This window comes from Cicer arietinum, chromosome 5 (assembly GCF_000331145.2).
Source record: "Cicer arietinum cultivar CDC Frontier isolate Library 1 chromosome 5, Cicar.CDCFrontier_v2.0, whole genome shotgun sequence".
Lineage (NCBI taxonomy): Eukaryota > Viridiplantae > Streptophyta > Magnoliopsida > Fabales > Fabaceae > Cicer > Cicer arietinum.
In genome coordinates this window covers 40,216,789-40,288,877 of record NC_021164.2, presented here as the reverse complement: position 1 = coordinate 40,288,877, position 72,089 = coordinate 40,216,789, and the positions used below count along the sequence as shown (strand labels likewise).

Genomic DNA, 72,089 nt, shown 5'->3' with positions numbered 1-72,089 from the left:
TAGGGAGGACGAAAATGACCTAAACGTGAATCCAATGACACAAACACACTTATTGGATGCACAAGATTTGTTAAAAACCTTAATTGAACTATTATAAGCCAAAGGAGGACGAAAATGACTTAAATGTTAATCCAATGACACAAATGACCTTATTGGATGCCTAAGTTTAGTTAAAAACCCTAATTAGACAAGAATAAGCCTATGCAGAACGAAAATGACATAAATCTTAATCCAACGACACAAACACACCTATTGGATGCACAAGATTGGTTAAAAACCCTAATTGGAGTAAAATTACTTTAGGGAGGACGAAAATGCCCTAAATGTTAATCTAATGACATAAACACACCTATTGGATGCACAAGATTGATTAAAAATCCTAATTGGACTAGAGTAATCCTAGTGACACCTAAACAATGACCAAAATGTTAATTCAATGATTTAAACACACATATTGGAAGCACAAGAATTGTTAAAAACCTTAATTGGCTTACAATTAACCTAGTGAGGACGAAAATGACCTAAATGTTAATCTAATGAAACAAATAAACTTATTGGATGACCAAGATTGCTTAAAAACCCTATTTGGACTAGAGTAAGCCTAAGGAGGACGAAAATGACATAAATGTTAATGTAATGACACCAACACACCTATTGGATGCATAAGATTGTTTAAAAACCCTAATTGGACAAGATTAAGCCCTGTGAGGACGAAAATGACCTAAATGTTAATCCAATGACACAAATGAAATTATTGGATCCACAAGATTTGTTTAAAACCTTAATTGACTAGAATAAGCCTAGGGAGGACGAAATGACCTAAGTGTTAATCCAATGACACACACACACACTGATTGAATGCACAAGATTGGTTGAAAACCCTAATTGGACTAGAATAAGCCTACAAAGGACGAAAATTACCTCAATGTTGATCCAATGACACAAATTAACTTATTGGATGCCCAAAATTGGTTGACACCCCCTAATTGGACTAGAATAAGCCTAGGGAGGAAGAAAATGACATAAATGTTTATCCAATGGCACAAACACACTTATTGGATGCACAATATTGGTTAAAAACCCAAATTGGAGTATAATTACCTTAGGGAGGACGTAAATTACCTAAATGTTAATCCAATGACACAAACACACCTATTGGATGCACAAGATTGGTTAAAAACCATAGTTGGACTATAAAAAAGCTAAGGATGACAAAAATGACCTAAATAATAATCTAATGACACAAACACACCTAATGGATACACAATATTGGTTAAAACACTAATTGGACAAGAATAAGCCAAGGGAGAGGTAAAAAATGACCAAGATTGGCTAAAACAGTACCTCAATGTTAATCCAATGACACAAACACACTTATTGGATGCCCAAGATTGGCTAAAAAGACAAATTGGTCTAGAATAAGCCTAGGGAGGACGAAAATGACATAAATATTAATCCAATGAAATAAACTCACTTATTGGATGCCCAAAATTGGTTAAAAACCCTAATTGGTCTAGTATAAGCCTAGGGAGGACGAAAATAACCTAAACATTAATACAATGTCACAAACACACCTATTGGATGCACAAGTTTTGTTAAATTCCCTAATGGGATTAAATTAAGCATAGGGAGGACGAAAATGACCTAAATGTTAATCCAACGACACAAATGAAATTATTGCATGCACAAGATTGGTTAAAAACCCTAATTGGACTAGAAAAAGCCTAGGAATGACGAAAATGACCTAAATGTTAATCCAATGACACAAATAAACTTATTGGATGTATAAGATTGCTTACAAAACTATTTGGACTAGAATAAGACTAAGGAGGAAGAAAATCACATAAATGTTAATCCAATGACGCAAACACACTTATTGGGTGCACAAGATTGGTAAAAAAACCCTAATTGGAGTAGAATTACACTAGGGAGCACGAAAATGACCTAAATGTTAATCCAATGACACAATCACACCTATTGGATGCACAAGATTGGTTAAAAATCATAGTTGGACTAGAATAAATCTAAGGAGGACGAAAATGACATAAATAATAATCTAATGACACAAACACACCTATTGGATGAATAAGATTGGTTAAAAACCGTAATTGGACAAAAATAAGCTTATGAAGAGGTAAAAAATTGACATAAATAATAATCTAATGACACAAACACACAAATTTGTTGCACAATATTGGTTAAAACACTAATTGGACAAGAATAAGCCGAGGGAGAGGTAAAAAAATTACCAAAATGTTAATTCAATGACACAAAGACACTTATTGGATGCCCAAGATTGGCTAAAAAGACAAATTGGTCTAGAATAAGCCTAGGGAGGATGGTAATGACCTAAATGTTAAATCAATGATACAAATAAACTTATTGGATCCACAAGATTGGTTAAAAATTCTAATTGGACTAGAATAAGCCTAAGGAGTACGAAAATGACCTAAATGTAAATCTAATGACAAAAATACACTTATTGGATGCACAATATTGGTTAAAACTCTAATTGGACTGGAATAACTCTAGGGAGGACGAAAAAGACCTAAACTTTAATCCAATGGTGCTGACACACCTATTGAAAGCACAAGATTTATTAAAAACCCTATTTAGACTAGAATAATCATAGGGAGGAGGAAAATGACCTAAATGTTAATCCAATGACACAAATAAAACTTATTGGATGCAAAAGATTGCTTAAAAACCCCAATTGGACTAGAATAAGCCTTAGGAGGACGAAAATGAAATAAATGTTAATCCAATCAAATAAACTCACTTATTGGATGCCCAAAATTGGTTAAAAACCCTAATTGGTCTAGGATAAGCCTAGGGAGGACAAAAATAACCTAAACATTAATCCAATGACACAAACACACCTATTGGATGCGCAAGTTATGTTAAATTCCCTAATGGGATTTGAATAAGCATAGGGAGGACGAAAATGACTTAAATGTTAATCCAACGACCCAAATGAAATTATTGCATGCACAAGATTGGTTAAAAAATCTAATTGGACAAGAATAAGCCTAGGAATGACGAAAATGACCTAAATGTTAATCCAATGACACAAATAAACTTATTGGACGCAAAAGATTGCTTAAAAACCCTAATTGGACTACAATAAGCCTAAGGAGGACGAAAATGACATAAATGTTAATCTAATGAAATAAACTCACTTATTGGATGCCCAAAATTGGTTAAAACCCTAATTGGTCTAGAATTAGCCTACTGAGGACGAAAATAACCTAAAAATTAATCCAATAACATATACACACCAATTGGATGCACAAGTTATGTTAAAATCCCTAATTGGACTAAAATCCTTGATGGAAACACACCTATTGGAAACACAAGATTTCTTAAAAACCCTACTTAAACTAGAATAAGTATAGGGAGGATGAAAATGACATAAATGTTAATCCAATGACACAAATAAACTTATTTGATGCAAAAGATTGCTTAAAAACCCTAATTTGACTAGAATAAGCCTAAGGAGCACGAAAATGATATATATGTTAATCTAATGACAACAACACACTTATTGGATGCTCAAGATTGGTTAAAAACCCTAATTGGTCTAGAATAAGCCTAGGGAGGACGAAAATGACCTAAACGAGAATCCAATGACACAAACACACTTATTGGATGCACAAGATTGGTTAAAAACCCTAATTGAACTAGAATAAGTCTAAGGAGGACGAAAATGACTTAAATGTTAATCCAATGACACAAATGACCTTATTGGATGCCCAAGTTTGGTTAAAAAAAACCCTAATTGGACAAGAATAAGCCTAAAGAGGACGAAAATGACATAAATCTTAATCCAACGACACAAACACACCGATTGGAAGCACAAGAATTGTTAAAAACCCTAATTAGCCTACAATTAACCTAGGGACAACGAAAATGACATAAATGTTAATCTAATGACACAATTAAACTTATTGGATGAACAAGATTGCTTAACAACCCTATTTGGACTAGAGTATGCCTAAGGAGGACGAAAATGACATAAATACTAATCCAATGACACAAAAACATTTATTGGATGCCCAAGATTGGTTGAAAACCCTAACTGGACTAGAATAAACAAAGGGACGACGAAAATGACTTTAAAGTTAATTCTGTGACACCAACACACCTATTGGATGCATAAGATTGTTTAAAAACCCTAATTGGACAAGAATAAGCCTAGGGAGGACAATAATGACCTAAATGTTCATCCAATGACACAAACACACGTCATGGATGCACAAGATTGGTTAAAACCCCTAATTGCACTAGAATAAGAAAAAGGAGGACGAATTTGACCTAAATGTTAATCCCATGACACAAATGAAAATATTGGATGCACAAGATTGGTTAAAAACCAAAATTGGACTAGAATAAGCCTAGGAAAGACGACAATGACCTAAATGTTAATCCAATTGGATGTACATGACTGCCTAAAAACCCTAATTGGACTAGAATAAGCCTACGGAGGACGAAAATGACATAAATGTTAATCCAATGACTCAAACAAACTTATTGGATGCCCAAGATTTGTTAAAAACCCTAATTAGTATAGAATAAGCCTAGGGAGGACGAAAGTGACCTAAATGTTAATCCAATGACACAAATGGACTTATTGGATGCACAAGATTGGTTAAAAATCCTAATTGGACTAGAATAAGTCTAAGGAGGACGAAAAAGACCTAAATGTTTAGTCAATGACGCAAACAGACATATTGGATGCACAATATTGGTTAATACCCCTAATTGGTCTAGAATAAGCCTAGGGAGGATGAAAATGACCTAAATTTTAATCCAATGACACAAATGAACTTGTTGGATGCACAAGATTGTTTCAAAACCCTAATTGGACTAGAATAAGCCTAAGGATGACGAAAATGACCTAAATGTTAATCCAATGACACACACACTTATTGGATGCACAAGATTGGTTAAAAATCCTAAGTGGACTAGAGTAACTAAAGGGAGGACGAAAATGACCTAAATTTTAATCCAAAGACAAAAATACACCTATTGGATGAAAAAGACTGTTTAAAAACCCTTATTGGACTAGAATAAGCCTACGGAGGACGAAAATCACCTCAATGTTAATCCAATGACACAAATGAACTTATTGGACGCCCAAGAATGGTTAAAAACCCTAATTGGAATAGAATAAGCCTAAGGAGGACGAAAATGATATAAATGTTACTCCGATGACACAAACACACTTATTGGATGCCCAAGATTGGTTAAAAACCCTAATTGGAGTAGAATTACACTACATAGGATGAAAATGACCTAAATGTTAATCCAATGACACAAACACAACTATTGGATGCCCAAGATTGCTAAAAACCCTAATTGCTCTAAAATAAGCCTAGGGAGGATGAAAATGACCTAAATGTTAATCCAATGAAACAAATGGACTTATCGGATGCACAACATTGTTTAAAATTCCTAATTGAACTAGAATACGCCTAGGGAGGACGAAAATGACCTAAATGTTAATCCAATGACACAAACACACTTAGTTGATGCACAATATTGGTTAAAAACTCTAATTGGAATAGAATAACTCTACGGAGGACGAAAATCACCTAATCTTTTATCTAATCATGCAAACATAACTATTAGTAGCACAAGATTTGTTCAAAACCCTATTTAGACTAGAATAAGCATATGGAGGACGAAAGTGGCCTAAATGTTAATCCAATGAATACAAATAAACTTATTGGATGCACAAGATTGCTTAAAGAGGACAAAAAGGACATAAACGTTAATCCAATGGCACATACACACTTATTGGATGTCCAATATTGGTTAAAAACCCTAATTGGACTAGAATAACTCTTGGGAGGACGAAAATGACCTAAATGTTAATCCAATAACACAAACACACCTATTGGATGCAAGGGATTTGTTAAAAACCCTAATTGCACTAGAATAAGCCTACGGAGGACGAAAATGACCTAAATGTTAATCTAATGATAAAATCACACCTATTGGATGCACAAGATTGGTTAAAAACCCTAATGTGACTAGAATAAGCATAAGGGGACGAAAATGACCTAAACATTAACCCAATGAGACAAACATACATGTCAGATGCACAAGATTGGTTAAAAACCCTTATTGGACTAGAATAACCCTAGGGAGGACGAAAACGACTTGAATAACAATCCAATGACACAAATGAACTTATTGGATGCCCAAGATTGGTTAAAAAACCTTATTGGGCAAGAATAAGCCTAAGGAGGATGAAAACATCAAAAATCTTTATCTAATGACACAAACACACTTATTGGATGCACAAAAATGGTTAAAAACCTATTTGGAGTAGAATTCCTTTAAGGAGAACGAAAATTACCTAAATGTTAATCCAATGACACAAACACACTTATCGGAAGAACAAGTTTAGTTAAAATCCCTAATGGGACAAGAATTACACTAAGGAGAGGTAAACAATGACCAAAATGTTAATTCAATGACGCAAACACACCTACTGGAAGCACAAGAATTTGAAAAAACCCTAATTGGCCTAGAATTAGCCTTGGGAAGACGACAATGACCTAAATGTTAATCCAATGACACAAATAAACTTATTGGATGTACATGATTGCCTAAAAACCCTAATTGGACTAGAATAAGCCTACGGAGGACAAAAATGAAATAAATGTTAATCCAATGACACAAACACACTTGTTGGAAGCCCAAGATTGGTTAAAAACCCTAATTAGTATAGAATAAGCCTAGGGAGGACGAAAAAGACCTAAATGTTAATCCAATGACACAAACGGACTTATTGGATGCACAAGATTGGTAAATAATCCTAATTGGACTAGAATAAGTCTAAGGAGGACGAAAAACACCTAAATGTTAAGTCAATAACGTAAACACACTTATTGGATGTACAATATTGGCAAATACCCCTAATTGGACTAGAATAACTCTAGGGAGGACAAAAATGACTTAAATTTTAATGCAATGATGCAAACACATCAATTGGAAGCAAAAGATTTGTTAAAAACACTAATTATACTTGAATAAGCATAGGGAGGACAAAAATGACCTAAATGTTAATCCAATGACACAAATAAACTTATTGGATTCTTAAGATTGATTAAAAGTCCTAATTGGACTAGAATAAGCCTAAGGAGAATGAAAATGACATAAATGTTAATCCAATGACAACAACACACTTATTGGATACCCAAGATTGGTTAAAAACCCTAATTGGTCTTGAATAAGAATATGGAGGACAAAAATGACCTAAACGTGCATCCAATGACACAAACACACTTATTGGATGCACAAGATTGGTTAAAATCCCTAATTGGAGTAGAATAACTCTAAGGAGGATGAAAATGATCTAAATTTTAATCCAATGACGCAAACACACCTATTGGAAGTACAAGATTTGTTAAAAACTCTAATTGGACTAGAATAAATCTAAGGAGGACGACATTGACCTAAATGTTAATCCAATAACACAAATAAACTTATCGGATGCCCAAGATTGCTTAAAAACCCTAATTGGACTTGAAAAAGCCTAAGGAGGATGAAAATGACATAAATGTTAATCGAATGGCACAAACACACTTATTGGATGTCCAAAATAGGATTAGAACCCTAATTGGTCTAGAATAAGCCTAGGGAGGACGAAAATAACCAAAAAATTTATCCAATGACACAAACACAGTTATTGGATGAACAAGATTGGTTAAAAACCCTAATTGGGCTAGAATAACTCTAGGGTGGACAAAAATGACCTAAATTTTAATCCAATGACACAAACACACCTATTGGGTTCACAAGATTGGTTAAAAACCCTAATTCCACTATAATAAGCCTAGGGAGGACGAAAATGATCTAAATTTTAATCTAATGACACAAACACACTTGTTGGATGCACAAGATTGGTTAAAAACCCTAATTGGACTAGAATAAGAAAAGGGAGGACGAAAATGACCTAAATGTTAATCCCGTGACACCAACACACCTATCGGATGCATAAGATTGTTTAAAAACCCTGATTGGACAAGAATAAGCCTATGGAAGACGATAATGACCTAAATGTTCATCCAATGACACAAACACACGTATTGGACCCACAACATTGGTTAAAACCTCTAATTGGACTAGAATAAGCCTAGGGAGGACAAAAATCACTAAAATGTTAATCGAATGACACAAATAAAATTATTGGATGCACAAGATTGGTTAAAAACCTTAATTGGACTAGAATAAGCCTAGGGAGGACGAAAATGATCTAAATGTTAATCCAATGACACAAATGAACTTATTGGATGCACAAGATTGGTTAAAAATTCTAAATGGACTAGAATAAGCCTAGGGAGGATAAAAATGACCTAAATGTCAATCCTATGACACAAACACAGCTATTGGATGCCTTAGATTGGTCAAAAACCCTAGTTGGACTAGAATAAGCCTAGGGAGGACGAAAATTGCTAAATGTTAATCCAATGATACAATCATACTTATTGGATGCACAATATAAGTCCCTTTATTTTAAATCTTAAATTATACTATTTTAGGGTATTTTGTGTTGAATTTCTTAGGTTTTTAGCCCAAAATTTTGGTATTTAGTGAGTTAAATGCCAAAATTATATTTTTGGAAATTAGATTAAAAATTATTTGTAGGAGAATAATTTGTTTATGTTGCGAAGAATTTTATAGCGGACAATTTTGTTAAGAAATATCACTCGTTGCTGAAAATTTATCTGTCAATTGAGTTGCAACGAGAGTAGATATTTTTATCCAAATAGTTTGAGATGTGAGTGAAGTGATGTGGTGTAAGAGTATTTAGATATTTGTTGGATTAGTTTAATTATATATATATATATATATATTATTTAGTAACATATAAATATATATATATATACATATATATATATATATATATAAATTATAATTATTATTGGTTATAAATAACATGTATATATATAGGTAGTAGTAAGATATATATATATATATGTTAGAAAGGAAAGTAAGTAAATAGAGAAACAGAAGAAAACGAAAAATGGTCTCCCTGCCTTCGCGAGCGAACCAATCTTCCTTCTTCCTTCTATTTTTTTGCTTTCTTTTGCTTCAAGAAAAGAAACCCAAGGTTTGGTGGGTGAGAAAGAAAAGAGCTCACAGCTTTCTTCTTCTTCTCTGATTCAACAACGAAGAAAAACAGTGTTAGGGGTTTTTAAAATCGTCAATCACAAACCTCCATGTTTCTTCGATATTTTAATTTCGTTTCGAGAGGTGATAGACGGGAAAATTGCTCACCACCATGATACGGTGCTAGTGAGCCAAATTTGAGAAGCAACGTCGCGAGCAGAAATTTTACCGAAATTAATCGCGGTGCCGTAATCGCTTGTTAAAGCTAACGTTAAGGTAACGGCTCCTTCTAAACTTTTAGTTTGCATTTAGGATATTATTTGTGATTTTGTGGAAAAGAAATTTGATGTGTGAAATTGTAGAAAATGAACTTAATGCGATTATGTCAATTGGTGGAAAATGAATATAAGTCATCTATGTGTATTTTGAGGAAATGTAATTTGAGGTGTTTGAGGTGTGGTTTTGTGAAAATTAATTTGGCATGAGTTATATTTGAATTTTGTGGAATATAAGTCACCAATTCCAATGATTTTTCCTCTGTTGTTATCACCATATTTGACAAAGCCTCCTTCCTTTAATGTCAGGTTCAGGAATTTGGATTTGTCACCAGTCATGTGCTTTGAGCATCCGCTATCTAGATACCATGAGTGTTTCGTGGATGTCAAGCACACCTGCAATACAAAATCAGAATTTTGTTTTAGGTCCCCAATTTAAATTGGGTCCTGGTTGGTTAGTGTCAAACACAGATTTCTTTTCTATCCAAACTAGCTTCCATCCTTGATTGGCTAATTTTTTAAATTTGCAATTAGACACAAAATGTCCCTTTCTGCAACAGAAATGACATTTGCCATCAAAGGATGAATGTTTATTTGGTTTAGTAAAGATGTCATACATACTCTTAGCAATAGAAGATTTTTGACCATGTTTGACATTTCTGGTTTGCATATAACCAATACCAGATCTGTTTTTATTTCTTTTAACATGCATATTTGGTGTATATCCTAAACCAGATTTTTCATGAACATGTCTTTGATTGCTAAGTATGACATTTAGCTTATCTTTACTATTTGCAAAATTTAATAAATCAGATTTTAATGATGCAACAGTATTTTCAAGTTCAATGCACTTTGCAGATTTTTCTTGTGAATCCTTTTTCAGTTGTTCACATAAATTTTCAATTTCTTTATGCTCAACATTCATTTGTTCAAGCATTTTCTTTGTGCTTAACAACTGTTTTATGGAATTCACATAATCATCATGCAGTTCATTGAAAGCTTCTTGAAGTTCATCATATGTTGGATTAAATTGTGAACTAACCTCTTTTTCCGATTCTGAATCTGAATTTGCCATGAGACACATATTGGCTTCTTCTTCATCCGAAGAGGCAGAGGATTCATCATTATCGTTCCAAGCAATATACGCCTTCTTTGTTTTGGTGACTGGTTCTTTGCCTTTTGATTTTGCAGCTTTATTTTTGTTCTGCAATTTGTAGCATTCTGACTTTATGTGACCAGTTTTACCACATTCATAGCATGTAATGGTCTTGTTGTCAGTAGTCTTGGAGCTAGATGGTTTTCTGAATTTGTTGTCTTTCTTCTTCAGAAACTTCTTGAATTTCTTGACAAGCAACCCGATTTCCGGCTCTTCAGATTCACTACTGGATTGATCTGAGCAGCTATCTGATTCAGTTTTCGATTGCTGGGCTTGAACCTTCAGGGATAGTCCTTTCTTTTTGCGGCTTTCCATCTCTGATTCGTCCAGTCGATGTAATTCCATTTCATGTTCCCTTAATTTTCCAAATAATGTTGCTGTCGTCATCTTAGCTAGATCTTTAGATTCTGCTATGGCTGTTATCTTTGGCTGCCATTCTCTGGTTAAACATCTCATAATCTTTCCAATCTGCTGTTCATTATCCACATCTTTTCCTAGTGCATGCAGGTTGTTGACTATGTGTGTGAATCTGGTTTGCAAATCGCTGATTGACTCTTCTTTCTTCATGCTAAATAATTCATATTCGTGCATGAGCGTATTCACACGAGCTCTCTTAACATCAGTAGTACCTTCGTGAGTTTCTTGGAGGATGTCCCACATCTCTTTTGCTGACTTGCAATTGGACACTCTAAAGAACTCTTCTGCACATAGGGCGGACGTGATGATGTTCTTAGCCTTCGCATTGAAACCAACCTTCTTCTTGTCATCATCGGACCAGTCGGCTCTAGGCTTGATAATCATTGAGTCGTCAGTTCCTGCAATCTTGGGAATGTACGGACCGTTTTCAACAGCATCAAGGATATCTATGCCACTTGCTTCCAGAAATATGAGCATTCTTTGCTTCCAGTACATGTAGGCTGTACCGTTGAAAGCTGGTGGTCGAGCTAACGAAGCGCCTTCTCCCAGAACGTCAGTTGAGGCCATCTTCTTATAAGTTTTACCTCTCAAGAAGTTGGCTCTGATACCAATTGTTGGTATCAGTGACCTCGCAATAAAGAAAATATATCAGTTTTCGTTACCAAATTAATCAGTATCAAGCGCACAGCGGAAATTAAATTTTGAGGCATGCAAAGTTAGCAATATAGAAAATTAAAGAGAGAGAGTTAGAGAAGAAAACACAGAGATTTATCCTGGTTCGGTTGTTCCACAACAACCTACGTCCAGTCCTGAAAATCCAATCGGATTTCAGATTTTCTTCTCCTTCAATAGAAAGAATCAATTACAAAGATTTTCCAGTTTCCTCCCTGAAACCTATCAATCTCTAATTATATCTTTCCTATTGAATACCCTCTGATCCTTGTAGATACTCGTCAACCTATCACAGAATCACAGTGCGACTCTTTCTTGTTGAACACTCTTCACCCAAGAAAGTAGCCACCAGTTTCTAGCTGGCTTTCTATCAACCCTTTGATCCTTGTAGACAATCGGCAGCCTAACACAAAATCAAAGTACGACTCTTTCTTGTTGAGACCTCTCACCCAAGAAAGTAGCCACCAGTTTCTAGCTGGATTTTCAACGTTCGTTTTGGTTCAAAGATTTATTACAGAAAGAATAAAAGACGTAAAACAAAAGGGTCTTCAATCTTTATGAATGTTGCTCTTCACAAATCTGGATATTCATGGATTGTTCTTGAGCACATTATCATTTCTCTTAGATTGTCAACAAACTGTATTGAGATCTGTAATCACAATTATGAAGTTGTTAGTTTGTTGCCATGAACCGTTTTTGAGAGCATAAGAGAAATTATGAAAGCTATGAAAAAGTTATGTAAAAGTTCTTAGAAGTTATGAGAATAAAGATTGAAAGACATCTTATATAGTTTCTGAAAAACCAACTACGAAATCGATTTCCCAATCGATTTTGTAAAGTTATAAAATGAGCTAAATCGATTTGCCAATCGATTATCGCGATCTTGGTTTTCTTTAATCTTGAAACTATACAAGCTAATCGATTTACCAATCGATTCTTTAAAACAACACTTTTCAGTAAAACATGTCCAGACTTGCATAAATCGATTTCCTAATCGATTGCTGGGAAACTCTCTTAATAAAAGTAACTTCAATCGATTACTCAATCGATTTGCCAAACTTCAGAGTTCACTGTGTTTTCAACAAGTTTATTTCAATCGATTTGCCAATCGATTGTTTTCAAAACAGTGGCTCAGGTTTTTGATGTCAATCGATTTGTCAATCGATGTGATTCAAAATAGTGATTCAGTTTTAATATCAATCGATTTGCCAATCGATTGTTTTCAAAACAGTGGCTCAGCTATTTGATATCAATCGACTTGTCAATCGCTTTGGTGTCATGTTCCTGAAAAGTTTTTACCTGGTGTTTAGTTCAATCGATTTGCCAATCGATTGCAACCAAACTTTATCAAAATTAAAGTGTTAACAATAGATTGTCCAATCGATTGTATTTGTCACAGGTGAGGTCATTTTTCAAATGATACTTTGTCAATCGATTTGCCAATCGATTTCCTCAGCACTGGAGTGCCACTGTGACTCATCCAATCGATTTACCAATCGATGTGTTACCATCAGGTTTGATTTGTGAAATGTTCAATCGATTTACCAATCGATTACTCTCCAAATCAGAGGCTACTGACTTGTGCAGTTTTCATTTTTAATTGATCTAATCGATTGCCTAATCGATTGCACATTCACAAACACTTAAGATTTCCTTACACCCTTGTTATGAAATCGATTTCCCAATCGATTTACATATTCAGAATTCAACTTTTGTTGATTTCTTGTGTTCCAAGCAACATGTTCCAAGTGTGTAGGATTTGATTGTTGTTCCTGAAATCTTGCTCAATTCAAATATTAGATTTATCATGTATTGTATGAACATTGTTGAATTATTAATTATGTCAAAATTAGGAATCAAAGGATCAAAATCCAACAATTACTAGACTAGAATAACTCTAGGGAGGATGAAAATGACCTAAATTTTAATCTAATGACACAAACACGCCTATTGGATGCACAAGATTGGTTAAAAACCCTAATTGGACTTGAATAAGCCTAGGAGGACAAAAATTACCTCAATGTTAATCCAATGACACAAATGAACTTATTAGATGCACAAGATTGGTTAAAAACCTTAATAAGCCAAAGGAGGGCTAGAATAAGCCTTGGGAGGATGAAAATGACATAATGTCAATCAATTGACACAAACACGCCTATTGGATGCACAAGATTGGTCAAAAACTCTATTTGGACTAGAATAAGCTTAGGGAGCACAAAATAACTAAATGTTATTCCAATGACACAAACACACTTATTGGATGCCCAAGATTGGTTAAAAAGCCTAATAGGAGTAGAATAACACTAGGGAATACGAAAATGACCTAAATTTTAATCCAATCAAACACACACACTTATTTGACGCACAAAATCGGTTAAGAACCCTAATTGGACTAGAATAAGCCTACGGAGGACAAAAATTACCTCAATGTTAATCCAATGACACAAATGAACTAATTAGATGCACAAGATTGGTTAAAAACCTTAATAAGCCAAAGGAGGGCTAGAATAAACCTTGGGAGGATGAGAATGACATAATGTCAATCCAATAACACAAACACGCCTATTGGATGCACAAGATTGGTCAAAAACTCTAATTGGACTAGAATAAGCTTAGGGAGCACAAAATAACTAAATGTTATTCCAATGACACAAACACACCTATTGGAATCACAAGATTGGTTAAAAACCGTAATTGGACTAGAATAAACCTAGGGAGGACGAAAATGACCTTAATTTTAATCTAATGACACAAATAAACTTATTTGATGCATAAGATTGGTTAGAAACCCAAATTGGACTAGAATAACTCTAGGGAGGACGAAAATGACATAAATTTTTATACAATGACATAAACACACCTATTGGATGCACAAGATTGGTTAAAAACCCTAGTTGGACTGGTATAAGCATATGGAAGACAAAAATGACCTAAATGTTAATCCAGTGACACAAACACACCTATTGGATGCCCAAGATTGGTTAAAAACCTTAATTGGACTAGAAAAAGCCTTCGGAGGACAAAAATGACCTAAATGTTAATCTAATGACACAAACACACCTATTGGATGCACAATATTGGTTAAAAACCCTAATAGGATTTGAACAAGCAAAGGAGGGACGAAAAATGACCTAAATGTTCATATAATGACACAAACACACCTATTGGATGCACAAGATTGCAAAAAACCCTAATTGAACTAGAGCAAATTTAGGGAGGACGAAAATGAAATAAATGTTAATCAATTGACACAAATAAACTTGTTGGATGCACAAGACTGATTAAAAACCCAAGTTGGATTAGAAGAAGTCTAAGGAGGACGAAAATGACCTAAATGTTAATCCAATGACACAAACACACTTGTTGGATGCACAAGATTGGTTAAGAAACCCTAATTGTACTAGAGTAAATTTAGGGAGGACGAAAATGACATAAATGTTAATCCAATAACATAAATGTTAAAAACCGTAATTCGACTAGAATAACACAAAAGAACTTATTGTATGCACAAGATTTCTTAAAAACCCTAATTGGACTAGAAAACTTTTAGGGAGAACGAAAATCGCATATATTTTAATCTAATGACACGGATACTGTTATTGGATGCACAACATTGGTTAAAAACACTTACTAGACTTGAATAAGCGTAAGGACGACAAAAATGACCTATATATTAATTTAATGCCACAAAGACACTTATTAGAAGCACAAGATTGGTTTAAAACCCTAATTTGACTAGAATAACTCTAGTGAGGACGAAAATGACCTAAATTTTAATCTAATGACACAAACACACCTATTAGATGCACAAGATTGGTTAAAAACCCTTATTGGACTTGAATAAGCCTAAGAAAGACAAAAATGACCTAAATAATAATCTAATTACACAAACACACTTATTGGATGCACAAGATTGGTTAAAAACTTTAATTCGACTAGAATAAATATAGGGAGGACGAAAATGACCTAAATTTTAATCCAATGACACAAACACACATATTGGATACACAAAATTGGTTAAAATCCCTAATTGGACTAGAATAAGCCTACTGAGGAGGAAAATTCCCTCAATGTTAATCCAATGACACAAATGAACTTATTGGATGCACAAGATTGGTTAATAACCCTAATTGGACTAGAATAAGCCTAACGAGGACGACAATGACTTTAATGTTAATCTAATGACAATAACAAACATATTAGATGCATAAGATTGTTTAATAATCCTAAATTGGATAAGAATAAGCCTAGAAAGACGAAAATGACCTAAATGTTCATCCAATAACACAAACACATGTATTGGATGCACAAGATTGGATAAAAACCCAAATTGAACTAGAATAAGCCTATGGAGGAAGAAAATGACAAAAATGTTAATTCAAAGACACAAATGAACTTATTGGATGCACAAGATATGTTAAAAACCTTAATTAGACTAGAATAAGCCTAGGGAGGATGAAAATTACCTAAATGTTAATCCATTGACAAAAATGAACTTATTGGATGCACAAGAATGGTTAAACACCCTAGTTGGACTAGAATAAACCTAAGGAAAACGAAAATGACCTAAATGTTAATCCAATTACACAAATAAACTTAATGGATGCACAAGATTGCGTAAAAACCCTAATTGGACTAGAATAACTCTAGGTAGGACAAAAATGACCTAAATTTTAATCCAATGATACAAACACACCTATTGGATGCACAAGATTGGCTAAAAACCCTAATTGGACTAGAATAAGAATAAGGAGGACGAAAATGACCTAAATATTAATTCAATGACACAAACACACTTATTAGATGCACAAGATTGGTTAAAAACCCTAATTGAACTAGAATAACTCTATGAAGGACGAAAATGACTTAAATGTTAATCCAATGACACAAACACACCTATTGAATGCACAAGCTTGGTTACAAACACTAATTTGACTAGAATAAGCTTAGGCGGACAAAAATGAACTAAATGTTAATCTAATGACACAAACTCACCTATTGGATGCACAAGGCTAGTTAAAAACCTTAATTGGACTAGAATAAGCCTAAGGAAGATGAAAATGACCTAAATTTTATTCCAACGACACAAACACACCTATTGGATCCACAAGATTAGTTAAACAACCATAATTGGACTAGAATAAGCCTACGGAGGACAGAATTTACCTCAATGTTAATCCAATGACACAAATGAACTTATTGGATGCACAAGACTTCTTAAAAACCCTAATTGAATAAGAATAAGCCTACGGAGGACGAAATTGACCTAAATGTTAATCCAATGACACAAAAGAACTTATTGGATGCACTAGATTCTTGAAAACCATAATTGGACTAGAATAAGCCTAGGGAGGATAAGAATGACACACCTATTGGATGCACAAAATGGGTTAAAAATCCTAATTGGACTAGAATAAACCTAACGAGTACGAAAATTACCTCAATGTTAATCCAACGATACAAATGAACTGATTGGTTGCACAAGATTGGTTAAAAACTGTAATATGACTAAAATAAGCCTAAGGAGAACGAAAATGATCTAAATGTTAATCCAATTACACAAACATACTTATTGGATGCCCAAGATTGGTTAAAAATCCTATTTGCACTAGAATAAGCCAAGGCAGGACGAAAATGACCTAAATGTTATTTCAATGACACAAATAAACTTATTGGAACCACAAGATTGCTAAAAACATTAATTGGACTTGAATTAGCCGAAGGAGGACGAAAATGATAGAAATGTTAATCCAATGACACAAACACACTTATTGAATACCCAAGATTTGTTAAAAACCGTATTTGTCTAGAATAAGCCTAGGGATGAGAAAAATGACCCCAATGTTAATCCAATGACACAAATGAACTTATTGGATGCACAAGATTGGTTAAAACCCGTAATTGGACTAGAATAACACTAAGGTAGACGAAAATGACCTAAATGTTAATCCAACTACACAAATACACTTATTGGATGCAGAAGATTGGGTAAAAATCCTATTTGCACTAGAATAACTATAGGGAGGATGAAAATGACATAAATGTTAATCCAATCATACAAACACACCAATTGGATGGACAAGATTGGTTAAAAGCCCTAATTGGACTAGAATAAGCCTACAGAGGACGAAAATTAGCTCAATGTTTATATAATGACACAAATGAACTTTTTGGATGCACAAGATTGCTAAAAAAAACCCTAATTGGACTAGAATTACTCTAGGGAGGACGAAAATGAGCTAAATGTTAATCCAATTACACTAACATGACTATCGGATGCACAAGATTGGTCAAAAACCCTAGTTGTACTATAATAAGCCTAGGGAGGACGAAAATTAATAAATGTTAATCAAATGATTCAAACATACTTATTGGATGCACAGATTGGTTAAAAACCCTAATTGGACTAGAATAACTCTAGGAAGGATGAAAATGACTTAAATTGTTATCCAATGACACAAACACACCTATTGGATGCACAAGATTGGTTAAAAACCCTAATTGGACTAGAATAAGTCTAAGGAGGACGAAAATGGCCTAAATGTTAATCCATAACACAAACACACTTATTAGATGCACAAGATTGGTTAAAAATACTAATTGACCTAGAATAACTCTAGGGAGGATGAAAATGACCTAAATTTTAATCTAATGTAACAAACACACCTATGGGATGCAAAAGATTGGTTAAAAATACTAATTGGACTTGAACAAGCCTAAGGAGGACGAAAATGAGCTAAATATTAATCCACTGACACAAAGACACTTTTTGGATGCACAACATTTGTTAAAAACCCTAACTGGACTAGAATAAGCCTAACAAGAACGAAAACGACATAAATGTTAATCCAATGATACAAACACACCTATAGGATTCACAAGATGGGTTAAAAAACCTAATTGGACTAGAATAAGCCTAGGGAGGACGAAAATGACCTAAATGTTAATCTAATGCCACAAACACACCTATTGGATGCACAAGATTGGTTAAAAACCCTAATTGTACTAGAATTACTCTATGGAAGACGAAAATGACCTAAATGTTAATCCAATGACACAAACACACCTATTTGATGCACAAGATTGTTTAAAACCCTAATTGGACTAGAATAAGCCAAGGGAGGATGGAAATGGCCTAAATGTCAATCTAATGACACAAACACACCTATTGGATGCACTAGATTTGTTAAAAACCCTAATTGGACTAGACTAAGCACAGGGAGGATCGAAATGGCCTAAATGTCAATCTAATGACACAAACACACCTATTGGATGCACTAGATTGGTTAAAAACCCTAATTGGACTAGAATAAGCAAAGGAAAGTAAAAATGACCTAAAAGTTAATCCAATGATGCATACACACCTATTGGATGCACAAGTTTTTTTAAAACCTTAATTGGAAAAGAATAAGCCTAGGGAGAGGACTCACTTATTGGATGCCCAAGATTGGTTAAAAACCCTAATTGGTCTAGAATAAGCATAGGGAGGACACTACAAGAAAAACTCCATTTGGTGGCCAATTTTGTAAATATTTTGTGGCCGAATAAAACCCTCACAAATTAGTGACCGAAAAAGCCCTCACAAATGCCAAAATTGAAATTGGTATTTATTTGTGGCTGAAAAAGCCCTCACAAATTTTTAAATAGTTAACTTGGTTTTGTGGCTGCCTAAGCCTTCACAAATCACAACATTGTGATTTTGTGAGGGCTTAGGCAGCCACAAAATCCAGTTAAATATTTAAGGATTTTGTGAGGGCTTTTACATCCACAAAAAATCAATTTTGTGAGGGCCAAATCCGTCACAAAGGCAGACGTGACCAGTGGCATTTGTGGCTGCAAAGGCCGCCACAAAGGAATGTGCACGTGGCATTTGTGACTGCAAAGGCCGCCACAAAGGAGGCCCAATACAGCTTGGCGTTTCTGGCCGCTCAGGCCGTCACAAATGGATTGTACCGTTAGCCTTTTTGGCGGCAAAAGCCGCCACAAATGGCATTATAGCCGTTGGCGTTACTGGCCGCCCAGGCCGCCACAAACGTGATGTATCCGTTGGCATTGTGGCTGCTTTGGCCGCCACAAATGCTCTATGTGACCCTATATATATTTTTCTCCCCTCCTTCATTTTTTCACATCCAACTTCTCTCTAAAACCTCATTCTAACCATTCTCTCCTCCTTCTCTCTACACAAAATTACTCTTAAGCTTCATTTAAATTTGGTAAGTATAAATTATATTATATATGTAGTTTTATAATTTTATTTTTTAATTTAATATAACTAATTAATGTTATTGATTTTTATTTTTACAGTGCTTGTTTATAATTATTTTGAAGACTTGCAAGCATCGTACGTGAGTGAAAGCTTGAAGTCAGACGCTACTCGGCATCAAGTTAGTAATATATATATTTAGATTAGTTTTATAAATTTATTTAAAAAAAAATAGGAATGATGTTGTTTACATATTAATATATGATAAATTAAAGTTTCAAACCACGGTTAAAATATATTGGTTTTAATATAATTATTATTTAAAAAAACATTATTAAAATTGATGATATTATTATTTTTTGTTATAAATAAGTCTTGATTATTAGTCTTGATTTTTAAAAAAACATCATTTAAAATTTTATATAGGTTTGTATAATGATATAGTCTTGATTAATAATTTATTATATTATTGTTTGCAAATTAATTAATATATAATCCCCTAATTGACATATATATCAAAGTTATTGATTTTAAAAAAACATTATTAAAATTTATGATATTAATTATTATTTTTTGTTATAAGTATTGATATTTTATTATATTGTTTGTAATTTATTATATTGTTTGCAAATTAATATATATATATATAATGTTTATTTTTTTGTTAGTATTGATATTTTTTGATAGTATTGATATATATATATATAATTTAAAATTTTATTTCGGTTTATATATATTTATTGTATTGATAATAATATATTATATTGTGTGCAGATGCATGCTCCCCTAATTGACATATAAATATGTCAAAATTTATATATAATGCTTTTGAAAAATAAAGCAATTAATATATAAAACATCGATATATATATAAATATATATGCACATAATTTATATATTTATTTAATTTTTAGAATAAACATATACATATATATATACACACACACACACACACACACACAGATATATATATATATATATATATATATATATATGGATTTATACCGTAGTTGGATGTACGATAGGAATTTTCCTGGAAGAAAGGGTCTTAAACAACGTTTTGCTAACAAGGTTGAAGACTTTCTGAATTTTGCGAGAGTGCAACAAATTGTCCAAGATGAAGGGGGAATGAGATGTCCATGTTGTTTATGTCGATGTAGACGGTTTAAAAGTGAAGATGAAATAAGAGTGCATTTGTATGCAGATGGATTTATGCCTAACTACTGGATTTGGACTAATCATGGAGAAGAGTCTCCAGCGGCGCCTAATACTAGTACATCTATGGAGAATTATAACACAGGTCCTTCAAGTAGTACTACCATGTTAGGTATAGATTATTATAACTATCAACACTTTGAGGCGATGAATGATATGATCTCGGATGCTGTTGGGGTTAATTTGTCATTCAATGAAGATCAATATGACGATACCGATGGACTTCCCAATGAAGAAGCTCAGAGATTTTATGGTCTTTTGAAAGAGACAAATAAACCGTTGTTTGAAGGTTCTTCAAACTCAAAGTTATCAATGTGTATTAGACTATTAGGTCTAAAGTCTCAATTTCATGTTCCTGATTTAGCTTTGGATTTCATGACTAAAATGATGCTAGATGCAACACCTGTTAGAGATGGTTTGCCGCAAAGTTATTATGATGCGAAACGGTTAGTGTCAAAGTTAGGATTAGGTGTCAAGAGGATTGATTGTTGTGTTAAAGGTTGCATGTTGTATTATGACAATGAATTTGGTATGAATGATGCTAACTTAGTTGAATGCAAATTTTGTCAACAACCAAGGTATCACCAAAGGAATAACTCTAGGGTAAGTAGGGGAAAATCAATTCCAAGGAAAGCAATGTTTTACCTACCTATTGTATCAAGATTGCAGAGATTGTTTGCATCAATACAAACTGCAGGAAATATGACGTGGCATTATGAGAATAGAAGAAATTCAAGCGAGTTGCGACATTCGTCTGATGGTCAGGCATGGAAACACTTTGATCAAATGCATCCTGATTTTGCGTCAGATCCACGCAATGTAAGACTTGGATTATCCTCAGATGGATTTACGCCTTACATACAAGCATCGTCTACTCCTTATTCTTGTTGGTCGGTTATTGTTACTCCTTACAATCTTCCTCTTGATATGTGTATGTCTAAACCTTATATGTTCTTAGCTGTTGTGATACCAGGTCCTTCTAATCCTACAACTGGTATTGATATTTTTTTACAACCTTTGATTGACGATTTGAAGAGGTTGTGGAATGGTGTCTTGACATATGATATTGCTCGGAGAGAAAATTTTATGATGAGAGCTGCATTAATGTGGACCATTAATGATTTTCCCGCTTATGGGATGTTGTCAGGATGGGGCACCCATGGTAAATTAGCTTGTCCTATTTGTATGGAAGATACAAAAGCATTTACTTTAAAATTTGGCGGGAAAGCATCGTGGTTTGACTCGCATCGTAGGTTTTTACCTGCTGATCATACATTTAGAAGGAACAAAACTGCATTTATGAAAGGCTATGCAGAAAGTCTAGGACCCCCGCTTAAATTGACATCAGAACAAGTTTGGAATAAAGTAAAAGATATGCCAAAGGTACATGTTGTTAATGGTGTGGCTTGTAAACCACAAGGTTCCGGACAATGGCACAATTGGACAAAAAGATGTATTTTTTGGGATCAACCGTATTGGAAAGATAATCTTTTGAGATATAATCTCGATGTTATGCATATTGAGAAAAATTCTTTGACAACATATTTAATACTGTGATGAATGTGAAAAGAAAAACAAGATAATGACAAAGCCAGAAAAGACATAGGTATATATTGCAGACGACCAGATTTGTTGTTGGTGGAACAAAACGGCAAGACCCTGAAACCTCGTGCGAATTACACTTTATCTACTGATGAAGCCAAATTTGTTTATCGTTGGATCAAAGAGCTGAAGACGCCTGACGGTTATTGTTCTAATTTGGCAAGATGTGCTGATGTGGAAAATGGGAGGATGCATGGGATGAAAAGTCATGATTGTCATATATTTTTAGAGTGTTTACTTCCTATTGCCTTTAGTGCTTTACCGACACATGTATTGAACCCACTTATTGAAGTGAGTCAATATTTCAAGAATTTGTGTTCTTCAACACTCTATGATAAAGATCTCATCAAGATGGAAATGACAATCCGATCATTCTATGTAAGTTGGAGAAAGTATTTCCTCCTGGGTTTTTTGATTCCATGGAGCATCTCTCAGTGCATCTTGCAAGTTAAGCTAGGCTTGGTGGACCAGTTCAGTATAGATGGATGTATCCATTTGAAAGGTGATATATATATACATATACTTGATTTTCAATATACTTCAACTTATATATACATGGAGCTTATTGTACATCTCTTTGTATATTATAGGTTCATGGGTTATTCAAAACGGTCGGTGAAAAACAAAGCTAGAGTTGAGGGCTCAATTTGTTCATCTTACCTTCACCGTGAAACAACACACTTTTGTTCTCATTATTTCAACAACGAAACGTTGTCACCAGTTAACGGAAGAAACGCTACTGATAGTGTTATACGTCATCCACATGCTTTATCAGTTTTTTGCTTGTCTGGTCATCATGCTGGTAGGGATTTTCCGATTTTCTGGCCAACCGACTGATGTTCTCATTATTTCAACAACGAAACGTTGTCACCAGTTAACGGAAGAAACGCTACTGATAGTGTTATACGTCATCCACATGCTTTATTAGTTTTTTGCTTGTCTGGTCATCATGCTGGTAGGGATTTTCCGATTTTCTGGCCAACCGACAAAGTATTTAATGCGGCACATGTTCACGTTTTGATTAACTGCACTGAAGTTAAACCATACATTGAGTACGTTTCAAATTCCTCTTCATATTAATTATATTTAATTATATGATTAAATTGATATTCACCATATATATGGTCATCGATCAGGGCATTTTTAAATACGGGACAATCATCTGATGATATACATTCAAATTTCCCATTATGGTTTCAACAACAAGTGCATCTCGAAGAACAAACTCCTATCAACATCCACTTAAGGCACTTATCTATGGGCCCGAGTAGAAGTTTCAAAGAATGGCACACCTATTACGTCAATGGATACAAATTTCACATTGAATCTTGGAGTGAAGGAAAAGAAATAATTAATAGTGGAGTTTGTATGAAAAGTGTCTCTGATAGTGGTGTAGTAGATGATTTCTATGGCATAATTGAGCATATTTACGAAATTGACTACACGTTCCTAGATTATGCGAAAAAAGTGGTGTTGTTTTACTGTAAGTGGTTTGATCCATCTAGCAGAGGAACTAAAATAAATTTGATATCCAATATTGTAGACATTCGTATGAGCAAAAAATATCCACGGTTTGATCCATTTGCCCTGGCCCATAATGTAAGACAAGTCTATTATGTTCCTTATCCATCAACTGTCAGAAGCAAACAAGGTTGGTGTGCTGCAATCAAAACAAGACCAACGAGTGGAATCGAAGAAGTTGAAGCAGGTCAAAATGAAGAAGTTGCATTTCAAATGGATGAAATGTCAAATTTGGATCATGTGATTGGAGATAAGACTATTAGTCAACTTTGTCATGAGTCGCACATTGGAGAAGAAGTTGATGAACAAGAAATAGATGAATTAGAGAATGATGAAGGCAATGACTTAATTCACTCATCAAATGACGACGACGATGATGAAGACGAAGAAAATTAATTAATTATATATATACAACATCCACTTAAGGCCCTTATCTATGGGCCCGAGTAGAAGTTTCAAAGAATGGCACACCTATTACGTCAATGGATACAAATTTCACACTGAATCTTGGACTGAAGGAAAAGAAACAATTAATAGTGGAGTTTGTATGAAAAGTGTCTCTGATAGTGGTGTAGTAGAAGATTTCTATGGCATAATTGAGCATATTTACGAAATTGACTACACGTTCCTAGATTATGCGAAAAAAGTGGTGTTGTTTTACTGTAAGTGGTTTGATCCATCTAGCAGAGGAACTAAAATAAATTTGATATCCAATACTGTAGACATTCGTATGAGCAAAAAATATCCACGGTTTGATCCATTTGCCCTGGCCCATAATGTAAGACAAGTGTATTATATATATATAGACATGGCTTCAGTGTCGGGAGTAGGAGGATCAGGAGGTTCGGATGGATCGGGAGGAACAGGAACGGCGGCAATACGAGGAATATCCAAAACATCACGTGGTAAGAAAAAAGTTGCTAAACGTGTTGTTAATGACCCATCTCTCATGCCGATGCCGTCCATTGGTACTAGTGGTGGAGCTATTCCTCTATATCCGGAGGTCCCAGTAGAGCCTTATACCTTAGACGAAATAATGGATCCCGGATGTGTTGATTGCTACAACCGCATTGTCATCATTCCAGAAGGAGATGGGTATGTAAACTATGATTGATTAAATATTTCATTATTATTGCAATGTAATTACATTATTAATTTTATTAATTTATTTTTATATTTAATTTGCATATAAACTTTGAAGATATCTTCCTTTTAAATCATCTGCAAAGGCAATTGCTGAAGTCATACAAGAGAAATATAAAAAACCATGGTTGTCTTGGGGTGAGATAAAAGAGGATAAGACACCTCAAATTAGGGAAGTTGATCAGTTTTTACATTGTTTCAAAGTAAGTCATTAGATTAATTTATTTAATTACTATTTATTTATACATTTGATTAATTTACTGAATTACTAATTATATTTTTAATATTTTTTAAATTTCAACAAACAACAGACCAAATGCACTTGGAAAAGAGAGCATGATGCCGCAGTTTTGGCTTCATTTGACCATCGCTTTTCAAAGCGTCTCTCATCTATGTTGGCTTACGCACGTAATAAGGGCGAGGAAAAACGGCCTAATTGGATTGGTGAAAATGTTTGGACTGCTTTGTGGAGGAAATGGAACACAAATGCTTACAAACAGAAGAGAGAAAAAGCAAAGACTAATAGAGCATCTGAGAGGGGTACCAGTACTCATAAGGGAGGTTCCATGTCTGCTGGAGAAATTAAATATTATATGGTAATTTATTATTATTTATAATATATATCTATTAATTTATATTCAATTAATCATCACATTTCACCAACTTATAAACTTGACATTAATTTAATATTTTAGGAAAAGCAACTTGGAAGGGAGGTCACTCAGGCTGAGATACATCGCTATCTTCATGTTAATCCTGGAACAAAAGAGTATACTGATGAATTATCAAAAAATATTGAGGTAATTATTATATATTAATTGTTATATATTAATTAGATTTATAAATTATTATATATTAATTATTAACTATTTTATTTTTTTATTTTTTTATTTTTAATATAGGAACAACTTGAACAAATCATGAAAGAATGGGATGATCATCAAGCTACTCTTCCTCCTGCTCAGCGAGCTGGTCCAGTGCAGCGGAAACAATATGAGACCGCAAGTTTTATGCACATCAGTGGTGGCAAGTACAAAGGGCGTGTGCTGGGTGCCGGTAGTTTATCATCAACCTTTAAGAAAGGTCCAACCGGCTATATTCAGACTGAGACGTCTTCTTCTTATGCTAGTACGGATCGATCTCATCGTCCGTCGATAGATAATGATCTTGACCAGTTAAAGAAGCAAGGGGCAAGTGAGCAAGAAGAAAAGACACAACAGCTGATACAAGCCGCAATTGATAAATTGAATGAGGAGTGGAAACAAAAGTTTCAAGAGCAGCAGCAGCAGTTTCAGCAGCAACAACAATTTCAACAACAACAATTTTCATTTCCTCCTGTGTTTCATCAGCAGTTCCCGCCTCGGCCTCAATACTTGCCTCAACAACCACTATTCCAGCAGCAACAAAATTACTCTCAATACTCCCAACAGCAGCAACCGCCTCCAAATTTCCAACAGCAACACCAGGATCCTCCGAACTCTGCCTTCCAGCAAGTACAGCAGCAGCCGCCAATGTTTCAACAACAACAATATTTTCATAATTATCCGTATGTTCCGTCCTCTTCACATCAAATTCCTCAACCTCAACCAGATCATCAAACTGCATACCGACCAACTATGCCAACAGCTGGGTTGATCAGACCAGATTTAAATCAACCTCAACCAGCTAGGGCTCCTCATTCGACTAGTGGTGGTGCCATTGAAGATGAAATTCAATTTCAAACCATGATGTCTCCTCCAACACAAATTAATAATACTTTTGAGGGACTTCTTTCGTCGGGCATGGCAGGAAATAATGATGGTGTGAGTGGAGCTGATCAGAGGAATTATTATGAGGATTGATGTCATCTAAATAATTTCATAATTATTTTTGGGTTGTATGAACACATATTAATTATGTTGTCTTAGTTAATTATTGTGTGTTTCATTTTGCGTTTGTAAGACATTATTTATAAATTTTGGGTATGTAAGACATTATTTGTTAATTTTGGAATGCATGTTTTATTTGATTTTGTGGTAATTAATTTAATTATTATTAATATTATATTTTTATATATAATATTTATTTTTATTTTAATATTTAATTTTATTTAAATTTTAATTTAATTTTAATTTTAATTTTTTTTATTTGTAATTTAAATTAATCTTTAATTATAATTATAATTTAAATATTTTATTTTAAATTTAACTTTAATTTTTAATTATATTCAGATTAGTTTATTATATATTAAATTTATTTTATAATGATATTATATTTTAAATTTAATTATAATTATAACTTAATTATAATTTTAATTTAATTACAATTTAAATATAAATTTTAAATTTATATTAATTTATTATATATAAAATTATAATACATAATTAATTTTGATTATAATTTTAATTTAATTATTATTTTAATTTAATTACAATTTAAATTTAAATTTTAAATTTATATTTATATTAATTTATTATATATAAAATTATAATACAGAATTAATTTTGAATTTAAAAAAATTAACTTTTTAATATACGTATTATTTTGTGGCGGCCTAAGCCCTCAAAAAATATTTTTTTTTAATCTGGAGGTCATTTTTGGCGGCCTAAGCCCTCACAAAGGAGGGATTTTGTGGTGGCCTGGGCCCTCACAAAAGCTGATTTTAAATCAGTCTGTCCTTTGTGGCGGCCTAAACCCTCACAAAGGCAGACTTTTGTGGCTGCAAAAGCCCTCACAAATGCCAACCTGTTTCAGGCACTTTGTGGCTGCAAAAGCCCTCACAAAATTTTGTGACCAGCTTCTTTGTGGTTGCCAAAAGCCCTCACAAAAGCCACCTTTGTGGCTGATTATACCCTTTTGTGAGGGCAAAAGCCCTCACAAAATGCTTGTTTTCTTGTTGTGGGATGAAAATGACCTAAATGTTAACCAAATGACGCAAATGAACTTATCGGATGCACAAAATTGGTTAAAAACCCTAATTGGACTAGACTAAGCCTAGGGAGGACGAAAATGACCTAAATGTTAATCTAATGTCACAAACACACCTATGGGATGCACAAGATTGGTTAAAAACCCTAATTGGACTAGAATTACTCTACGGAGGACGAAAATGACATAAATGTTAATCCAATGACACAAGCACACCTATTTGATGCACAAGATTAGTTAAAAACCCTAAATGGAATAGAATATGCCTAGGGAGGAAGAAAATGACCTAAATGTCAATCCAATGACACAAACACATCGATTGGCTAAAAACCCTAATAAGCATAGTGAAACAAACATACGTATTGGATGACCAAGATTACTTAAGAACCCTAATTGGAAAAGAATAAACCTAAGGAGGCAAAAATGGCCTAAATGTTCATCCAATGACACAAACACACATATTGGATGCACAAGATTGGTTAAAAACCCTAATTGGACTAGATTAAGCCTAGGGAGGACGGAAATGACCTAAATGTTAACCTGATGACAGAAATGAACTTATTTGATGCACAAGATTGCTTAAAACCCTAAATGTACTGAAATTAACCTAGGGAGGATGGAAATGACCTTAATCTTAATCCAATGACACAAACACACCTATTCGATGCAAAAGATTGGTTAAAAACCCTAATTCGACAAGAATAAGCCTAGGGAGCACGAAAACGACCCAAATGTTAATCCAATGACACAACCTCACCTATTGGATGCACAAGATTGGTTAAAAATACTAATTAAACTAGAGGAAGCCAAGGGAGGACGAAAATTTATCTAAATGTTAATCTAATGACACAGGCACACTTATAGGATCCACAAGATTGGTTAAAAACCATAATTGGACTAGAATAACTCTAGGTAGTACGAAACCGACCTACATGTTATCCAATGACACAAACACACCTATTGGATGCACAAGATTGGTTAAAAATCCTAATTGGACTAGAATCAACCTAGGGAGGAAGCAAATGACCTAAATGTTATTCCAATGGCACAAATGAACTTATTGGATGCACAAGATTGGTTAAAAATCTTAATTGGACTAGAATAAGCCAAGGGAGGACAGAAATGACCTAAATGTTAATCCAACGACACAAATGCACTTATTGGATGAACAAGATTAGTTAAAAACCCTAATTGAACACGAATAAGCCTAGGAAGGACAAAATGCCCAAGATTTGTTAAAAACCCTAAATCAGACTAGAATAACCTTTGGGAGGACGAAAATGACCCAAATGTTAATCAAATTACACAAACACACCTACGGGAAGCACAAGATTGGTTAAAACACCTAATTGGACAAAAATAAGACTAGGGAGGATGAAAATGACCTAAATGTTAATCCAATGACACAATTGAACTTATTGGACGCACAAGATTGGTTAAAAACCCTAATCATACTAGAATAAGCCTAAGGAGGACGAAAATGACCTAAATGTTAATTCAATGAAATAAACACACTTATTGGATCCACAAGATTGGTTAAAAACCATAATTGGAATAGAATAACTCTAGGGAGGACGAAAATGACCAACATGTTAATGCGATGACACAAGCACCCCCATTGGATGCACAAGATTTGTTAAAAAGCCTAATTGGACTAGAATAAGCATAGCGAGGACGAAAATGACCTAAATATTAATCCAATGACGCAAATGAACTTGTTGGAAGCACAAGGTTAGTTGAAAACTCTAGTTGGATCTGAATAACTCTATGGGGGATGAAAAAGACCTAAATGGTAATCCATTCACACAAACACACTTATTGGATCCACAAGATTGGTTAAAACCCATAATTGGACTAGAATAACTCTAGGGAGGACGAAAATGACCTACATGTTATCAAATGACACAAACACACCTATTGGATGCACAAGATTGGTTAAGAATCCTTATTGGATTAGAATAACTCTATGGAGGACGAAAATGACATAAATTTTAATCCAATGAAAAAAACACACCTATTGGATGCACATGATAGGTTAAAGAACACTAATTGGACTAGAATAAGGAAAGGTAGAGCACAAAAAAGAGCCAAATGTTAATCCAATGACACAACCACACGTATTCGATGCACAAGATTGGATAAAAATACTAATTAAACTAGAAGAAGCAGAGGGAGGACGAAAATTTATCTAAATGTTAATCCAATGACACAAATGAACTTATAGGACCTACATGATTGGTGAAAAACACGAATTGGACTAGAATAAGTTTAAGGAGGACGAAAATGACCTAAATGTTAATCAAATGACACAAATAAACTTAATGGATGCATAAGATTGCTTAAAAACCCTAAATGGGAGATGAGAAAAATGAGAAAAATGACCTAAATGTTCATCCAATGATACAAACACACGTATTGGATGCACAAGAATGGTTAAAAACCCTAATTGGACTAGAATAAGCCAAGGGAGTACAAAATTGACCTAAATGTTAATCCAATGACACAAATGAACTTATTGGATGCACAAGTTTGGTTAAAAACCTTAATTGGACTAGAGTAAGCCTAGGCAGGACGAAAATGACAAAAATGTTAATTCAATGACTCAAGTGAACTTATTGGATGCACAAGATTAGTTAAAAACTCTGAATGGATTAGGATAAGCCAAGGGAGGATGAAAATGACCTAAATTTGACAAGAATAAACCTAGGGAGGATAAACCTTAATTTGACAAGAATAAACCTTAATTTGACATGAATAAACCTAGGGAGGACGAAATTGACTTACATGTTAATCTTATGACACAAACACACCTATTGGATGCACAAGATTGCAAAAAAACCCTAATTGGACTAGGATAAGCCTAATGACGACAAAAACGACATAAAAATTAATCAAATGACATGAACAGACTTGTTTGACCCAATCACACAAAGACACCTATTGAATGCACAAGATTGGTTAAAAACCCTAATTGGACTAGAATAAACCTAGGGAGGACGAAAATGACCTAAATGTTCATCCAATGACACAAATGAACTTATTCGATACACAAGTTTTGTTAAAAACCCTAGTTGGACAAGAATAAGGCTAGGTAGGACGAAAATGACCTAAATGTTCATCCAATGACACAAACACACCTATTAGATCCACAAGATTGGTTAAAAACCCTAGTTGGACAAGAATAAGTGTAAGGAGGACGAAAATGACCTAAATGTTCAGCCAATGACACAAACACACCTATTGGATGCACAAGATTGGTTAAAAACCCTAACTAGACTAGAATAAACCTAGGGAGGACGAAAATGACCAAAATGTTCATCCAATGACACAAACACACCTATTAGATCCACAAGATTGGTTAAAAACCCTAGTTGGACAAGAATAAGTGTAAGGAGGACGAAAATGACCTAAATGTTCAGCCAATGAAACAAACACACCTATTGGATGCACAAGATTGGTTAAAAACCCTAGCTGGACAAGAATAAGTCTAGGAAGGATGAAAATGACCTAAATGTTCATCCAATGACACAAACACACCTATCGGATGCACAAGATTGGTTAAAAACCTTAATTGAACTAGAATAAACCTAAGGAGGTCGAAAATGACGTAAATGGTCATCCAATGACACAAATGAACTTATTGGATGCACAAGATTGGTTAAAAACCTTAATAGGACTAGAGTAAGCCTAGGGAGGACGAAAATGACAAAAATGTTAATCCAATGACTCAACTGAACTTATTGGATGCGCAAGATTAGTTAAAAACTCTAAATGGATTAGGATAAGCCAAGGGAGGATGAAAATGACCTAAATATCAATCCAATAACACAAACAAACCTATTTTATGCACAAGATTAGTTGAAACCCCTAATTAGAATAAAATATGCCTAGGGAGAACGAAAACAACTAAATGTTAATCCAAAAATACAAACATACTTATTTATGCACAAGATTCGTTAAAAGCCCTAATTGGATTAGAATCACTTTAGGAAGGACGAAAATGTCCTAAACTTTAATGCAGCGACACAAATACGCCTATTAGATGCACAAGATTGGTTAAAAACCTTAATTTGACAAGAATAAACCTAGGGAGGATGAAAATGACTTACATGTTAATCTTATGACACAAACACACCAATTGGATGCACAAGTTTGGTTAAAAACCGTAATTGGACGAGAATAAGCAAAGGGATGACGAAATTGATGTTAATGTTAATTTCAAGACAGAACCACGCCTTATGGATGCACAAGATAGGTTAAAAACCCTAATTGGACAAGAATAAGCTTAGACAGAGAACAAAAGTAACCTAAATGTTCATCCAATGACACAAACACATGTATTGGATGCACAAGATTGGTTAAAAACCCTAATTGAACTAGAATAAGCCAAGGGAGTACGAAAATGACCTAAATGTTAATCCAATGACACAAATGAACTTATTAGATGCTCACCATTTGTTAAAAAATTCTAAATGGTCTAGAGTAAGCCTAGGGAGGATGAAAATGACATAAATGTTAATTCAATGACAGAAACACAACTATTGGACGCACAAGATTGGTTAAAAACCATAAATGGACTAGAATAAGCCTGCAGAGGACGAAACTTCATTTAATGTTAATCCAATGACACAAAGACACCTATTGCATTCACAAAATTGGTTAAAAATCCTAATAGGACTAGACTAAGCAAAGGGAGGACGAAAACGACCTAAATGTTAATCCAATGACTCAAACACACCTATTGGTTGTCAAGATTGGTTAAAAACCTAGTTGGATAAGAATAAGTCTAGGGATTACGAAAATGACCTAAATGTTCCCCTAATGACACAAACATACGTATTGCATTCAAAAGATTGGTTAAAAACCCTAATTGGACTGGAATAAGCCTAGGGAGGACAAAAATGACCTAAATATTAATCCAATGACACAAATGAACTTATTGGATGAACAAGATTGGTTAAAAACCCTTATTGGACAAGAGTAAACCTAGGGATGACAAAAATTACCTAAATGTTAATCCAATGACACAAACACACCTATTGGATGCACAATGACACAAACACACCATTGGAAGGACGAAAATGACCTAAATTTTAATCTTATGACACAAACACACTTATTGGAAGCACAAAATTAGTTAAAAACCCTAATTGGACTTGAATAAGCCTAAGGATGACGAAAATGGCCTAAATATTAATCGTATGATATAAAAATACTAATTCGATGCACAAGATTGGTTAAAACCCTAATTGTATTAGAATATCTCTTGGAAAGACGAAAATGACCTAAATTTTTATCCAATGACATAAACACACCTATTAGATGCACAAGATTGGTTAAAAACCCTTATTGGACAAGAATAAACCTAGGGAGGACGAAAATGACCTAAATGTTAATCTAATGACACAAACACACCTATTGGGCGCACAAGTTTGTTTAAAATCCTTAATTCGACAAGAATAAGCATAAGGATGACGAAATTGGCCTAAATGTTAATCTAATGACGCAAACACACCTATTGGATGCACAAGATTGGTTAAAACCCCTAATTGGACAAGAATAAGCCTAGGGAGAGGACAAAAATGACCTAAATTTTAATCGAATTACACAAACATACGTATTGCATTCATAAGATTGGTTAAAAACCCTAATTTAACTAGATTACGCCTAGGGAGGTCGAAAATGACCTAATGGTTAATCCAATGACACAAATAAACTTATTGGATGCACAAAATTGGTTAAAAACTCAAAATGGATACGAATAAGCCTAGGGATAATAAAAATGACCTAAATGTCAATCCAATGACACAAATACACCAATTATATGCACAAGATTGGTTTAAAACCCTAATTGGACTAGAATATGCCTAGGGAGGACGAAAATTACAAAATGTTAATCCAATGATACAAACATACTTATTTGATTCACAAGATTCGTTAAAAATCCTAATTGGATTGTAATCACTCCGGGGAGAATGAAAATTACCTAAATTTTAATCCAATGACACAAACACGCCTATTGGATGCACAAGATTGGTTAAAAACCTTAATTGGACAAGAATAAACCTAGGGAGGACGAAAATGACCTAAATGTTAATCTAATGACACCAACACACCTATTGGATGCACAAGTTTGGTTAAAAACCCAAATTGGACAAGAATAAGCAAAGGGAGAAAAACAATGAACTAAATGTTAATCCAATGACACAAATGAACTTATTGGATGCACAAGATTGCTAAAAACCCTAATTGGACTAGAATACGCCTAAGGAGGACGAAAATCACATAAATGTTAATCCAATGACACAAACACACTTATTGGATGCACAAGATTGGTATAAAAAAAACTCTAATTCGTCTATAATAAGCCAAAGGAGGATGAAATTGACCTATATGTTAATCAAATGACATAAATGAACTTATTGGATGCACAAGATTGTTTAAAATCCCTAAGTGGACTCGGATAAGCCTAAGGACAACGAAAATGGCCTAAATGTTATTCCAATGCAACAAACATACGTATTGGATGCACAAGATTGGTTAAAAATCGTAAATGGACTAGAATAAGCCTAAGGAGGATGAAAATCACCTAAATGTTAATCATATGACACAAACACACTTATTGGATGCTTAAGATTGGTTAAAAACCTTAATTGGACTAGAACAACTCTAAGGAGGATGAAAATGACCTAAATTTTAATCCAGTGACACAAATACACCTATTTGGTGCACAAGATTGGTTAAAAATCTTTAATGGACTAGAATTTGCCTAGGGATGATGAAAATTACCTAAATGTTAATCTAATGACACAAACACACATATTGGGTGCTTAAGATTGGTTCAAAACCCTAATTGGACTATAATAACTCTAGGGAGGACGAAAAGAACCTATATTTTAATCCAATGACACAAACACACCTATTTGATGCACAAGATTGGTTAAAAACCCTTATTAGACATGAATATGCTTAGGGAAAACGAAAATTACCTAAATGTTTATTCAATGACACGAACACACTTATTGGATGCTTAAGATTGTTTAAAACCCGAATTGGACTAGATTAACTCTAGGGAGGATGAAAATGACAAAAATTTTAATCCAATGACACAAATACACTTATTGGATGCACAAGATTGGTTAAAAACCCTAATCAGACTAGAATAAGCCAAGGGAGTACGAAGATGACCTAAATGTTAATTCAATGACACAAATGAACTTATTGGATGCACAAGATTGGATAAAAACCCTAATTGGACTAGAGTAAACCTAAGGAGGACGAAAATGACCTAAATGTTAATCTAATGACACAAACACACCTATTGGATGCACAAGATTGATTAAAAAATCCTTATTGGATTAGAATAACTCTATGGAGGACGAAAATGACCTAAATTTTAATCCAATGACACAAACACACCTATTGGATGCACATGATAGGTTAAAAAACACAAATTGGACAAGAATAAGGAAAGGGAGATCACAAAAATGACCTAAATGTTCATCCAATGCAACAAACACACGTTTTGGATGCACAAGATTTGTTAAAAACCTTAATTGGACTATAATAAGCCTAAGGACGATGAAAATGACCTAAATTTTAATCCAATGACACCAACACACCTATTGGGTGCACTAGATTGGTTAAAAATCCTAATTGGACTAGAATAAACCTATCGAAGACGAAAATGACCAAAATGTTAATCTAGTGACATATACATACCTATTCGATGCACAAGATTGCTTAAAAACCCTAATTGGAATAGAATAAATGGAGGACAAAAATGACCTAAAAGTTAATCTAATGACACAAACACACCTATTGGATGCACAAGATGGGTTAAAGACCGTTATTGGAGTAGAATAAGCAAAGGGTGGACGAAAATGACCTAAATGTTATTCCAATGATAGAAATGACCTTAATGGACGCAGAATATTGGTTAAAAACTCTAATTGGACTAGAATTGCCCTAAAGAGGACAAAAATTCCCTAAATAGTAATCGAACAATACAAGCACACGTATTGGATCCACAAGATTGGTTAAAAACCATAATTGGACTAGAATAACTCTAGGGAAGACGAAAATGACCTACATGTTAATGCAATGACAGAAACACACCTATTGGATGCACAAGATTGGTTAAACCCCTAATTGGACTAGAATAAGCCTAGGGAGGACGAAATTGACCAAAATACTCATCCAATGACACAAACACACATATTGGATGCACAAGTTAGGTTAAAAACCCAAATTGGACTAGAATAAGCATATGGTGGACTAAAGGGACCTAAATGTTAATCCAATATAACAAACACACCTATTGGATGCATAAGATTTGATTAAAACCCTAATTGGACCAAAATAAGCCTAGGCAGGATAAAAATGACTTAAATGTTCATCCAATGACACAAATGCGCGTATTGAATGCACAAGATTGGTTCAAAACCGTAATTGGATTAGAATTACTCTAGGGAAGACAAAAATGACCAAAATGTTCATCCAATGACACAAACACACATGTTGGATCCAGAAGATTGGTTAAAAATATTAATTGGACTAGAATAAGCAAAGGGAGATTGAAAAAGACCTAAATGTTTAAAAACCCTAATTTGACAAACACACCTATTGGATGAATAAGATTGTTTAAAAACCCTAATTTGACAAGAATAAGTCTAGGGAGAATGATAATGACCTAAATGTTAATCCAATGAGACAAACACACGTATTGGATGTCCAAGATTGGTTAAACTCCCTAATTGGACTAGAATAAACCTAGGGAGGACGAAAATGACCTAAATGTTAATCCAATGACACAAACATACTTATTGGAAGCATAAGATTCGTTAAAAACTCTAATTGGATTAGAATAACTCTAGGGCGGACGAAAATGACCTAAATATTAATCAAATGACAGAAACACATATATTGGATGCACAAGATTGGTTAAAATCCTAGTTGGACTAGAATAAGCCTAGTAAGGATGCAAATGACCTTAATGATAATCCAATGACACAAATGAACTTATTGGATGCACAAGATTGGTTAAAATTCGGAATTGCACTAGAATAAGCCTAGAGAGGACAAAAATGAACTAAATGTTAATCCATTGACACAAATGAACTTGTTGGATGCACAAGATTGCTGAAAACCCCTAATTGGACTAGAATAAGCGTAAGGAGAATGAGAATAACAAAAATGTTAATCCAATGACACCAACACACTTATTGGATGCAGAAGATTGGTAAAAAAACCTCTAATTGGTCTATATTAAGCTTAGGGAGGATGAAAATGACCTAAATGATAATCAAATGACAAAAATGAACTTATTGGATGCAAAAGATTGTTTAAAATCCCTTAGTGGACTAGAATAAGTCTAAGGAGGATGAAAATGACCTAAATGTTAATCATATGACACAAACACACTTATTTAATGCTTAAGATTGGTAAAAAAAAACCCTAATTGGACTAGAATAACTCTAGGGAGGAGGAAAATGACCTAAATTTTAATCCAATGACATAAATACACTTATTGGGTGCACAAGATTGGTTAAAACCCTAATTGGACTAGAATATGCCTAGGGTTGACGAAAATTACCTAAATATTAATCTGATTACACAAACACACCTATTGGATGCACAAGATTGGTTCAAAACCCTAAATGGACTGCAATAACTCTAAGGAGGATGAAAAGGACCGAAATTTTAATCCAGTGACACAAACACGCATATTGGATACACAAGATTGGTTAAAAACCCAAATTAGCAAGAATAAGCTTAAGGAAGACGAAAATTACCTAAATGTTCATTCAATGACACAAACACACTTTTTGGATGCTTAAGATTGGTTGAAAACCCGAATTGGATTAGAATAACTCTAGGGAGGACGAAAATGACCTAAATTTTATTCCACTGACACAAACACACTTATTGGATGCACTAGATTGGTTAAAAACCCTAATTGGACTAAAATAAGCCTAGGGAGGACGAAAATGACCTAAATGATAATCCAATGACACAAATGACATTATTGGATGCACAAGATTGGTTAAAACTCCTAATTGGACAAGTATAAGCCTAAGGAGTACGAAAAAGACCTAAATGTTTATACAATGATATAAATGAACTTATTGGCTGCACAAGATTGGTTAAAAACCCTAATTGGACTAGAATAAGCCTAGGGAGGATGAAAGTGACCTAAATGGCAATCCAATGACACAAATGAACTTATTGAATGCACAAGATTGCTTAAAAACCCTATTTGGACTAGAATATGCCTAAGGAGGACGAAAATGACATAAATTTTAATTAAACGACGCGAACACACTTATTGGATGCACAACATTGGTTAAAAACCCTAATTGGTTTAGAATAAGCCTAGGAAGGACGAAAATGACCTAAATGATAATCCAATGACTCAAATGAAATTATTGGATGCACAAGATTGGTTAAAACTCCTAATTAGACAAAAATAAGCCTAGGGAGTACGAAAAAGACCTAAATGTTAATCCAATGATACAAATGAACTTATTGAATACACATGATTGGTTAAAACCCTAATTGGACTAGAATAAGCGTAGGGAGGACGAAAATGACCTAAATGGTAATGCAATGACCACAAATGAACTTATTGGATGCACAAGATTGCTTAAGATTCCTATTTGGACTAGAATATGCCTAAAGAGGACGAAAATGACATAAATGTTAATCCAAGGACACAAACACACTTATTGGATGCACAAAATTGGTTAGAAACCCTAATTGGTTTAGAATAAGCCTAAGAAGCATGAAAATGACCTAAATGATAATCCAATAACACTAATGAACTTATTGGATGCACAAGATTGGTTAAAACTTCTAAGTGGAGTAGAATAAGCCTAAGGAGGACGAAAATGACCTAAATATTAATCCAATGACACAAATGAACTTATTGGATGCACAAGATTGCTTAAAAACCCTAATTGGACTAGAATAAGCCTATTGAGGACAAAAATGACATAAATGTTAATCCAATGACACAAACACACTCACTAGATGCATAATGTTGGTTAAAAACACCAATTGGTCTAGAATAAGCCTAGGAATTACGAAAATGACATAAATGTTAATCCAATGACACTAGTGAACTTATAGGATGCACAAGGCTGTTTAAAAACCCTAATTGGACTAGAATAAGCCTAAGCATGACGGAAATGTCCTAAATGTTAATCAAATGACACAAACACACTTAATGGATGCATAAGATTGGTTAAAAACCACAATTGGACTAGAATAACTCTGCAGAGAACGAAAATGACCTACATTTTAATCCAATGACACAAACATATCTATTGGATGCACAAGATTGGTTAAAAACGCTAATTGGATTAGAATAAGCCTATGGATAACGAAATTGACCTAAATGTTAATCCAATGACACAAACACACTTATTGGATGCACAAGATTGGTTAAAAACCCTAATTGGACTAGAATAACTCTAGAGAGGATGAAAATGACATAAATTTTAATCCAATGACACAAACACACCTATTGGATGCACAAGATTGGTTAAAAGCCCTAATTGGACTATAAATAAGCATACTGAGGACAAAAATAACCTAAATGTTAACCCAATGACACAAATGAACTTATTGGATGCACAAGATTGGTTAAAAATCCTAATTTGACAAGAATAAGCCTAGGGAGGACGAAAATGACCTAAATGTTCATCCAATGACACAAACACACCTATTGGATGCACAAGATTGGTTACAAACCCTTATTAGACTAGAGTACGCCTAAAGATGACGAAAATGACATAAATGTTAATCCAATGACACAAACACACTTATTCGATGCACAAGATTCCTTAAATGAACTTATTGGATGCACAAGATTGGTTAAAAGCCCTAATTGGACTATAAATAAGCATACTGAGGACAAAAATAACCTAAATGTTAACCCAATGACACAAATGAACTTATTGGATGCACAAGATTGGTTAAAAACCCTTATTAGACTAGAGTACGCCTAAAGATGACGAAAATGACATAAATGTTAATCCAATGACACAAACACACTTATTCGATGCACAAGATTCCTTAAAAATCCTAATTGTGCTAGAATAAGCCTAGGGAGGACGAAAATGACCAAAATGTTTATCTAATGACACAAACACACCTATTGGCTGCACAAAATTGGTTAAAAACCGTAATTGGACTAGAATGAGCATAAAGAGGACGAAAATGACCTAAATGTTAATCCAATGACACAAACACACCTATTGGATGCATAAGATTGTTTAAAAACCTAATTGGACAAGAATAAGTCTAGGGAGAACGGTAAAGACCTAAATGTTCATTCAATAACACAAACACATGTATTGGATGCACAACATTAGTTAAAAACCCTAATTGGACTAGAATAAGGCTAGGTTGGACGGAAATGACCTAAATGTTAATCCAATGATACAAATGAACTTATTGGATGCACAAGATTGGTTAAAAACCCTAGATGGACTAGGATAAACCTAGGGAGGACGAAAATGACCTAAATGTTCATCCAATGACACAAACACACTTATTGGATGCACAAGATTGGTTAAAAACCCTAGATGGACTAGGATAAACCTAGGGAGGACGAAAATGACCTAAATGTTAATCCAATGATACAAATGAACTTATTGGATGCACAAGATTGGTTAAAAACTATAAATTGACTAGAATAAGCCTAGGGAGGATGAAAATGACCTAAATGTCAATCCAATGGCACAAATAAATCTATTGGATGCACAAGATTGGTTAAAAACCCTAATTGGACTAGAATAAGCCTAGGGATGATGAAAGTTATCTAAATGTTAATCCAATGACACAAACACACGTATTGGATGCACAAGATTGGTTAAAAACCACAATTGGACTAGAATAAGCCTACGGAGGAAAAAAATGATCTAAATGTTAATCCAATGACATAAACACGCCTATTGGATGCACAAGATTGGTATTGAAAAGAAAAATATGTTTAAACTTGCTCGTAGTTTTGTCTTCATAGTTTTATAATGCATCAAATTTTTGAAATTAGCAAGTTATGTCCAGTTTTCCGCATGTAATGTCAAATTTTCAAATCAATTAAAAGTACACAAATTAATTATTAAATAACTGGATTTTAACCAACTTTGAGAAGAAAAAAAATCGATTTTAAATTTGAATTTGTCGAAACTTGTTGCATAACCTAAAACTTTTTATTTAACCATAACCAATTTTATAATTGGTTTTAAACTAAAAAATAGATTTGGTTATAAATCTTAATTCATATAATGGTTTTAAAATGAATATAGTTTAATTTAAAAAAATAAAAAACAATTGTGCATAGCTCTAGAAACTATGCAGATAAATTAACGACTTCTGGTATATATATAATTGATTTTATTTAATAGGTTTTTATGCCTCCATTTATTAAGGAGGACTTATTCTGTAATAGAATAGAGCTTCATTTTTTTAGATTTTGTCTATGACATGATGTTTGTTATTGTCAATTGTTACACTCTTTTTTAGTGACCGCTGGTGTATATATAATTGATTTTATTTGATTGGATTTTATGCCTCCATTTATTAAGGAAGACTTATTCTGCAATAGAATAGAGCTTCATTTCTTTAGATTTTATGATGTTTGTTATTGTCAATTGTTACACTCTTTTTTCTCAATTTTTTGGTTTTATCCTATTGTGTTTTCAAAGAAGGGGTTTTTAATGAGACGATTGGGCATTTGAAATTTAATTTTTTTTCTTAGGTATTAGCCTACTCCCCCAAGTTTTATTTTTCTTATTGTTATTAATTTTGTTTATTAGGATGATGCAAATGATATATTGGTGTCTAAAAGTGTCAACATAGTTGGAATGGAATATCTTGGTAGTCATGTGATGTGATGTATTTGCACTCTAATTTTTTATTTTAAAAAAATAATCTAATATAAAATAGAATAATTTGATTACTATTGAATCTTTTAAAATTTTAAATTGTTTATCAATGAATTTTTTTAAGTATAAATATTTTAATTACTTATTTAATTTTTAGTATTTTTTATTAGTTTATAATATTTAAAAAATAAATTTAAAAAAGATAGTATATAATTGTTTCACAAAAATAATTTTATTATTTAAATATTATACTAATGATGTATGTATTAACACATGTCAAATAATAATGTGATCTTATTTATTAATATTTATGTCTTAAATATATGATATAATAATATTTATCTCATTGTTATATAATCATGTACATAAAAAAAAAAAACTATGATAATTTACATTCTTTCTGTCTTTTATTTTGACGATCAAACAATCATTTAAGAACAAAACTAAAAAAAGCTTAGGCAAACAATGTATATAATTTATTTTTTAGTTTTAGTTTAGATCCTTAATTTTTAAACTTTTCAAATGTATCTTCATCAATAAAAAGTTTCAATATTTTTTGTGAGTAGAAATAAAATTCGACACGACGATATAGTTTATAATACTCACTCATATGAACCGACTATTTGCGATTCAATGTGGTAAGAAGTTCAATTTGACCTTTTACTTTTTTATCGTAATCATTCTAATACAAAAACTCAAAACAATGTAGTCTTCTTTTTATTTGTCAAAACAGTATTTTACTTATTAATTTCTTTGGGTTATCATGTTACAAAAGGACTTACAAAAAAATATATTTGAAAGAACAGTACTTTATTATTTTACCATACTAATTATAATAATACTGTACTTTTTAAACTGAGAAAATCGCTTTAACATAAAAGATTTTATTTTTGAAAGAAAAATAAATCGATTAAATATTTAAAAGATAAAAGATTTATTTAAAAAGTTTTAAATAATAAGCTAAGTGATAAGTCATGTATTTTAGGGAAAAAAAATTAAAGCTTAAATATAATTTTTGTGAGATACCTTTTCTTAAAAATTCGTTTTGATTTTTATATTTTTGTAATTTATTTTTGTTCTTTAACTTTTATAAATGAGACTAAATTATTTTTTTACTCTTTTAACTTATTTTAGTCCTCTAACTATTTTCGTTCTATTTTGATCCCTCAATTATACTTTATTTTTTTAGTTAAGTTGGTTATTTCTGTTAATTTATGTCAAAAAAACGTTAATTTTTGTCATTTTCTTCATTTTTAGGTTAATTGGTAATGGAAATAAATGGACGAATATTTATTCCTTAGGTATCATGTTCGATTCCCACATAAATGAATGATCTTTTTCAATCAATTTTTTTTTGAAAATTCATCAAACCTATAACCTTCATACATAACTTTTAAAATCTATAACTTAGTCGAATCCATTACATTTCAAACGCATAAAAATGAAAAGAAAAAAAATCATCTTTTTAGTTCACAACGGATTCTAAACAAGAAAACTCACTACTCTTCACCAATCTCATATTTGTTTCTTAATTACTCAATTCATATCGCTTTAAGACTATGTTAGGATTTTCTTTCACTAGGATTGATTTTTCGCTTTGAGTTTGGTGAGTTTTGTTTTCTAGATTTAAGGTTGAGTTCGAAGATTATGGGTTTGAAGAATTTTTTTGTATTTTTTGTATTGAAGGGGTGATGAATTTATGAGTTTGGATGATGAAGATGACGACATAGGTGATGAAGATAATAATCATTTTTCTAAGTTTGAAATGTTATATATTTGTAAATTATGGATTTGATAGTTTATCGGTTGTATGATGATAAGTTTGAAGAATTTTCTGGAAAGACCAACTTATTTAATAGAAGTATAGTTAAATGATCAAAATTGAACGAAAAATAATTAGGAGACTATAGTGAAACCAGAAAATAAGTTAATGAATTAAAGACCAATAATTTAGCTAATAAATGACTAATGAGTCATTTTCATCGTAACCATTTCAAAGAACTGTATGATTATTGTCATGAAATATTGAAGTTTTAATTTTGGATCAGTTGTAAAATTAAGTGTACAAACTTAACAAGAACAAGATGAAGTTACATATAACTCTAATAAATGACTCTCACATATAAGTTTGATACTGAATTAAATAAATTTATAAAAAAATATATTATAGTGAATACATATTCACAATCAATAAAGAATATTCTATATATCAGATATTACTATAGCTAATAGTTTGATTGTGAAAAAACTAAACTGTGAAAGATAAAAGGACAAAAATTAATTAAGAAATAAAGAGCAAAACAATGGGTATTTTCAATTATATCATCTTTGGAAAAAAAAAAAAAACTTTCATTATAATTTACTTTAAAATTTATATATGAAAATGTTCTATTTTTTTAACCTTGAGAAGATCGGAAGGTGGAGATGCAATCATAGAAAAAAAAAATTCCTCATGTAAGAAGTGCTGCGACCATTGACTTATATTTTTTTTACAAATAAAAAAATATTAAATTAATAATTAATAAATTAAAAGCTAAATTATATTAATAAAATAAAATAAAATATTGAATAGAAAAAATACACAATATATATATATTTTTTTTTTTTTTTTTTAATAAGGGTAAAAAAGAGCTGTTGGTAGTGCTCTATTACTTTTGACCAAAACCAATATATGAGAATAAAAATAATCCAGCCTTTGAATAATTTGAAAAGTCCAATTTATTTGTTCTCGAAAGAATATGATTGTAAAATTTAATAATTGTTAACAAAATAGGATGAAATTATTAATTTATTTATAATAATAATATGAATAAATTTTTAAAATATTATAATACGTTTTTGTTGAAATATCATATTAACTTTGATATATTTTTATTTTATTTTATTAATATAATTTAATTTTTTTTAATATTTTTATTTATTAATTCTTCATTTATTAAACAAAATAATAATATGTCAACACATATTTGCATCCAAAAATGCAATCTTCTATAGTAATTTTTTTTTCTTGAATATTTTCGTATATTAGTTTATTTTAAAAAATATTAAAATAATGATTAAAATTATATTTAAGTTAAATCTTAAATAAAAATTATATTTTTTTTATATATATATATAAATCCATATATCCTCTTTGTAGTCTCCGCCCTCCCTCCCACTTCCTCCACCGTCTCTCACATTCACATCCGGTTTCGAACCAACCCGAGTTGAATCAGTGAGTCGAGTTGAGTCATGTCGGACGAGGAACACCACTTTGAGTCCAAGGCCGATGCCGGAGCTTCAAAGACTTATCCTCAGCAAGCTGGCACCATTCGCAAAAACGGTTACATCGTCATCAAGGGTCGTCCCTGCAAGGTTTTGATTAGTTTATAAATTTAATTTAATTTTCATCGAAGCTTCATTAATTTGATGAAAATACTACTATCCTTCGTTTTGTTTTATTAGTTAGGTTTTGATTTAAAAAAAAAACTTCATGATTTAGTTTGTTTTTGAATTTTGATGATTTACTCTTTGAGATCTATTATAATACATAACCTATTTAGCTTATTGTTGTTACATTAGTTAAACTGAAATAAAAATAATAATTTTTTTTTTGTTGAAAATTGAAATTTCATGTTCCATGTGTTGTTTTGTTATATTTTAGGGTTTTATTTGTGAATGTTCTTATATTTTAGGGTTTAAATTGTATTGCGATCCTTTATATTGCGGAGAAGTCAGTCAATCCAGTCAAATGTGGCTGAGGTGACTGGGACATAATAAAATCTGATTGCGCAGTTCATATCTTGGATGAAATTTTATTTAAATGTTACCAAACAACATAAAAAATACAACCCTGTTGCGGCTGATGCAACTGAGACATCAAAAACCCTTATGGCGCAGTCCATATGGTGTCCAGGATTTTTATTTAAAACTTTTTGCAAGATTAGGTTTTATTTAAATGAATATGTGTAGTGTTTTGGGTATTAATTTTGGATTTATGTTTTTTTTGTTTGTTTGGCTTTGTTTTGGTACTTTGGTGGTTTACTTAAAACTATGATTGATGGGTGTGGATGGACTATCTTATGGCAGGTTGTTTTGTTCAATTTTTAGGGTTGTATTTGTGAGTGTAATCTTGTATTGTAGGGGGGGTGTCCTAATCCCTTGATATAGATAAGAATCCAGTCGAATGCGGTTGTGATTAGTTGTTTTGCTCAAACTGATGCCGCAGTTTGTATTGTAGTTGTGGACTTTTATTGAAAACTTTTTGTAGCTTAGCTTTGGTTGTGTTGACTAAATTTGTGTGGTCTTTTGAACTTTTGAGTATTAATTTTGTTTGGATTTATGGTTTTTTTTTTATGTCAGGTTGTTGAGGTTTCAACCTCTAAAACTGGTAAGCATGGTCATGCCAAGTGCCACTTTGTTGGAATAGATATTTTCACCGCCAAAAAGCTTGAAGATATTGTGCCCTCTTCCCACAATTGTGATGTAAGTAGATAGATCTTGTTATCTTTACCATGTTTCTAGAATTCTATGATTCCTTTCTTTGATGACATTTTTCTGTATTTTTCTCCTTCTTTTAGGTTCCCCATGTGAATCGTACCGACTACCAGTTGATTGATATTTCTGAGGATGGATTTGTGAGTTGCGATATTGTTTTTCTTTTTCTTTCGTATTATTGTTAGCAATTCCTTTGATTCAATAACTAATCTTAATTCTATCATCCGAACCTTTACTTGAATGATGTTATTGTATAGGTGAGTCTGCTTACTGAAAATGGGAGCACCAAGGATGACCTTAGGCTTCCCACTGATGACAGTCTGCTTACTCAGGTTAGTAGAGATCTACTGCTTTGTTTGTTCAATTCACAGCATGCAAAAATATGATCAGCTTTAGAACCTTTTTTGTTTGTTTTAGATTCTTATTTTCTCTTTAATAGTAACAAATATATTACTGTTTGACCTGAATCCTTTTTTACATATCAGATTGTTTCCCTTGATTCTTTTAATTTTTGGCTCACTTTGGTTCAACTTCTTGCTAATAGGAGTCCTTAATGAGTTTAAGTTTATCGTCCTATAGTTACCGAAGAAGTTAATGACCTGTTTGGTGTGAGGAAAACTGATACATTCCTCTTATTGAAGATATGTACAGTTAACAGCGAAAACATCTTTTTTCCCTTGTTTTTGGTATAAATGTTTGACCACACGAAATAAGTGGAAATCTTTGAAAAAACTAAACAAGTATAGAAACAATAGTAGTTTTTGTAATTAAAAGTGAAAATAGAAAATGAAAACCAAATAATGTTTTCGTTAGTGTGTGTCTAAGGTGTTGAAGTTATAACTTTAACCTTTTACAGGAAGTTAATTTTAATTTATAAGCGAAGCTGTAGTTTAAAGAATTCATGATTATTGAAACATGTTTTTAATATTGCTATTTCTATGAGTGTTCAACCAGTAATTTATCCAAGCAAGTTATGAATAACTCTGTAAATGCTCTTGTCTGTTCATATGTTTATTGATTGTTTTGCATTCCTCTAAGTACACATAATTTACTGGCCACTGCAGATAAAGGATGGTTTTGCTGAGGGTAAGGACCTTGTTGTGTCTGTGATGTCTGCCATGGGTGAGGAACAGATTAATGCCCTGAAGGATATTGGACCAAAGAACTAGCTTCAACTGCCAGTTTGTTGTTCCATTTAAGCAAAAGATATTTTTGTGTTTTCTTATTGTTCAACCATTTGGTTATGGACTATGGTCTTACTAGTGTTACCAACTGTGTTTGTGGATGTGACAAACTATTTAACATTTTCTGTTTCCATGTCTTTTTGTCTTATAAAAAAATAGGAATATTTTGTCTTTAAATATCTTCGTGCATTGCTTGCATAACATTTGAAGAGTATATTTATAAGGCGCCTCAATAGGTTGAAGAGTATATTTATAACTATCCTTAGCTTTGCAGTTTAACATAAAATGTCTTTTTGGCTAGTGATGGAAGTATGTAAATATGATGTAATGCTACTTTTATTCCATCATAGGTTGTATTTTAGCAATCTTAAAGGTGATACAATTCTTAATTGGCGTGAGGATAGTCTAGTGTTTTGTTTTATAAATGGTTTGTTCATTTCGTTTTAAAAATGGTATCAGGACCTTCTTCCTCTTTAGCAAAATCAGATTTAAGAAAGAATATAAGAGTGAGTTAGTGGGAATTAGAAGAGGATGGGACTCGAGAGAACTCCATTGTAGAGGATTTAGATAGAGGATGGGGCGCGAGAGAACTCAAAAGTTGAGGAGGATTTAAGGCAATGCATTACTTTTCATCCTCATTTGGTGAAAGCCTACCATATTTTCAGAAATTTGTTTTCCGACGACAATAATTCTTGATGTTGTGAATTGAAGATTGCAAATTGGTGGCTTTTTCGGACGATGATTAACACATTTAAATCTATTATCTTATGTAGGGTTGGACAAATGTGATGGACCCGCCATGTACCGTCCGACCATGGGTGAGGTGAATTAGGTGGGTTGGATTGAGCTCAACGGGTCATACGAGTAGCACTGGAGGGTCCAATAAGGTAGATGCGGGTGAGTTTGAGTCATGGGTTTTGGATCGATGGTGATCGACCTGTTCGATTACCATTTATAATATTTATTATTATTATTTTAAGTGTTGGACTGGACAACTAAACCTTATTTGATCCGATCCATTAAAATAATCTAACCCTAATTTCAATCAGTCTCACACAATCCCACCCACAACTCTAATTTTATGCTCTCATCATCAGTCATCATCTCTTGAACTGTAGTTCTCTCATCACACACAGAACTCAAGTCACACCAACGAACCCTAATTCCTTCAAGTCTGAATGACGACCAGTGGCGGTCAACATCCACTCTAAGTTATCACTTACTATCTCTTATTTCTCAACTCTCTAACTTCTCGTTCTAAACTTTTCAATCTTGTTTTTAAAAACTTTGTTTTTTCGTTTTTGTTGTTTTAAATCTGTTAGTTTCGTCTTTGTTAGTTTCGTTTCTGTTAGTTTTGTTTTAGTTTCATTTCTGTTAGTTAGTTTTGTTTCTAATTGTTAGTTTCGTCTTTGTTGTTCTACTCGAATGTAACCACTCGTTTAACCTGCAATCCGTTGTACCCGCAAACCCGATTTTTGTATTGGGTGAAATTGGACTAGTGTTTTTCAATCATGGTTTGGGTCGGTTGATGTTTTTGGGCCCGAACCCGCCCTACCCGACCTGTTGTCCAATCATAATCCTATGGTACTAGGTTTAAGTTAAAATTTCAATTCAATTTAAAGCTCTCAAACTTTACATCGTGAATTTTGTTTTATTTATTTTTTCTTTCTTTAAGTGGGTGTTGGTGGCAGATCTATAAATATTGTTTATTGGGGGTAAAAATGTAAGAATATATTTTTTTTTTTTTAAAAAGTATAGAATAAAGGTTCAAATTATTCTTAATTAAGAAAAAATGAAGATTTATTTGGTCATAGAAAATTAAAAAGTTATAATCTATAATATTATAAGTTTTTGGTTTAATTGTAGTTTTGATCCCTCTATTTTCCCTAATTCATGAAATTGGTCTCTCTATTTAAAAGTCGGCCGTCTTGGTCCCTCCTTCAGATATTTGAACTAAAAAAATGACAATTTGACATATTTAATAATGTGACATACGATTTTATGATATAGAACAATCTATATGCATTAATTATTCATATGTCGTTAATTAAATTAGAAAAATGAAAAATTTATAAATTGAAAGTTAAAGTTTTAGAAGGTTTTCTTGTGATTTCATAGATATTAATCATTCTGCGTCATCTTATCATATGTCATATTATTTAAATCATGTCCCATTATTAGTTTTTAGTTAAAAATTAGAATGAGAGACGAAAACGATCAGCTTTAAAATAGAGAGACCGATTTCATGAATTGGTAAAAATAGAGAACTAAAACTACAACTAAATTTAGATTTTTATAAAGAAGTGAGTGAAAATAATCTATAATATTTTCACATACAAATATTTGATCCTCTATGTTTAGAGAAAAAAGATAAAGTGTGTAAAGATAAAATAAATTTCCTACTAATAATAATTAAAAAGAAATAAGTTGTGGGGTAAGAGCCCTCATTGGATAATGAATAGATCGCCACTGAAAGTGAGTTAAAATAAAATCTAAAAGCAAATTAATGAAGCATTTTAAAATTGAGTTTGATTTCTTTTTTGATATAATGGAAATAAAATAGAAAAACTACACCACTAAACACAGAAGACAAACCAATAGTGTCTTCAAACAAAATCAAACTCAGGAGAGGAGGAGGACTATCAACTAAAGTCCAAATAAAAGATCCAGAATGACCAACATTAGCTACAAAATCAGCACATCTATTTGCTTGACGTTAGGCATGCACCACAGTAGGATTCCAATCATATGAAACAAGAAAATAATTTCCTAGAGAAAAGGTTGAAAAGATCCCGTGCTAGTAAAGCCAATAGTAACCACACAAGCCACAATTTATGAGTCTAGCTCAAAAAAGCTTCTTTCAAGCTCCAGATAGATATACCAAACATAGTTGACCAGTTTCCCTAGTATATATCACTAACATTACTAGATGATAGATTCCAATAAAGCCAAGCGTAAAGCCAAGGGAAAAGAACTTGCTCCAGCTATCTTCTTTAATAAACTTATCCCAATAGTGCAATCTCGTAAAACATGCATAAAAAATTCCTCACTTGAATTGCATCGAGTGTCAGTATTATATTAGTTAGTTTTATTATGCTTTTATTTTTGGGTTGTTAAAACTATTTTGTTGGTAGTCTATTATAAATACTCATATTGTATTTCTTTTTCAATTTAATAAAATGATGTATATTCAGTAAAATAATATCCATTATGGTATGAGAAGTTTCCTATTCTTTCTCTATTCTACTTTTAAACCCAAATTTGTCAAAATCCCAAAATTCCAATTAGAGCAACGCATCTTCAATGGTAGGTTCTTAACCGTAAAATTCCAAACACGAAACCTCACATTCATTCCTCTTCTTTCTCTTCTCGTTTTTGCCATTCTTTTCCTCTCATTTCCTTCGCCCAACTCTTCAATGGCAGGTTCTAATGACGATTCATCCTTTACCACCTATGCAACTGTTTCTCAAGATGAATCATGAAATCCAACATTGTCGTATTACCTTCATCCTGGCGAAAGTTCGGGCGCATTGCTTATAAATCAAACTTCACAAAGGCCAAATTATTACAACTGCACCCGTTTGATGAAACGTGCGTTGATCTCCAAGAACAAAGCGAAATTCATCAACGACAAGTTATCGATGCCGACAGAGAATAATGCATTATTTGATGTTTGGGAGCCCTGCAATATGATGGTAATTTCTTGGATTACTCGTACTCTTTCTCCTTCAATTGCTCAAAGTACAATACACATTGAGAATTCAAAAAAATTATGGGATCATCTAAAGAATCGATTTTCTAAAGGAGATCATTTTTGTTTTTATGATCTTCAGCAAGATTTACACTCCATTAAACAGGGTGATAAATTAGTCTCTGATTTCTTTACTACATGCAATATTCTTTGGGAGGAGTTAGTGGTTTTACGACCCGTCACCGATTGTTCTTGCTCTACTTCTTACGAGTGTAGTTTACAAAAATTAGTCTTAGGTTATCAATCCTCTAAAGCCCTCACCTGTTTTTTAACGGCCTCAATGACAATTTTAATACGATAAAAACCCAAATTTTGATGATTGAACCTCTACCTGATATAACCACGTCATTTTCTTTAATTTTACAGCAAGAACGAAAAATTAATGGTCCTTCTGTTGATGCTAAGGTTTTAATGAACTCTTCCATCAATGGTACTTCTAATGCTAATCCTAGAAATGGTTTAGGTCATGGTAAAGATCTCGGATCTGGTCGAGGCAGAGGTGGAGCTCCTCAGCAACAATTTACTTTTAACAACAAGCTAGGACACACTGTTGATCATTGTTATTTTAAACTTGGTTTTCCGCTTGGAAATTCTCCTGGATATAAGAATACCAAATCTATTAATTCTTCAATTATTGATGATGATTATGGGTCTGCTCCTAGAGATCATAGTTCACTGAAATCTATTCCATTTGATGGTAATGTCTCTCAATTCACTATTGACCAAATTAAACAACTCAAACATTTACTTCAACAATCTGCTTTCTCTTTTGAAAATCAATCTCAACCTACAGATCAAATTTCTCAAATAGCTGGAGTTTCCTCTAATCAACAATATTTTGCTTTAGGTAACATCTCTCAAAACTATTGGATCCTTGACACTGGTACTACTGACCATGACACTTGTAATTCCAAAAAAAATATTACTTTTAATGAAATTAAACCAATTCATGTTACATTGCCAAATGAAAATACTGTTATGGCTACACATTCAGGAACTATATATTTTACAAATGAATTTAAACTTTTCAATGTTTTATACGTTCCTGATTTTACCTTGAACATTATCTCTACTCAGCAATTAATTACTTCTTTGAATTGTAAAATAACTTTTGTTGACTCTCTATGTGCTATTTAGAACCCTACATCCAAGATGATTGGGCATGCTAAACTTTTGAATGGTTTATATCATCTGCAACAACCTATTAATAATGCTCTTACTCATATTAGTAAACATTTTCCATATGTGAGTTTCAATTCAAATAAAATTTGTGATTTTTGCTATCTTGCCAAACAATCTAGATTACCTTCTCATGCTAGTAACACTATTTCTGATAACACTTTAGATTTGATTCATATGGATTTTTGAGGACCCTTGTCCCATTCTTCTATTCATGGTCATAAATATTTTCTAACTATAGTTGATATTGTACTAGACACACTTGGATTTATCTTATGAAATCTAAATTTGAAACTCGAAAGTTAATGCATGATTTTGTTGTTTTTAAATCAATTTGAAAAAGTTATCAAAGTTATTAGGACTGGTAATGGTGTTGAGTTCTTGTATCCTGAATTTTATGCAAAATTTGGAATTCTACATCAAACATCATGTGTTGAAACTCCACAACAAAACTCTGTTGTGCAAAGAAAATATAGACATATTTTAAATGTTACTAGATGCTTGCTTTTTCATGCTAATCTTCAAAAAATAATTTGATCTTTTGTTGTACAACATGTCATTTATCTCATTAATAGATTACCATCATCATCCATTGATAATCATAGCCCTTATGAGTTGTTATATAAACACCTCCCTGTTCTTAATGAATTGAATTTTTTTGGATCTCTTTACTTTGTTTCTACTTTGCGACAACATAGGACTAAATTAGATCCTAGATCTAGAAAATGTCTATTTCTTGGATATAAATTTGGAACTAAAAGCTTTATTTGTTATGATTTACATACTAGGGAAATCCTAGTTTCTAGAGATGTTATTTTTCATGAAAATATTTTTCCATACTTCTTTAGTAATGATTCTTCTAAAAGTGATTTGTCCTCTTGCGGTGATTTGGGCACTTTTAATTTCCTTCTTAAACCTATAAAATTAGATTATATCAATAGTAAATTGGGTCATTCTAATGTGAATGATATTAATGTCATGCCTACTTGTGATGAAAATAATTCTATACATGAAGAGCCTTTTATACCACCTAGTATTCGCAAATCAACAAGGCCAAGAAGTCCTCCCATTTACCTTCAGGACTTTCATTGCAATATTTTAAAACACTTCAGGTACTACTACTAACTCTACAATTGATGTTGTTTTATATCATTTATCTTCTGTTTTGTCTTATAAATCTTTTTCTTCTACTCAATTAAAATATATTCATGCCATGACTAAAGCTAATGAACCCCAAACTTATCATGAAGCCATTAAATCTAAGGATTGGGTCATTGTTATGCAACATACAATTACAACTTTAGAATCTAATAACACTTGGGAGTTAGTTGATATGCCTAAAGATAAATATGTCATAGGATGTAGAATTTTCCTTACCTATAGTACCTTTACCTTTTATTTTTGCTTGATCATTATTCCCAAAGGTTACAAATCCTCCATCTTTTTTGACAAATGAAAGAAAATATTGTTTATCTCCTGTCATATGTCTCGAGCAGCTATTGCCCAAGTACATGGCATTTTCTTGAGAACCAACCTGCATTTGATGTTACAAGATTTTTAGGTACTTATTTGGTCTTAGGTCCTTGAGAGTTAATTTTTTTCTTTAATATTTTTTCTTAAAATAGCAGTTTGATTCATTGTGATCAATCTTCGAACAATAAGAACATTTCCTTATTGCTCTTGGAGAAGTTCATATCCTGATCTCATAATGTTCTTCCTTTTTTAGAGATCTTCTTGATTTATATTTTTTCATCTTGCTTTTTGAAATAACATGCATACTCAAGTTATCCAATTTTATTGTAGTAGGAACATTTCATTTTGCACTTGTCTTCTTTTCTTTTAGGAACAAAAAAGTTCTCATGAAGTTTTTGCTTTTGGGTTTTGTGAAAAACCGAGTCCAGCTTTATCGAAGATTCCTACCTGAGATCCATAATTCTTTGGAAGGTTTCAGTAGATTTAATAAAATTTGATAGATCATTGTTGAGATATTCAATTTCTGTTTTGAGAAGAATATTCTCCTTTTGAGTTGTAGAACGTTGTTGACATTTAGATTATTTAGTTGTTTTAAAATGAGATTCCTTCAGGTTTTGAATGATCATTTTTAGTACATCATTCATTGCTTGAGCTTTCTCTTTTTCTTTTTTTTATTTGTAAACTTGTTCTTTTAAAGAGCTACATTCTTTAGCAAGAAAATTTGAGTCATTTAACAAGTTATCAAATTATTTTTCCATTTGTTCACATTAAGGGCATAGTTCAGAAATAATTTACTCATTGTCTTCTGAGTTTGCCATTTTGTTGAATGAGAATCTTTTTTGGTGCCATTTTATTTAAAGGACATTCAGTTTTGTAATGTCCTAGTTTGTTGCACCCAAAACATGTAATCTGACTTTTATCTACTTTTGTTTTAGATTTTTCCCTTTGTTTGGAAAACTTCTTTTGATCTGATCTCTTCTTCTTATCATTCTTTGAATTTTTCTTGTAAAATGACCTACTTCTTCTAGACTAATTTTTTGTGAATCTTTTTTTTTTTTTTTCATCTGGTTGTGAGGATGTGCTTTCTTGAAGATTTTGAGACGCTTTTAAGGCTATTATTTTGTCTTTCTTTGCTGGTTGTGAAGATGTGATATGTCCTCTTGTAGTAGCACTACATGTGCTCGTAAGGTTCCAATAAGTTCTTCTAATCCAAATATCTTAAGATTCTTAGCTTGACCTATGGCTGTAACTATTGGTCTCCATATGATTGGAAGAAATCTCATAATTTTTCTTACTCTGTCTTGTACTGAGTATGCCTTGCCAAGAGACTACATTTCATCAATGGTTTCTTATTCATTCATTTAAAACAGTTTAAACTTTCGTACGTCAATATCAATTCTTGTTTCTGTGACATTGCTTGTTCTTTCATGATGAGTTTGTAGTGTAACCCATACTTTTTTTGCCGTAACACATTCATCAACTCTTTCACTTTCTTCTCTACTTAACACACAAGACAAAAATAATTGAGCTTTAGAGTTTAGAAGTAATTTATCTTTGTCTTCTACTGTCTAACCTACTTCTTTCTTCTCAGCAGGTGTTGAATCATTCTGATCAATTCTTGGTATAAAGTTTCCATCTATTATGATGCGCCACATTCTTGTATCTTGTGATTTGAGCAACAGTTGCATCTTACTTTTCTAAAAGTAGTAATTTCTAAATCAAAGTAAGGTGGTCTATTCGATGACCCTCCTTCAACGATGTACTTAGCTTTTGACATTGCTTCTTGAATCTTTCCTTTAACACTTTTTGACTATTAATCCTTAAAGGCAGACTTTGATACCAATTGAAGTAACAATGTCAATCACAAGGAAATGAGATTTGAATTGTGATTCCCTTTTTGAAAATTTATTCCTACTTTTAATTTAAACTAACTCAAGATTAATCTTGGTTTCAAAGAAACAACAAAAGAAGAACGTTATTGGTTAGTGAAATTAAAAGAAATTAGCTCTATGTGATGTGTGCTAGTGAGTGAGAGATATTTAAAGATAAGGAGAAGAGAATCAAACAATACTATATCCTGATTCACTCAAGGTGGGCTATGTCCAGTCGTCACAATTTGTGAGCTATTCTACTATTGTGCTTGAACAAGAATGTTCTTGCTTTTCACCCAAAATTTCTTGGTCATTCTTGATCAGTTACAATGTTTACTTCTCAACCTTGAAAGGGTTTCACACAATTACCTTCCAGTCAATAAATGTTGTTTACAAGTCTTATTTTAATCACAAAAATAATTTTTATAAACCACCCAAACTGTCTTTAAGATTATAGTCTTGAGTTTCAAATGAATTTTTGAAAGAAGGTTGATGGACCATAATCTACTTAACACTTGTTTGAGTCAGATTTTCAACAGAAAACTCAGTAAAAGATCCTTGAATCAAGTGAAAGAGAACTAGAGCTTTTGCATGATTGAAGAGCTTTGATTTCTCAAATATGATTGTTTAAGTGATTAATTGCTTGCACTTGAAAATCTTGTTGTTATGTTGACATTGAGGTTCCTTTTATATGCATGATGAAGGTTGATGACAACTCATGTAGCCCTTAATAATCAAATTGTTCAAATTGACTTTTTAATAGACATGTGTTGTATTTTATCAAGAACATTCTCGTTTTATAACCAGAACGTTATTGTTTTTGTTTTGAGTGAATGTTGGACTCATATCATTTGACAAGTGTTCAATGTCAGTTTTTTTGCTTTGTATGCAAGTTGTCTTTCTATAGAGATGCATCATCAGTTTCCTCTTTATCCTTACTATCCTAGTTGTACTTGTTTCATAGACCATCAATCTAGATTTTGATCTTGTTATGGTATTTGATGTTGTTTTGCTTCTTTTAATCTTTTGTAGTTGATCGTGGTTTTGAGTTGGCTTGATGTTTAATTCACTTAAAATCTAGGATGGATTCATTTCATTTTTAGAACAAATTGTCCAGAATGATCAAGTATAAAAAGGTTGATACTTCCGCAAACAAGAATGATATGGGAGATTGTCAATCATATATGGGAGATGCTTCTTTAGAACAGTAGCAACAATTTTGGTAATCAATTTATAAATAACATTAATAGGGCTATATGACGAAACTAAGAAGGACACATTGGGTCATCACCTTTGGGAATAAGAGAAATCAATGTATGATTCGCTTCTCTAAATTTTGAAGGCAAAAAAAAAGACTTCCTCAAAAAAATTGTGAAAATAAGAGCCAATAATGTCCTATTGAGATTTTAAGAAGATAAGATAATAACTGTCTGGCTATAGAGATTTGAGGTTTTTCCTCCCAAAAAGAGTTTTCCTAGTTTCCTCAAGAAGGGCCGGAGAACTAAGCATTTTGACACCTCCTTTCATCAAGGAGGGGTAATAGAAGTAGATAAGAGTGATCTAAAGATACAATCAGATGTGTATTATTAGGTCTTATAGAAATTTGCAATAAGGACTTTCAACTCCTCTTCATCATATATCTACTCATTTTCATGATTTAATAAGGTTGAGATGTAATTTATACGTCTACAGGAAATAGCTGATCGGTGAAAGCACAGTGTTTTGATCACCTAAGGTGAGTTACTTCCTTATACCTTGATGTAACCAATAGGCCTCTTCTTCATGGACAATAGCATAATACTCATTTCAAAGTTGAACTCTCAACACCTCTAATCCTTTTTTATCCTTCCGTAAAAGAACATTATTAATACCTTCTAATTGATTAAGAATATGCCTATTTCTATGAAAAATATTGTCGAAAACATCTTTATTCCAAAATTTAAAATTCTTAGTTGCACGGTTAATTAACATTACTAACCCAAGAGTCAGAAGTAATCCAAATAGATTGGACCTAATTTTGAAAGTCTGAATGATCAAGTCAATGACACATAATTTTAAAATAACTTATGTTTCTATAAGCTTCTTGTGAATTGAAATTTTTTAGCCAAATTCCCCAATGATAAGAAGACTAAATAGGGATATTGACAACCAAACTCTGAGGAAAAAGACCTTTTCAATCAGAAGTACATAAAACATGATCAAGTTTCTCCTTTAAATTACCACACTTCAAGTAAAGGGATGACCTTTACATTCCAAATCAATCAAGTTACAAGTGTCAATATAGTCAGCGAAAGTTTTTGAAGCTCAAAAATTGAAAGAGGCTTCTCCCATTATTTCTCTTTCATGAAGAACAACATTAAAGTCGCCAGCTAGATACCAAGGTAAATAGTTAGAATATCAATTCTTCCCAAAGAACTCCACGAGTGTAGAAATGAGAGCTACCACAAATGATTGACAACACCCAAGAGTTAGGGTGATAACGATTAATTTCCAAATGCACATATTGAGTTAAAGTAGCCAAAACCTTGACTTTTACTCATGCAACATTCAAAACACACCAAATACCACCACAAATATCTTGAGCTTTAACACCAACACCACCCTCAAAGCCAATATTTTCACAACAGAATCAACTTTGATACCACTAATGCGAGGTTTCAAAATAGCCACCAGATTAAATTGATATATACAAATATAATCACGAACCAAAGAAGGTGATAGAGCAGCGTAGAAATATTAATGGTGAATGGAATAGTATTTAATTAAAATGGAAATATGAAACTAATTACAATAAGAAAACCAAAGCAAAATCTCTTCAGTAGAGAGAAAATTATTCCCTCACTGCCTAACCACTAAGGTAATAATAACTGCTGAATGCATGATCTTTTCTCCACTCCCCATACTCATTTCTTATTAAGGGAAAATACTAACTACCTGCCAGGTGGCCACTACTCCTTCTCTCTCTTTTTCTTCCTTTCATACACTCTCCAAATTTTAGCCTTAGCATAGTTCACACCCACCAACACATCATCCTCATTTGACTTGGGCTTAGATAACATCCTATCATCACCCCCTCCATCAAACATAGCTTTGTCATCAAGGCTCAAATATGGGAATTGACTTTTTAGCAAAAGTTCGTCCTCCCACGTAGCCTCACCCACATCATGTCCCTTCCATTGAACCAACAACTCTCTCATATGTCGTCCAGCTTCAAATTCGTCTCTCCATGACAGAATTTTTTAGGCATAATTTCTCCCTTATCAACCTCCATATTTAGTGGCAGTTCAGGTGTGACCTGATAATTTCCAACAGCCTTCTTCAATTGTGAGACATGGAATATGGGATAGGTTTTGGATCTCTTAGGTAATTGTAGCTTGTAAGAAACTTCTCTAACTCCCTGAACCACTTGATATGGTCCAAAAAAACGAGGAGCCAACTTGTGATGGATCCTTCGAACCACTGAATACTGCATATGAGGTCTTAATTTGAGGAAAACCCAATCTCCAACAGCAAACTGTACATCCTTTCTCTTCTTATCTGCATAATATTTCATGTACTATAGAGCCTTTGTGAGGTTATACTTCAATTGACACAGTGCTTCATCTCAATCTATGAGCTCTTGTGCCACCATTTCCACCCTTGTTTCTCCCTCAAGGTAATGCACCAACACTAGTGGTTTCTTGCCATATACCACCTCAAAAGGTGTGAAACCAGTGGACACATGAAAAATGGTGTTATACCACATTTTTGCCCATGGAACCCAGTGAGACAAAGACTTAGGTTGGTCATCCACAAAACAATGGAGATATGCCTCCAAACAACGATTAATCACCTTTGTTTGTCTGTCCGTTTGGGGATGGTAAGTTGATGACATCTTCAACACTGTCCCCAACAACTTAACAACTCCTTCTAGAAAATACTCACAAATAGGGGGTCGCGGTCACTAAGAATCGACTATGGAACGCCATGTAACTGTATCACTTCCTTCGCAAAAATAGTTGCAATGGAACGGGCTGTGAACGGATGTTTCCGAGGAATAACATGACCATACTTAGATAGTCGATCCACCGCAACCAAAATAGCTTCATAACCATTACTCTAAGACAAGCTAGTAATGAAATCCACCGAGATTTCACTCTAAACCAACATTGAAATGGGAATTGGCTGCAGCAAGCCACTTGGAGTGGTTGCAGCATATTTTTGACGTTGACAGGTATCATAAGCCTTGACAAATTCCCGCACCCTCTTCATCTTACCATGCCAATACAACATCCACGTCATCCTCCTATATGTATGAAGAAAACCCTGAGTATCCCCCATTAGGAAAAGAATGGAATTCCTTCAATAACTCCTCAATAATTGGTGTATGAGCAGGAATCACCAACTTATCCTTGTAAAAAAGGACACCTCCTCTCAAAATATATCCTGGTTTAGACCCCGGACAGTTTCAGATAGCCTCAATAATTCCCTTTAATACTGGATCTTGGAGCACCTCTTGCTGCAACTCCTTACTGCCAAATTGGGTAAGACAACATTGTTTTAACTTCACAATCCTCATACTGCCTAGATAAGGCATCACCAGCCTTGTTCTCAATGCCTACCTTATATACTACTTCAAAATCAAAGCCCAACAATTTCGCTATCTACTATTAATGATTGGCCTTAGTGATCCGTTGCTGAATCAAATGCCTCAAACTTTTTTGGTCAGAGTAAACAACAAACTTCCTACCCAATAAATAATGATGCCAATGTTGAATGGCCAGCACTAGTGCCATGAGTTCCTTGTCATAGGCTAACTTGGAGAGCTTGTTGGTAAAAAAAGCTTTACTAAAATATGCAATAGGATGCTTTAATTGCATCAGCACAACACCGACCCCTTTTCCAGCGGGATCACATTCAATTTCAAAAGGAAGTTCAAAATTTGGAAGTGCTAAAATTGGGGAAGAAGTGACAGCTACCATCAATTTCTCAAATGCAGTCTCAACAGCTGCGTTCTACACAAAATCCTATTTCTTGGTTAGCTTTGTCAGAGGTCTTGCAATTTTATCATATTTGGCAATGAATTTGCGATAATAACCTGTCAATCCAAGGAATCCACGTACCCATTTCACATTTCTAGGAGTAGGCCAATTAATTACACTAGTTACATTCGAGGGGTCCACTTCCACACCTTGCTCTGAAATTACATGGCCCAAATATTCCACATGTCGCTGCCCAAAAGCACATTTCTGTTTGTTCACCACAAACTGGTGTTGGTGCAGTACCTTCAAAACATGTTCCAAGTGTTTGATATGTGTTTGCCAATCAACAATATATATTAAGATGTCGTCAAAGATAACCAAGACAAACTTACGTAAAAAAAACTTGAATATTGCATTCATCGTGGATTGGAATGTAGTCAAACCATTGGTCAATCCAAAAGGCATTACCAAGAATTCGTAATGGCCTTCGTGGGTACGAAAGGCAATTTTGTGAATATCGTCCTCCTTCATACGAATTTGATGGTACCCAGATTTTAAATCTAACTTAAAAAAATACCCCGACCCAAACAACTCATCCATTAATTCATCTACTACTAGAATTGGGTATTTATCTGGTACAGTAACCTTGTTTAAACCACAATAGTCGACACAAATACGCCACGAACTATCCTTCTTTTTCACTAAAATCACATGACTAGAGAAAGAACTAGTGTTGTTGCGAATTATCCCTTGTTGGAGCAGTGTGTTAATTTTCTTTTCTATCTCATCTTTTTGGTAGTGTAGATACCTATAAGGTTTCACACTGACCGGTCCCGCACCATGTTGTAAAAAAATGGCATGAGAAATGTTCCTCACATGAGGAATGCCTTCGATTTCCTTAAACATTACATCATACTGACTCAATACTTGCTGTAAATATTTGGATTACCCCATATGTATTTGTCTTCCACCAACCTCCATAGAGGTAGACCAGCATCCATCATCTGCTTATCTATCATTCTTGATCACGCTTTGCAAACAGGCCTTGCAATTGAACTGGATGCCCTCCATGATTGAACACCATGAAATTCTCCTTCCAATCCATAGTGACCTTTCCCAAGGTTTCCAACCACACCACACCTAAAATCAAATCAACTTCAGTCAAACCCAACACATAAGCTTCAACAATAATGGTGGTACTTCCCAACACCAAGGGCACCCCTTTACATTTTCCCAATCGAACACCCATCAAAGTCGTATGAAATACTGATAAACCCAAATCCTTCACTTATGAGTCGATCCATTGTCAATGAGCATGATAACAAACACGTCATTAACAAAACTATCCAATTTCATTGTGCGAGCGTGAAAGCCATGCACACTATGGAGTTCGAAAACCCCCATAGCCTTACATTCCAATTTCTCTAGATGTTTTTCTTCCTTCGACTCAACATCTATCACAACAGTTTCTCCATTGTCGTTGATCGTCTCATCATCACCCAAAATAACTAATCGCAAATTTTTTCCAACACATTGATGCAGTGGGTGCCACCTTTCATTGAACCAAAAAACACAACCCATTCGCCCTCTTTTCATGAATCTTTGAAACGGGCAAATGACGAACCCCTCGGTTGCGGTCTTCCTGAGAACGACAACCTTCCTCGTTGTTACTATCACACGAACTCGTAGTAGAGGAAGTGGGTTGTGGTGCACCCGAAAAAGTGGACGAGCCTGAATTTGGAGGGCGGATCAGACTCGAATTCCACAAAGATCTAGACTTGGATCGAAACTGAGAACCAATTGGGTATGTATCATGTTGGGCCCAAGACTTCTGATTACGAGCCCAAGGAGGAGGTTGACCCGATCTGAGTCGATTGCGTCAAAACATCAGACTCATTATCCACGTCACGTGCAAGTTGCATAGCCTGGTAACAAGTCTTGGGTTTGAACATATGAACACGAGACCTGATATTGTGACACAATCCATCCACAAAATAGCCAAGGAACTGTTGTTCAGGAAGGGGTTTGCATTGAGAATAGTACAATTCAAATTCTGCAACATACTCCTCCATAGAACCTTGTTGCTTGAGTTCTTTAAGCTCTTCGAAAGGGTTATCCAAACAACCCCCTCCAAAACTCAGCATCATGGATTCCTTCAAATATTCCCATGTCAAGGACTCCGTTGAATCCCTCCACAAATTAAACTAGTGGATCGTTAGGCCTTCCATACTCAACTTCGTGAGTTGAATGCGAACTACCTCAGAAATGCGTTGAACTTCCAAATATGTTTTGGCTCGCGTGATCCAAGCAACATGATCTTCACCATTAAAAGAAGGCAATTCCACCTTCTTCGCAGAGAGACATAATTCATCAAGAAATGGTGTGATTGTCTATGCATTGTGCTCAGGTGTGGCCTACCCCAACGCATTGCGAATCTCATTGCGAATTTTTGCAATAATCGTTTCACGTTATGACACAAAACCAGACTCCAAACTATCCAAATGGAGTTCCACGGAGGTTACTCGGTCAGTCATTTTAGAGGGCATGAACAAGGGCAAGTCGGACCAATTGATAGAGCATAGTAGAAATATTAATGGTGAATGGAATAATATTTAATTAAAATGGAAATATGAAACTGATTACAATGAGAAAACTAGAACAAAAGCTCTTCAATAGAGAGAAAACTATTCCCTCACTGCCTAACCACTAAGGTAATAATAACTGTTGAATGCATGATCTTTTCCCCACTCCTCGTACTCATTTCTTATTAGGGGAAAATACTAACTACCTGTCAGGTGGCCACTACTCATTCTTTCTCTTTTTCTTCCTTTCATACACTCTCCAAATTTTAGGCTTAGCCTAGTTCACACCCACCAACACATCACCCTCATTTGAGTTGGGCTTAGATAACATCCTATCATAAGGGATATTTTTCACGGAGTAGGAAGAATCTTCTGATTATCATCAAGCTTCAAAATATTTGAATAATTTTGTTTCTTATGGCCATATTTACCACATTCAAATCAAAAAATCATATGAAAACCGTCATACTCCACCTAGAACAATAAACACATGGACAAGTTCTCACCTCAAATCAAGTTCAACGCAAATACAAGCAAGCTTTGCTCTTGAATGGGTAGAAGTGAGTCTATCTACCTTGAGCATATTGTCATTACATAGCTCGCATGGACCTACCTTACATAATTTTTTAGTAATGCAGGTATCCTTACATAAAGTGATTTGGTAAAACCCACATAAACCCGCATAAAAAAAATTCAATCTCTTTTTATCCTATCCTTATCCAACCTCCTGAACATTTAAAAGGAAACTGGCCTACCTTGCAGTTGAGTACCACTAAGGCTTCCTCCAACTAGGCTTGCTAACATTTACCTTCACAAACAAACTTTTATGAAAATTTAATTTGAGCCTAGACACCAATTCAAACAATTGATGGTTGGCCTTAATAGTGTGGATATTTGACTAACTTTTCTCCACCACATTTAAAGTGTCATATGTGAATTGAAAGTGTAATTTAAAATCTAAATCAGTTCCAAATTGATATCTTAATATCAAGCCAACATTAGTCGAAGTGCGCAACATTGAAATAAGAATGGAGATAATAGATCCCCTTATCGCAAATCTCACCTAAACTTAAGTTCATTAGTTAGACTACCATTTACCAAAACAAATGTCGAAATTGATGAAATGCATTCCATTATCCATTTCCTCTGTTGCACTGGAAATTTCATTTTCCCGTCATCACCTTTTAATAACCTTAATTTACTAAATCACTTGTCTTCTCAAAATCAACCTAAAACATAAAGAAATCACTTTCCTTATTGTTAGCATCATCAATGCTTTCATTAGCAATCATAATTTTATCTAAAATTTGAAGACATTTTACATAGTCTCAGTCTCACCTATTACTTAGTATTACACCTATTTCAACCTATTTGTAGCTATTACTTTGGTAGGACCTAATCGTGTAAAAAAATAATTTTTTTTACTGAAAAACAAAATACTATAAATACATTAAATTATTAATAAAATTCACTTAGTAGTATATTTGATATTTATGGTATATATTTTTATTTAGCAATGTATACATCTTGTATACCGTGAGTTAGCGGTGGACAAAAAACTGAGGCTTGCGCGAAATCGAGAAAACTGAGTGTAAAAATGAACTGATGAGCAAATAGAAATGCGTTAACAAATTAGTCTTCAATTTTTGTTTGGGTAGAAATGGTTGGAATAGGATGCCTAAAATAAACCCATAAAAAACCGAAACCGACCAACTACCATGTTAATTGTATACAATAATAAATTAATAATAGTATTCTCAAAATTTTGCAAAGGATGATCAGTTATGTGACGAGACAACAGTTCTAATCTTGAGATCTACACTTTCAATTGTCCAGTAATTATTACATCTCATTAAAAAGGGTGACTAATCCTCTAAAAATTGAAAGAAAAAAAAAATAACAATTACTACATTTCATGGAAAAGTAAACATAGTTGAGTAATTTTTTTTTTATTACTAATTTCACGAATTTTGTTGTTTTTTTCTTCTAACTTTACTTCTCTCTCCGGCCTTCACTAATATTGGAGATTCGTAAATGTTATTATTTTTTACTCTCTAAAAATTTCTTCTACTTTTTTCTTCTCATTCGTGTGATGTCATGAAGGCCATGAGCAAACATCAATACGACCTTCGCATGGTGGAATGTGATGGTGCTAATAGTTGAAATATGAGTTAGTATATTTTTTTTCTTATCATCCATTTTAGCTCAAGTCTAACATTTGTCAGGGTTGTATGTAAAAAATCTAACATCTTTATATCTTTCACCTGTTTCAACCGACCCGTCCAACCCGCCACCAATTGAACCCGCCAATGGAGTAAACCGAACTCTTGCGTAGTCATAGATGAATGAAGTTTTCTCAACCAATAATTTTCTTTGGATGAAGGTTTACGGTTCGAAACCAACTGATGGTCCACTCTTACCGTGAGTATAAATTTTATAGTATATATACATTTTTTTATTAACAAAATAAAGTTTATTTTGTTTAGAGAAAGAAATAAGTTTATTTTTTGTAGCAGAAAAATGATTTTTATCATTTAGCAAATAATAAATAAATAAGTTTATATAGTACACATTTTTATTAAAATATAAGTACAGTAAACTTTAGAATACCATCAATAAGAGAAACCAACTATTTTTTCAACACCTTATACTATTTATCACGACTTATCATGTACTAATTAGTTAAAGTTTAAAGATGGGTGATTAATTAATAATTTACTAAACAATATAATGTTCATAAAATATTATGACGAATATTTTGTTAAAGAGGATTACTTATTATTGTATAAATGAATATATTATTAATTTTAATACAATGAGTATAGTTATTAATTTTAATATAATATGCGATCGTTTAAGTTAACATATCAGTTCTTTAAATCTTAAAATGTATACAACATTATTCTTTTATGTCCAAATCTTAGGGTTTAGGGTTCAAATTTGATAGTTTCAACATTAAAGTTCAAATTGTACACACTCTTTTGAAAAAATTGTGATTGAGTATTTACTTTGCACATGATAATTAAAAATAAATTCAATTTCATTAGATAAAATTCAAATTTATACATCTTACGAGTTTCACAGTGCAAATGGAGTCCTCTATTTCGTATTAGATGTCTGCACCTTTGACCTACCACACACACTTCACTTGATTTCTATGATCATTATTATGCCTTTTAATTATCAATGTTGTTGTTTAGGTAATTATAATGTAAAATAAGGTTTAAGCAATTTATTGTATGAAGTTAATGAAAGTATTTTTATGTGAAATTATGAATTTTAATTGACATTGGTATTTTTGCGTGAGTCAACTTTTTTTAAAATTATTTAAAAAACATTAATGAGAATTCAAATTTTAAATTTAAAAAATTATTTTAGAATTTTGATAACTTTAAAAATCAAATTTATTGACTTCTATAATTTTGAACGGTAAATTAATTACGACTCCCTCTATTTTAAATTGTAATTCACTTTGTCAATTTCGCACAAATTAAGAAATATAGTTAATTTACTAAAACAAAAAAGAAACATTGTTAACTTTGTATGGGAAACAAATATTAGAGTTAGTTTACAAAATTATCTTTTATTAATGGTATTAGAAAGAGAAATTAACATAATTTAAAGAAAAGAAAATAATAAATATTACATGGTATAATAGAAGAAAAAAAACATTGATATTTTATCAATTAATATAGTAAATAGATTTCAGACAAAAAAAATGTTAGCAAGACACTTTCTGACATACATTTCTCATTACACTCATTTTAATTTGATTAAATTTTATATGTAATCTACTAAATAGTGCGGAGATCTTGCAAAATTTTCTAATTTTGGCATTCGCTGCAACAATTCAAAAGTGTGGTAATATTTTATTATCCATGAGTATTTGATGTTTAGCCACGGCCCTGCGGCGAATTTTACATAAAGTTTAGTTACCCTTTTGACTATAGTAATTAGTGGACTAATACTATTTAGCCACAATTTTAACTGTGGCAAAAAAAAAAAAGTTTAAGAGCATCACATTTTAATTCACTTTTTCTTTATATTAAAAAACAGCATTACATTTTATTTCACTTTCTAACTAATTTTTGATAAACAACTATCATTATCAAACAAAAATAACATAGCAATCAATACTAATATCATAGGACTCAAACTTAGTCTTGTATAAACTCTCAAAATAAAGTGCAAACACTCCAACACTAGTTGAATAAAGACGTAAGACATAAAAAGTACAATTTATAATATTTTTAACATATTTTAATAAAAATAAGAGTATTATAAAAACTCAAATTACTCCAAGAGAAATTGCACTAAACATAAAATAACCAATATTTCAACGACATACTACTTTGAAACTCTTACACTAAGTCAACCATTTTTCAAAAATTTCGTCTAATTTTAAATTCTATAATATTGAAGATGTTATTCTAAATTAATTTCTTTGACTAGAACTTGTTAAAAGAAAAAACAATTTAAGTGTAAACAAAATAATAAATATAAATCTTCATATTAAAATCAATTTTATATATTCTAAGAAACTATTTGCCTAAAAGAATTAAGAACACATTGGTTATAAATAAGTAACTCATCACCATGATTTTGTTGTGTACATCAACAGATACATTGGCATGAGATATATCAAAAATAGCACAGATTTAGTTTTTTAAAGCCTAAAAAGCAACAAATCTAGAAGATAACATAAATAAATAAATCAACCATGATATAGGACTTATACAAGTTTAAAAGTAAAATCCAAACTTAATTTCTATCGGAAATCAAACTTAATTTTGAGCAGTTATCTTAGCACAGCCTACGTATTAATACAGTAATATCATTCAGGTTCAATCTACACTTACGCGTACTACACTAATCCACTTAAAGACCGTGATTAATTTTTGTTACTTACACTATCAATCCAGGATTAAATAATAATAATAATAATAATAATAATAATAATAATAATAATAATAATAATAATAATAATAATAATAATAATAATAATAATAATAATAATAATAATAAGGCTAAATTACATCTGTGATCCCTTAACTTAATTTCAGGTAACGTTTTAGTCTTTTATCTTCTTTTTTTCCGATTTAGTCCTTTATTCCTAAAAATATCAAATAAAGTATGAAAATATGAGTTTATTTGAAGATTTGCGTTATGAATTTGATGAAATTTGTATTATATTGAAGAATATAATTAATTTTATGAGTTTTGATTGAATTTTTTTTTGAATTTTTGTATAAAAAATGATATCATTGTTGAAATTTTAAAACATAAAATATCAAATTGTCACTTAAAATTAAAATAAAGGACCAAGTCGGAAAAAAAAAAAAAAGATAAATGACTAAAACGTTACCTGAAATTAAGTTAAAGGACCACAAAAGTAATTTAGCCTAATAATAATAATAAGAGTGTATTCCCCTCCCATCCTAACAACACACTAAACTTAGTACTTAAGATATTGTGGTGAATGACTGAAATTATATATATATGTTTATGTATTTTGCAGTTTGAACTTGATTGTTAGTTAAGGTTGAACTAATCAAATGAAGATAACACAGTTGACAACCATAAATATATCAACCATACTCAACCTTCCTCTACAAATTTGTTTATTTATGTCCCTTCTACGTGAAATCCATTCACACTTCTACTTTATTTCTCTTGCTTGACTCACATACACAGACATAATTAACTAATTAATTTTATTAGGAGGAATTAATAATTAGCTACACATACATTATGCACAAGCAAGTGTGGTTGGGGTAGAGAACGGGATTTTTTTTATAGCAAAAGAGGTAGAAAAATATAGAAATAACATTAAGTAACGGATAAGACCTACCCAAAAAATCATTCTCTTATTGTTAAAATAAAAAACAAAAACAAAGGAAGAGGAAAACTCTAATAATTTTCTTCCATCATGTGAATGTGTGCCTGAAATCATCTAACTAAAGTTAGTTAAACTTTAGTGGTTGTTATAACTACCTTTGGCCAAGTTAGTTATGATAAGTGGTTAGTTAGTTTGATTTTGTATTCTATAAATAAAGCAGTAATATAGTTGTAGCTGTGTGGAAAAAGGGAGCAGAGTTAGAGTTGTAGTTGTAATAGTAATCTGGGTGTTGTTGTAATAGCAAGAGTGAAAACTAAGAGAGACTTATGCAATTCATGATTCATAGAAATTCAGAGAAAAAGAAAGATTAAAGGGAGAAAAAGAAAGATTAAAGGGAGAAAAGAAAGATTGAGAGATAGGCTAGTATTGCTGGTTCATAAACAGTGATAGATACTAGGAGATCAATTTTGAGAACGCTTTAATCTTGTAAAGTTCAATCATTCATAGTGGATTAATCTTGCTTGCTTGTCCGTGACGTAAGTCTCAACAATTGAGACCGAACACGTAAATTCTTGGTGTTATTCTTCCCTTATCCTTCTTTAATTTTCGTTTGCATTGATAGAGAAAACTGATTTTACAAAACTGCAGAAAGGAAAACAGGTTTTACAAAACTGCAGAAAACGAAGAACGTTAATCAGTCTTCGTTTTCTGGTTTTTTGGTTTTCTGTTTTTTCTGAACATTCTCCGTTTTCGTTTTTTCTTCTGCAATTGTTTGTCTTCTATTTTGTTGGTTAATCTAAATTGCATATCTCAATTATTGTTTTAACAATTGGCGCCGTCTGTGGGAAGGGAGCAACAATGGTTGGAACCACAAAGGTTGATATTGAAAAGTTCAATGGAGCAAATGACTTTGGTCTATGGAAGATAAAGATGCATGATATTCTGGTACAACAAGGCTTGGTGAACGCGTTGAAGGGTGAATCGGCTCTTCCTACAACAACGAATGCATGAGAAAAGGAAGAACTGGTTGAAAAGGCAAAGAGCCAACAATTGGAGGTTGCAAGGGAACCAACAGCAGCAGCCTTATGGCTTAAACTTGAATCTCTCTACATGACTAAATCAGTTTCAAATAGGCTCTTCATGAAACAACAATTGTTCTCTTTTAAAATAGATGAAGAGAAACCTGTCACGGTTCAACTTGTTGATTTTAACAAGATCCTCGATGATTTGGAGAATTTAGAAGTCAAGATAGATGATGAAGACAAAGCTTTGACCTTGCTTAGAGCCCTGCCAAATTCATATGAACATTTCAAGGATGCTATAATATTTGGAAGAGAACAAATAATTACTCTTGAAGAAGTGCAGACCTCCATCCGGACAAAGGAAAGCTATAAAAGAATTGAGGTCAAGAATGATAATCATGATGAAATTCTGAACGTGACCAGAGGAAGAATTGAAAGGAAATGACCAAATAGAAATAACCATAAGTCTAATTCAAGATCAAAATCTGTCTTGGGATGTTCTTGAAGAGCAAAGACTATGAATTAATTATTCTGATATTGTGTTAAGGTGGAGAATTGTGAAGTTATGTCTCAAATAGATTATTTTCAATAAAGCATAAAGCTGGTACAATGGCAGCAAGGACAATGATGGAGTTATTATGATATTGAGTCAAGGTGGAGAATTGTGAATGTGTGCCTCAAATCATCTAACTAAAGTTAGTTAAACTTTAGTGGTTGTTATAACTACCTTTGGCCAAGTTAGTTATGATAAGTGGTTAGTTAGTTTGATTTTGTATTCTATAAATAAAGTTGTAATATAGTTGCAGTTGTGTGGAAAAAGGGAGCAGAGTTAGAGTTGTAGTTGTAATAGCAATGTGGGTGTTGTTGTAATAGCAAGAGTGAAAACTAAGAGAGACTTATGCAATTCATGATTCATAGAAATTCAGAGAAAAAGAAAGATTAAAGGGAGAAAAGAAAGATTGAGAGATAGGCTAGTATTGTTGGTTCATAAACAATGATAGATACTAGGAGATCAATTTTGAGAAGGCTTTAATCTTGTAAAGTTCAATCATTCATAGTGGATTAATCTTGCTTGCTTGCCCGTGACGTAGGTCTCAACAATTGAGACCGAACACGTAAATTATTGGTGTTATTCTTCCCTTATTCTTCTTTAATTTTTGTTTGCATTGATAGAGAAAATTGATTTTACAAAACTCCAGAAGGAAAACAGGTTTTACAAAACTGCAGAAAACGGAGAACGTTAATCAGTCTCCATTTTTTGGTTTTCTGGTTTTCTGGTTTTCTGTTTTTTCTGAACATTCTTCGTTTTTGTTTTTTCTTCTGCAATTGTTTATCTTCTATTTTGTTGGTTAATCTAAGTTGCAGATCCCAATTATTGTTTTAACACATCCAAAACCAAGAAAAGAAACCTTATGTCATGAAAACATAAAAGGTATTGCCTAATTAATATTGTATACACCTCCAAATAGGTCATTGATCAACTCGTGCAATCACAACATTAGTACAAGATTCTCAATCAGAGAAGAGCTCCATTTTTTTTTTATAATATATTTTAATATTTAAAAAATATTACATTTATATTCTTAATTTTGTACATTGAACGCTCTAAAATTTTATATTTGTAC

General features: G+C 32.8%; 1 protein-coding gene across 1 annotated transcript; it reads left to right on the top strand.

The window, feature by feature from the left end:
- The first annotated feature begins 45,255 nt into the window (after nucleotides 1-45,255).
- Nucleotides 45,256-47,963, top strand: LOC101504499 (eukaryotic translation initiation factor 5A-4). The gene is made up of 5 exons (XM_004499459.4): nucleotides 45,256-45,480; nucleotides 46,468-46,590; nucleotides 46,686-46,742; nucleotides 46,860-46,934; nucleotides 47,667-47,963. The coding sequence occupies exons 1-5, from the start codon at nucleotides 45,358-45,360 to the stop codon at nucleotides 47,769-47,771; spliced, it is 483 nt and encodes a 160-aa protein (XP_004499516.1). The 5' UTR covers nucleotides 45,256-45,357; the 3' UTR covers nucleotides 47,772-47,963.
- The last annotated feature ends 24,126 nt before the right edge of the window (nucleotides 47,964-72,089 follow it).

Bases quoted from the DNA above. Each gene is read 5' to 3' on its own strand.
- LOC101504499 (XM_004499459.4), top strand. From the start codon at position 45,358: ATGTCGGACGAGGAACACCACTTTGAGTCCAAGGCCGATGCCGGAGCT. The intron at 45,481-46,467 runs GTTTTGATTAGT...TTTTTATGTCAG, and splicing joins TCAAGGGTCGTCCCTGCAAG to GTTGTTGAGGTTTCAACCTC. The intron at 46,743-46,859 runs GTGAGTTGCGAT...GTTATTGTATAG, and splicing joins ATATTTCTGAGGATGGATTT to GTGAGTCTGCTTACTGAAAA.